The sequence below is a fragment of the Plecotus auritus genome, assembly GCF_963455305.1.
Source record: "Plecotus auritus genome assembly, chromosome: 3".
NCBI classification, from domain to species: Eukaryota; Metazoa; Chordata; class Mammalia; order Chiroptera; family Vespertilionidae; genus Plecotus; species Plecotus auritus.
Genome location: NC_137772.1, coordinates 174,213,695 through 174,285,346, shown reverse-complemented (window position 1 = coordinate 174,285,346; position 71,652 = coordinate 174,213,695). Strand labels below are relative to the sequence as shown.

Below are 71,652 nucleotides of genomic sequence, written 5' to 3'. Positions count from 1 at the left end.
TATGTGCCCGGACTGGGAATTGAACAGCGACCTTTCAGGACACAGGACAGTTCTTAACCAACTGAGCCATACTGGCTGGGCCAACACCATACTATCCTGATTATTATTACAAGTGTTGAAATCAAGTAGTCTGAGTCCTCCAACATTTTTTTTCAAAATTATTTTGGTTAGTCCAGGTACTTTGCATTCCTGTGTATATTTTGAATAATCTTATCAATTTCTACCCAAAAAAGTCTTGCTGTGACTTTGATTGAGATTTTGTCAAACATGTTGATAAATTTGGAAAGAAATGATATCTTAACAATATGAGTCTTCCAATCCATGAACATGGTGTCTCTCTCTACCTACTTAGATTTTTTTTTATTGCTTTCATTGTTGTTGTTGCTTTCAGTTTTGAACACATACATGATACACAATTTTTTTACCTGTATATCTAAGTATGTCATGATTTCATGGTGCTATTGTAAATGATACTGCCTTATTAATTTTAATTTCCAACTGTTTATTGCTAATTTGTAGCCTGTAACCTTGCTAAGCTCATGTGTTAGTTCTAGTAGCTTTTGTGTAGAATCTTTGAGATCTTTTACGTAAACAATTACATCATATATAGAAAAAAGTCAGTTTTATTTCCTCCTTCCAATCTGTATATTCTTATTTCTTTTTCTTGCATTATTGCACTGTTTAGGAATTCTAGTATGATACTGAATAGAAGTAGTAACAACAGGTGCCTTTGCCTATTCCCAATCTTAAGGGAAAAGCATTAAGTCTGTTGAAACCAGGAATGTGAACTTTGAATGAGGTCCCCAGGTGATTTTAATGTACCACTTCTGCTCCCAAAATAGCTCTTATATTAATAGTTATTTGTAAGTTTCTCATCCAGCCCCTAACTGGAGTGTAAGCTCCCTATGGGATGCAATATCCTGTGAGTGTTGGTACCCTCAAAATAGCCAAGGGCAGTACCTTGCCCACAGTCATTGTCCAACAGACAATCACTGAACTAAAGTGAAATGGGATGAGGGGCTCCTTTCTACTTGCTGAATGGGATGCTGCTCGATTCAAGAATCATTTTATAATGTCAATTAGGTCTTCAAATTTTAAAAATATAATAAATACATAAAATGAAATAGGATGAAAACAACACAGAGTTTCAGGTGCTCATGCTCATCCACACACTGTGTTTCTAAGCCTCTCTCCGGACTGTGTCCCAAATCCCCCATTAGTCTGGGAGGCTTAATGAATGAGCTCACCCAACAGCACAGACAGGGCTTTTTTCACCAGAGCCTGGGGGGAAACATAGAGACAACCGCATTCCATCTTCTTTAACTGATACAGAAATCAGCCTTGGGAGAAGAAATGATTAAGTGTAATGTCACACAATAATCCGCCCCCCAAGATGAAGGTCAGCATTTAAGTCTCTCAACTCCCAGTGCAAGGCCTTCCCCACTTCACAGCAAGTAGAGGAAGCATGAGTGCTCCATTCAACAGGGCTTCCTGGAGGAGGTGAGCTGTCCAAGGACTCTCATTTAAGTTGACAGGGAAGAGTTTGGTGAAGGGGCAGAAAGAAGCTTATTTGAATTCTCACTAGGACTCCCAGGCAGAGAAAGGGGGGGAACCATGAGAGAGAGTGTGTCCCAACTATTCTGCAACATCATCAGAATATAAATATTTAGCCCAGTTCCCTATGGAAATAGAGCTTATAAAACCCTTCTGCTTTGTCCATCTATTTTTTTTTTTTTTTTTTTTTTTTTTTTTTTTTTTTAAAGATTTATTTTTATTTTATTTTTTTTTTTCCAAATTTTTATTAAGGTATTATATGTGTACATATCTTACCATTGCCCCCCACCCCCACCCCACTCCCATACATGCCCTCACCCCCCAATGTTTTGCATCCGTTGGTTACTCTCATATACATGCATACAAGTCCTTCAGTTGATCTCTTATTTCCCCCACCTCTCCCTAACCTTACCACTGTAATTTGACAGTCTATTTGATGCTTTACTGCCTCTGTAACTATCTTTTTGTTCATCAGTTTATAATGTTTTTCATTATCCCCAAATGAGTGGGATCATGTGGTATTTTTCCTTCATTGACTGGCTTATTTCACTTAGCATAATGTTCTCTAATTCCATCCAAGTGCCTACAAATGGTAGTAATTCCTTCTTTTTTACGGCAGCATAGTATTCCATTGTGTAGATGTACCATAGTTTTCTGATCCAGTCATCTGCTGATGGGCACCTAGGCTGTTTCCAAATCTTAGCTATTGTAAATTGTGCTGCTATGAACATAGGGGTGCATATATCCTTTCTGATTGGTGTTTCTGGTTTCTTAGGATATATTCCTAGGAGTGGGATTACTGGGTCAAATGGGAGTTCCATTTTCAGTTTTTTGAGGAAACTCCATACTGTTCTCCACAGTGGCTGCACCAGTCTGCATTCCCACCAGCAGTGCACGAGGGTTCCTTTTTCTCCGCATCCTCGCCAACACTTGTCGTTTGTTGATTTGTTGATGATAGCCATTCTGACAGGTGTGAGATGGTATCGCATTGTTGTTTTGATTTGCATCTCTCGGATAATTAGTGACTTTGAGCATGTTTTCATGTGTCTCTTGGCCTTCCTTCTGTCTTCTTTCGAAAAGCTTCTATTTAGGTCCGTTGCCCATTTTTTTATTGGATCATTTATCTTCCTTTTATTAAGTTGTATAAGCTGCCTGTAGATGTTGGAAATTAAACCTTTATCAGTGATACCATTTGCAAATATGTTCTCCCATACAGTGGGGTTTCTTGTTGTTTTGTTGATGGTTTCTTTTGCTGTGCAAAAGCTTTTTATTTTGATGTAGTCCCATTTGTTTATTTTCTGTTTGGCTTCCATTGCCTTAGGGGCAGTATCACTGAAAAAGTTCTTTTGGCAAATGTCTGAGATTTTGCTGCCTGTGGATTCCTCTAGTATTTTTATGGTTTCCCGTCTTATATTTAAGTCCTGTACCCATTTTGAGTTTATTTTTGTGTATGGTGTAAGTTGGTGATCTAGTTTCATTTTTTTGCATGTATCTGTCCAATTTTCCCAACACCATTTATTAAAGAGACTGTCTTGACTCCATTGTATGCTCATGCCTCCTTTGTCAAATATTAATTGAGCATAGTGGATTGGGTCGATATCTGGGTTCTCTATTCTGTTCCATTGATCTATATGTCTGTTCTTGTGCCAGTACCAGGCTGTTTTGATGACAGTGGCTTTGTAATACAGCTTGAAATCTGGTATTGAGATCCCTCCTACTTTATTCTTCTTTCTCAGGATTGCTGTGGCTATTCGGGGTCTTTTTTTATTCCAGATGAATTTTTGGAGAGTTCTTTCTAGGTCTGTGAAATACGCCGTTGGTATTTTAATGGGGAGTGCATTGAATCTATAGATTGCTTTGGGTAGTATGGACATTTTAATGATGTTGATTCTACCAATCCATGAACATGGTATGTTCTTCCATCTGTTTACATCTTCCTCTATCTCTTTTTTCAGTGTCCTGTAGTTTTCCGCATATAGGTCTTTTACCTCCTTGGTTAGGTTTATTCCTAAGTATCTTAATTTTTTTGGTGCGATGGAAAATGGGATTGCTTTTTTAGTCTCTCTTTCTGTAAGTTCATTGTTGGTGTATAGAAATGCCATAGATTTCTTGGTGTTAATTTTGTATCCTGCTACATTGCCGAATTCATTTATTAAGTCTGTTAGTTTTTTGATGGAGTCTTTCGGGTTTTTTATGTACAATATCATGTCATCTGCAAATAAGGACAGCTTTACTTCTTCTTTTCCAATTTGGATGCCTTTTATTTCTTCTTCTTGTCTAATTGCAGTGGCTAATACTTCCAGTACTATGTCAAACAGGAGTGGTGAGAGTGGGCATCCCTGTCTTGTTCCTGTTCTTAGGGGAAATGGTTTTAGTTTTTGCCCATTGAGTATGATGTTAGCTGTGGGTTTATCATATATAGCTTTTATGATGTTGAGGTATGATCCTTCTATTCCCACCTTGTTGAGAGTTTTTATCAAGAAAGGGTGTTGGATTTTGTCAAATGCTTTTTCTGCATCAATTGATATGACTATGTGATTTTTATCTCTCAATTTGTTTATGTGATGTATCACATTTATTGATTTGCGGATATTGAACCATCCTTGCATTCCTGGGATAAACCCTACTTGGTCATGGTGTATGATCTTTCTGATGTACTGCTGGATCCTATTTGCTAGAATTTTGTTGAGGATTTTGGCATCTACATTCATGAGGGATATTGGCCTGTAATTCTCTTTCATTGTGTTGTCTTTATCTGGTTTTGGTATTAGGGTGATGCTGGCTTCATAGAAGGAGCTTGGAAGTGTTCCTTCCTCTTGAATTTTTTGGAATAGTCTGAGGAGGATAGGTTTTAGTTCTTCCTTGAATGTTTGGTAGAACTCTCCAGTGAAGCCGTCTGGCCCCGGGCTTTTGTTTGCCGGAAGCTCTTTGATGACTGCTTCAATTTCTTCCATAGTTACTGGCATGTTGAGCTGTTTAGATTCTTCCTGATTGAGTTTTGGAAGGTTATATTTTTCTAGGAATATGTCCATTTCCTCCAGGTTGTCCAGTTTGTTGGAATAGAGTTGTTCGTAGTATTTTTTAACAATCCTTTGTATTTCGGCGGGATCTGTTGTTATTTCACCTCTTTCATTTCTGATCTTGTTTATTTGGGTCCTCTCCCTTTGCTTCTTGGTGAGCCTGGCTAGAGGTTCATCAATCTTGTTTATCCTTTCAAAGAACCAGCTCTTGGTTTTGTTGATCTTTTGTATTGTTTCTTTGGTCTCTATGTCGTTTATCTGTGCTCTGATCTTTATTATTTCCTTCCTTCTGCTTACACTGGGCTTTTCTTGTTGCTCTTTTTCTAACTCTTTGAGTTGTTGGGTTAGGTAATTTATTACCCCTGTTTCTTGTTTTTTGCAGTAGGCTTGTAGAGCTATGAACTTCCCTCTCAAGACTGCTTTCGCTGTGTCCCATAGATTTTGGATTGTAGTGTTTTCATTGTCATTTGTTGTCATGATGTTTTTTATTTCTTCTTTGATCTCTCTGGTAACCCAGTCATGGTTTAATAGCATGCTGTTTAGTCTCCATGTGTTTGATTTCTTTGGGTTGTTTTTATTGTAGTTGATTTCCAGTTTTATGCCACTGTGGTCTGAGAAGATGCTTGATATGATTTCTATCTTCTTGAATTTGAAGAGACTTTGCCTATGTCCCAGCATATGGTCTATCTTTGAAAATGACCCATGTGCACTTGAGAAGAATGTATATTCTGTGGCTTTGGGGTGAAATGTTCTGAAGATGTCAATTAATTCCATCTGGTCTAGTGAGTCATTTAGGATTGATGTTTCTTTGCTGATGTTTTGTTTAGAGGATTTGTCCAATGGTGATAGTGGGGTATTAAAGTCTCCTACTATGATTGTATTGCTGTCAATGTCTCCCTTGATATCTTCCAGGAGTTTTTTTATGTATTTGGGTGCTCCTGTATTGGGTGCATATATGTTTACCAGAGTTATTTCTTCTTGTTGGATTGCTCCCTTTAGTATTATGAAATGGCCTTCCTTATCTCTTGTTATGTCCTTCAGTTTGAGATCTAATTTGTCAGAAATAAGTATTGCTACCCCAGCTTTTTTTTCAGTTCCATTTGCCTGGAAAACCTTTTTCCATCCCTTCACCCTCAGTCTGTGTGCGTCTTTTTTTCTGAGGTGGGTTTCTTGTAGACAGCAGATATATGGGTCGTGTTTTCTTATCCAATCTGTTACCCTATGTCTTTTGATTGGGGCATTTAATCCATTTACATTTAAAGTTATTATTGATAGGTACTTATTTGTCGCCATTCCTATTCTTTACCCCTGTGTTACTTCTTCGCTTCCTGTTTCTTTCTTTCTTTCTTTCTATCTTTTTTTTTTTTTTTTTTTTTTTTACAGTAGACCCTTTAGCATTTCTTGCATTGCTGGTTTGGTGGTAATAAATTCCCTTAGTCCTCTTTTGTCTGTGAAGCTCCTGATTTCACCTTCAATTTTGATTGACAGCCTTGCTGGGTACAGTATTCTTGGATTCAGCCCCTTCCTTTGCATGACTTTGTATATTTCATTCCATTCCCTTCTGGCCTGATGAGTTTCTGTTGAGAAATCAGTTGCTAGTCTGATGGGGGTTCCTTTGTATGTAACTTTCTGTCTCTCTCTTGCTGCTTTTAAGATTCTTACTTTGTCGTTGGTGTTTGCCAGTTTAATTATAATGTGCCTTGGCGTCGGTCTTTTGGGGTTCATTTTGCTTGGGACTCTGTGAGCTTCTTGGATTTGTGTGGGTTTTTTCTTCCCTATATCTGGGAAATTTTCTGTCATTATTTCTTCAAAGAGGTTTTCTATTCCTTGCTCAGCTTCCTTTCCTTCTGGAACCCCTATTATGCGGATGTTGTTTTGTTTCGCGTTGTCCCAAAGTTCCCTTAGACTCTCCTCCTGCCTTTTAATTTTTTTTTCTAGAAGTTGCTTTTCTTGGGTATTTTTTTCCATCTTGTCTTCTAGCTCACTGATGCGGTCCTCTGCTTCTTCTAGTCTACTCTTGATGCTTTCTATTGAGTTCTTTACAGCAGCGATGTCATTTTTCATTTCTTCTTGGTTCTTCTTCATTTCCTCTTGGTTCTTGCTCATATTGTCGAATTTGTCTTCCATTCTTTTCAGCCACCTTATGACCATTTCTCTGAATTCTTTTTCTGGAAGGTTGCTTGCCTCCATTTCGTTTACTTCCTTTTCTGGTGATGCCTGCTTTTCTTTCATATGCGGGCTGCTTCTTTGTCTCCCCATGGTCTCTCTTCTCTGGGTGTCTGGTTATGTAGTTTTCTCTCTCCTGGGTTGATTTAAAGGCACAAAATACAGCACTACCAGGTACAACTCACAAGGCACTGAACAGGAATGTATTCACGATATTAATAACCTCCAATAAAGGTGACCACCAGAGAAAGGCAAATTAGGTGATAGAAGAGAAAGAAGAAGAGGAAAAAAGAAAGAAAGAAAAAAAAAAAAAGAAAAAAGGAGTGTGAAAAAGAAATTGGGAAAAGGGAAAGTAAAGAGAAAAAAAAAAAAGTAAGAGAGACAAGAAATTGACTAAGAGAGAAAGGGGAACAGACTATATATATTGGGGATAAAACTCCAATAGAACAATCACTAATCCCAGCAAATGCCAGCAACAAGTGCCTGGGGATTAGTACAAACTACAACACCAATTAATATGGAGTGAGGCAAGGGAAAGCTGAAGCACAAAACAAACAAAAAAATAAATAAAAGAAGAATAAGCAAAACAATCTCACAAAAAAAACATAAAAATTGGATATAATCTACATTCAAGCAAACAACAACAAAAGGACAGAGATAAGGACAAGTTTATGGATAACTCAGACAGCGAAGGGAAAGGTGTATGTGGACTTGGAGCAGGGGATTGGAGATTAGATATGTAAGTAGGGTGAAATTTTAACAAGGGGTAAACAGAAAGAATAGGGAAAATCTAAAGCAGTAAAAGGGTAAGACAAACAGGACACTGAAAAGGGGGAGGTTAGGAAGAGAGTGATGGCCTAAAGGTAGAGTTGAGGTAGAGTAAAACGATGCTAAAGGAAAGATAAAAAATAGAATGTAGAACCCTAATCCCAAAATAAAATGAAGAGAAAATAAAATGACACTTTAAAAAAAAAAAAAAAAAAAGATAAAATAGCTGTAGTAATAATACGGATTGAAAATAAAAATGTAATCATTAAAAAGGTAAAATCAAGTGATGAAAAAAGAAAAAAAAAGTTTCTTGATTAAAAGATGCAAAAAATGAAAATTTAAAAAAAATAAAAAAATAAAAAAAATAAAAGGTAAAAATAAAATGTGGAGTAGTGAAGGTCATTCACTTCCTCTGTTTTTCTGTTTGGCACGCCTGTTTCTCAGTCCAGGCAGTATTGCAGTTCCCTGCGATCCACTGCTCTTCGGTGTTGTAAGCCAGTCCTGATTTTAAGCAGGCGGTGTGTCTTAATTTCTCGTATTCCTTTATTTTTGATTACACAAGAGTCAATTTGTGATTCAGCCCCTGGGTGGCAGTGTTTCTGGATTGACTTCCGGGTCTATCTATGGCCTCTCTAGGCAGTGTTAGAGCCTTCTTTCCCTGTGGCACTCGCCAGGGGCCTGTGGGAGTGGGCTGCCTCAGAGCTGGCTCTCTGATGGTCACTCCCCGCTCCGATCCCCAGGTTCCAGAAAAACAACCTTCCCCTGCAGTCTCCCAGGGTGTCCCCAACTGGGTGATGCTATGTATTGGGCTTAGTAATCAGATGCAAGGATTTGAAGAGGAAAAAGCCCAAGTGTGCGAACTCCGGGACTCCGCGTAAGCCCAGGCACCCAGGGAGCGCACGGGCTGCGCGTAAGTCTGGACTGCCTGAAATTCTTAGGGTGTCCCTGCACTTCAGATCAAAATGGGTTGCTTTTTAGAGTGCCCTTCTCTTAGCAGCTCTGAGGACCCCTTTCCACAGTCACAGATCACGCCAGCCCCTACAGCCACGGATTTTTCTAGGCACAGACTTCCCTGGTCCTCCAGCTCCCGCAAAACGCGCGTTCCTCTCTCCCGCCGGGACCAGAGACCTCACCTTATCCCAGGCGAAATCTGACCTTTCCGTGGTGGAGTGTAGAGCTCCTCTGAACCCGTGTGCTTGCGCCAGTTGGGGAGCGTTGTTCTGGGGCTCGCAGCTGTTCCTGGGGTGCCGCCGTTGTGGATTCTCAGGCTTCAGATAAGCTCCACTTTCCGGATCAAGATGGCGCAGACTCCGCGTCCAAGCCCGCAGCTCCGGGAGGGGACCCAGCCGCAGTTCGTGCTGCCAGGTCAGGGGAACCCCGTTCAGCAGTCCCCCACCTCCTTCTGGAATTCAGCTGTCTCCCAACCAGCCAACAAACACTCCTTGCGCGACCCTCAGCTGTTCTTTCTTTCTGCTCCGGGACAAGGCTCGGAACACGTCTGTCTATTCCGCCGCCATTATTCCCTCCTCTGTCCATCTATTTTTTTAAGCCCAGGATCTGACAATTCAATTACCAGATTGGGATGAAGATGGACAGAGGCCCTGGACGGAGGGGCATGACCTAGATTCCAGACTAGTCTCTTGGGACTCTTAGGAGGGAAAGGAGAATCTCTTCCTCGAACTGGCCCCTCACTCCATGACCTGCTTACAGCCAGATCTCTTTCCAGCCTCAGGCCTGTATCCCCAAGTTAACCTACAAGGCTGATTTTGCTTGGGGTCTGACATGAAAGTAACCTGTGTCTGAGTAGATCTGAAAAGAAGGGTTGTGTTCCAGTGTGGGAGGAGTGAGGACCTATGAGCCACAGGAAACTCACACCACTACAATCTCAGGAATTCAGGTAGTTGGGAGCAAAAGCTGCCACCTTGCCTGCCTTGCCTTCTTTCCCCTCAGAAAGTTTTCAAAGGGCTCACCATTCCTGAAGCCTCCAAACAGTGCACGAATCAGGGGTCTTACCTGTTTTCTGACCTAAATCAGAGGTTCAAATTCACTGATTGCTAAAGCTCCCTTCCAGCCCTAAATGTCTAGGACACTAGTCCCTGTTTAGGGTCATGTTCATGTTTGCATGGTATATACATACACCCTACAACAGTGGGCCCTTGCACTTCTTTCCAGTCGACGCCCTCACCTCCCCAGATCTCTCCCATCTGCCCTTCCCTGAGCATCAGATCACACTAGAATAGGCAGCTTCACATATTGTCACCTTGCCACCTGCAGCTTTCAGAGCACTTCCTGCCCTGCATCCTCACACCTGGGGCAGCCAGTCTGCGACAGGCAAAGCCACCAATTGTCGATCAATGCCTCCCCTTGCATTTCTCAGAACCGTCTCTACAATCCCTAGGAACAGGAAGAGGCTCTCGGACTCAACAAAGGCCTCACCAAGGTTTTGAAGCTAGAGTAGAATGAAAGAGAAAAGAAGCCCTCGGTATTCTTTTCTGAGTTGTTTTAAGCCACATCTGCTGTATCTAACCCAACCTAAGCTACCAGCTCCCGTTTGTGCAATTCTGGCCAGTCTAGTACCAACCCCAAGAGCTCATCCCACCTTCCCGGCCATTCCTGAGCCCCAACGAGGTCCCAGTCAGGTGGCAAGGCCTCGGGGGGAAGGAGCTGAAACCATCTGCACACTGACAGGAGAAGCCACCTTGCTTGGGATACCCAGGGACAGAGGCTCCCAGAGGGCTGCGGGACGGGGGAGGAAAGAAGGCCCCACCATCTGCTGAATGTGTTGAGAGACTTCTCTGATGGGAGGTGGATGTTATTGAAAATAGCAGTCTCTTAGCTTTGGACGTCACTTTATAGTCCCAGAGACTTGCCCAGAGTGTCTCCTTCAGCTTTGTTGAGAGCCCTCGACGGGGACATAGGACTGCAGGCACATAGAGAGCCTGTGACCTAGGGAGGCTGAGGGAACTCTGCCCTGGAAGCCCGGAGCTGCAGACAGCCTGGATGGGAGCCTTGGGAGCTCAGCTGGTTTGCCCTGCGGAGAAGGGGCCTCAGAAAGAGTGGGAGTGGGGGGCTGTCTATGGGAAATGCTTAAGAAGAGTGGCTTTTTCTGGAAAAGAGAATTTTCCACAAATCCTCCTATAAACTTCCTGGCAATATGACAGTGCCCAAGTCTGAAAAATACTTTTTGAGAACATCACACTCACCCCCTGAGCCCAGGGCTAGCCCTCTTCATCACTGTCCTTGAAGAGTTCCAGAAGGAAAACTCTTTTGGCCTCTTCCAGCCACGCTGCCTTAGGACAGCACATTCCTCCCCAGGAAGCCTCTTCCTTACCCTTTCCAAATCTCTCCATTTTCTGGTGTCTTAAGTCAGACAGCAATGAGTAATAGCTCCTGGGTACCCACTTCTGCCAAGGCTTGACATGAAACACACATCACATGCTATGAGTTGCAAATGAAGTTTATTGTGCAGACACCAAGACCACAGTACTTTAGATGCAGAGCCAGCAAAACAGGCTATATACACAGAAACATATTTCCCTGGGGGCACTGCCAGGGGAAAGGTGCAGGCTTTGAAATGGGTCCTCAACAGAATACTTGTGGAGGAGTGGGGGAGGACCACCAAATGGGCAATGCAAGGGGGGGGGGCGGGAATGGGAGGATGGCTGGAAGCACAAACCTAGGCAATGCAGATTCTTCCCCAGGGGACAGAGGGTGTCACTGGCTTCAACTAATTTATTTGGAGAAGAGATATTTCAAAAATTCTATGTGGACATCCCTTTCCCCCAAAATGCTATCAGAGGTGGATGACAAGGTTTGATTTACTGTCAATTAGACGTACAGAGACAAGCTTCTACATTCTGGAGTGGGAGAATCAGGAGTAGGACTCCATCTTTATCTAAAAGAGAAGCTCACGTTGGGACCATAACCTTCACCAGAGCCAACCTTCTCAGATCCTCCCCCTCCCTTTTTAGAGCCACCTCCAGAGCCATATGCTCCTCCTGAGCCTCCTCTAGAGCCTCCTCCAGAGCCATAACCTCCTCCAGAGCCATAACCTCCTCCAGAGCCATAACCTCCTCCAGAGCCAGAGCCTCCTCTGGAGCCTCCTCCAGAGCTGTATCCTCCAGAGCTATAACCTCCTCCAGAGCCTCCTCTGGAGCCTCCTCCAGAACCATATCCTCCTCCAGAGCCTCCCCTGGAGCCTCCTCCAGAACCATATCCTCCTCCGGAGCTAGAGCCGTAGCCTCCTCCACCGCCACTTCTGGAGCCGGACCCTCTGCCGCTTCCAGAGCTGTATCCTCCTCCAGAACCATATCCTCTACCTCCAGAACCAGGGCCTCCATAGCCGGCTTTAGCTGCCACGTTGGAAGACACAGTGCTGCTTGTCACAGCTGCAGAGAAAGATGGTGTTACCATAAAAAGTTCTGACTGCCTCAGCCTGCCTCCACCCAACACACCACCCATAGGACAGGACCCACTTACACACAGTCACGTTGTTGCTGAGGTCTCCAGACATCCTGTAAGGGAGAGAGAGAAAAGAACTCAGGGCAGAGCACTTAGGTTCTGCATACATGTTGCTTCCCAAGTGCCACCTACAAATGTGCAGGGAGCCTCTACATCAGCCCCCAGAGCCTTAGAGAGCCCACCCTCTTCTGTGCTGCCAGATCACAGAGATGGGACCAGCCCCACATTTCCACACTGCCTGGCATCCCAATCCATCTAAGTCTTCTGCTCTGATAAAAATTATCAAAAGGCAAATTTTGCACTCCATTTTTTTAAAATCCATTTTAGGGAGTCTGATATCCAAAATCAAAGCCATGCCAGAAATTTTGAAAGGAGGCTGCACTGTGTGAATATTCAGTTCAGAAAGAACTGCAACTCCCAGTCCCACTCTCTGCCCCACCCTCCTCCACTTCATCTGGAATCTTTCCCACTGCCTCTGCAAGCTAGGGGTAGGAGGCCTGGCATCACAGACAGGCACAGAGCAACAGCCCGAGCCAAGCAGCTCCCTCTCTGTCATACTGGCTCGCTGGGGGCCCAGGCAGCTTCCCCCTCCAGTTGCTTATAGCCAGATTAAATCACTAGGGATGCTAATAGCACTAATAAATTTTTCCAACCACATTGGAGAGAAAGGTTCTGTTTAGGGAGGTTAGCAAATGGTTCTGTTTATGCCTCCAGAAACCTGCAAAGAATTAGGTTTGGCGCCTGCTCTGGGTGAGCATGCCCCAGCCAGTCCGCATGTCCCAACCCATCATCTCCCTATTGCAGATCACAATGCACCCCACAGACCCAGAAAGCAAGGTTTTAAAATGTCTAAGACTAACCTAGTTTCACAGCATTTTGCTTTCTCTTTCAGAAAAGACTACAATTAACTTACTGCTTAAAGTAACTTACTCTGCCTTGTTAGTCATTCCATATCAATAAATCTACCACTGTGTAATAATGCTTTATGTCCTGAATCTCTGCTTGGGATCATCGTGATGTCAGCTCTCAGCCATCAGAAGGCCCTGCTCCATCCTTGCTTTCCCTGCCTTTGCCTCCAACCCTGGCTCTAACAGAGAAGGGAAGGAGAGCTAGGGTCCCTTCTGCCCTCCCAGTGCTCTTCACCTGTACTCCTCACTCTCCAGCAGCTTCCTGTAGGTGGCAATCTCCACGTCCAGGGCCAGCTTGGTGTTCATGAGCTCCTGGTAGTCACGCAGCAGCCTGGTCAGTTCCTCCCGGGCCTGCTGCAGGGCCTCCTCCAGGTCAAGAAGCTTGTTCTTGGCATCTTTGGTGGCGTGCTCTCCCCTCTGCTCAGCATCTGCAATGGAGTCTTGCACATTCTTACACTAGGAGAGAAGGAGAAAAGGTTTCTCTAGAGAGTGGAGTCTACCTGGCAGAGAGGGAACAGAGGTGTTCAGGGTGTGGGAAGCCAGAATCACTGGCCCAGGAAGTGTGGACTTCCCCCAGAGTTAACGCAGGCTGCAAATAGCTGTGCTAAGACTTGCTGCTGTCTCGGGGGCATCGTCTTCCCAAGTCACCTTTGACTGTACCCTTAGGAATTCCCCATGAAGGCCTTTGATCCTCACAACACAGGGCCAGAATCATTATGGAAACATCTGATGTGGACTGCTTCGACAATCCTGTTATTTATGGAGCAGATCCTGTGCCTCACATCATCCCTTCCAAAGCTAATGTCCCGCCCTATGCCAACTCCCTGCCCTCCCTGCCCTTCACCACACAGCTGGCTATGCTCAGGGCTGTGCCGCAGTGGGAAGCTGTGGCTACAATCCACGCAAGTCAGACAACCTCTTGCTTTATTTGTTATTATTCCCTTTCACTGGTGTAAGCAATCAAAAAGTGGGCACAATTCTTTCCCTGCACTACTCCTTGCTTTAAATGTCTCCTAGGCCATTCTAAAAAATTCTTATAAGCCTTAAATTATGTTAAGCTCAAGGCATTTGGGATCAGCATATGCTAGATTAGAACATCTCATATTCTCCCCCCGCCCTCACACACACACACACACACACACACACACACACACACACACACACACACACAGTCTCCCACCCCAAGCCCCACTCAACCAGTGGAATTGCACCAGTCCTCAGGGCCAGGCCCCACCTGCTTCTTCACATGTTCAATCTCTCCTTTCAGTCTCTGGATCATGCGGTTTAGCTCATTGATCTCCATCTTGATCTCTTTCATGCTGTCTCCGTGTTTCCCAGCAGTGACCTGGAGCTCCTCATACTGTATGGGAAGAGGAAGACAGTTGCACCTGAGAGGAAACTTGGCTTGAGCCAGGGAAAGTCTGATACTGGTCCAGGGAGGGTCAACCAAGCCAGATGTCATGGCTGCATTTGTGGGAGGTTGGGGACCATCTCACACCCCCAGAAGGACTTCATGCCAACCTCAACTGGGGGCATTTGGGGTACTGTGGACACTTTTTCTGGGGAATGATGCCTAATTTCCATTAGATTAAAAACCTACAATCTTATACAGCATCTGGCTGGTAGAAGAAGCTGTGGCTCTCCTTCAGCACCTAGTACTTGCCTTGCTCTGGTACAGAGCCTCAGCCTCAGCCTTGCTCTTGAAGGCAATCTCCTCATACTGGCTCTGGACCTCGGCAATGATGCTCTGCAGGTCCAGGTTGCGGTTGTTGTCCATGGACAGAACGACATTGGTGTCGGTGATGGTCTGGTGCGTCTGGCTCAGCTCCTACAACACACGGGAGATCTGGCCATGGCTTCTCTGCCCAGTGAGGCAGCACCCCCTCCCTGGTATTCAGACTCAGCGCGCACTACATGGGAATTAAAGTGCTATAACCACCATTTCTTGGCCCCTGCCAAAGTTGTCCTGAGAATGGTGGGAGAGGGGTCTGTATTTCCAAGCCTCCTAGTTAACAGCCTTCACCAATTATGCAGTTTTGTTTAGGGACTCCAGAAAGAAGCTGGTTAATGGCAAATGCCTTATATTTTACTTCTTGTTTCAGAAGTCATGTATGTTCACTTGGGCTGGGATTGGAGAGATATGTTACATTTGACCTCCAAAGTATACTAGACATCGGGATAGGGACAGGACAGGTCTCTTCCTAAAGGGAGATGAACGCTGGAGAATGGAGTAAGGGGAAGTTGTCCTGGTGTGTCCTGAGCCTTATTTCTTGTGACATCAGAGAAAATTTCTCTCCTCCAAGACCTGCACGATAGAAGCCTCCTGGTGCCGAGAAATGATGGCAAGGTGAAGTCAGCCAGTTTATAAACCCCACCTATACCACCTTTTCAACCATTGGGAATGACTTTCCTTTGGTGGGAAGAGGGGGAAGTATGGTTCTATCCAGGAGCAGCCTCCTTACCGCATCAAAGAGGACTTTCATGAACTCAATTTCCTGACTCAGCACATCTACTTTGGACTGCAGCTCCACCTTGGCCATGTAGGTATTGTCCACATCCTATAAGAAAGATAAGGGGCTTCTGGTGAAACTCATGCCCACCACTCACTCACTAACCTTGTAGCTTTCTGGGTATGGGCCCCACCCTCTCTCAACACTTCACTCCACCCATCCCTGTTAGCTGCTCTCCAATATCCCAGGCACCTCCAGATGAGCCATGTCCCCATGGGACCTCTTGGGCATGGAATCCACTATGTGCCTCTCCTGGGGGCTCCATGCCCATGGTCACTGCACACACACACACACACACACACACACACACAGACCATCAGAACTCTGATAGGACCAAGCTTTGTCAACCATTCTCTCTCTCTTGCTTGATACACTATGGGACATAATGACCTTTGTGGTTTTTAATAGTCCCCAACTCTCCCATACTGTCTGTCTATTCTAATATCTTCTGAATTTCTCTGGACTTTATACCAAAGCCTCTGTAGGAGCCAGGCTGAAAACCCACACTTTTGCCTTCTAACCTTTGTCAGCACCACCTGCAGCCTCTTTTAGCAGGGAGGTCCCATTCCTTCCTCAGCTCTTTAGAGAATTAAGTGCTATCTGTGCTTGCATCTTTCATGAGCCAATATAGGTTTTAAGTAAGTTACTGATGGGAAAGGTTCTAGCAAATTGCACATCTTTGAAAATTGTCTCCAGAAGCTTGAACTACAGAAACACTTTTGTTTCCAAGAGAACCAGGGATAGACAGGCCCACCCCTTTCCCTGACCACTCTCTTTTCAGGTAGAGTTGTTTTCTAGCCTGTCTGTTTGGAGCACAGGCTTCTGAAGCACCCTCATTCCCACCCCAGCCATGACATTCTCTAGCTCACCTTTTTGAGTGTCACAAAATCATTCTCAGCAGCCGTGCGCTTGTTGATTTCATCTTCATACCTGTTGAGACCCAAAGGACATAGCTGTTAGACTAGATCTATATTGTTTACTTTTTTCTTTTCCTTTTTCTAGTGGATGCACCAAAAAATACAAAGATTTTCTTGGAATTATTAAGCACGCTTTAATTGTCTAAATTGAAATTATGATATCCTAAGTGAGGATGCTTTCCTATAAATGAATTCTCAAACATATAAAAAAGATGATTTCTAAATCCCTAAATATTTTTCTCACAAAAAAAATTGATAAAGATCCTGATGCCTCTCCCCTTTATCACCACAAATGCAACTGGGAGATGGGTGGCTTGCTAGGGGAATGATCAGGTAGTTCAAATCAATATTTATCTCCACTCAGTGTTTACTCTGCCACCTACCTCTTCTTGTAATCCTCAACGAGATCCTGCATGTTGTTCAGTTCTGAATTTTGTGATGTCCTTTCTGCAGATAGCGAATCCACATATTTCTTCAGTTGGCCAATGAACGCATGGAAGATGGGGTCCAGGTTGGTGGAACGGGTGCTGACGTTAATTTGCTGCAGCAACTCCCATTTGGTCTGCAACACCTGGTTCTGCTGCTCCAGGAACCGCACCTGCCATGGCCAGAAGAAGAGCACATGAGCTCTGGATTGCCTTCCTTTGGGACCTATAGAAGTCTACACAGCGTCACCCTCCCAAGCTGGAGGCAGGGTCATGCCAGACAGAGCTTACGAGGTCCCTGCCTCCACACTGGGAAAGCTCTACAGATGCCTAATATTACATTCAGCATTCTCCATGCACAGAACTCTTTTCCTACTTCACCATCCCCCAGTTTGTTTACCACTGTTCCCAAGACTCCAGGTCATTTCCCTCCCATTCTAGTTTAATTCCAGGCAAAGGGCCCATAAATCCTGGGGGAAACCCAAAAGCAGGCATCCACTGGCACTGCTCCTAGAAGTGACAAATGTGAGAGCACAGGAAGGCAGAACTCCTCGGTCTGGTGTTTAAGAACCTTGTAAATTCTTTAGGTTCAACTGCCTTGAGCTAGAAGAAAACCCTATATCACTCCAAAGTGACACCAATAAAGACTTTATGGGTCACAAAACTGAGAATGTTTCTCTTCAAGGCAGGAATTTCATTCGTCCCCAAGCAGATATTTCAGATTCAGCTTCCCAGAGTTCAGTAGAGTAAGAACTTCCAGGGAAGAAAAGATTATCTCAAAATATGTCTTACCAATCTCTTCCAGAACCTGCTGTCCCATGGCCTGAGCCCGTCAGTCCGTTACTTATCTGTATCACATTTTCTATGATTTTCAGAATTTTCCATAAATCTTAATTATTTAGGCAAAAACAATAAAGCCCAGGGCACAAATAACTCCTCATTGCAGACTGCTGTGCAAGATGTGTAGCCCGGGAAGCCAGCACCTTTCCCATTAGGGTATTGCTAATAACTCAGGCTTGTAAGACTACACTGATGGTCCCTGACAGAAACAAATCTCTGTGGTTTGCTTTCAGTTAGCACTGGAAGCAGGGCATCCTAACCATCAGAAGGAGCCAGCGTCTCATGACTCACCTTGTCGATGAAGGTAGCAAATTTGTTGTTGAGAGTTTTGATCTGCTCCCGCTCCTGTGACTTCACATTTTGGATCTCCGGGTCAACTTTCACATTGAGAGGTTGCAGGAGGCTCTGGTTGATGGAGACTTCATGGATGCCTCCAGGGTATCCTCCAGGACCCCCAAAACCTCCAGGACCCCCAAAACCTCCAAAGCCACCGCCACCTCCCATGCGGCCTCCACCAAAGCCGCCTCCTCCAAAACCTCCACCTCCGAAGCCGCTGCCACCTCCGAAGCCACTGCCGCCTCCGAAGCCGCTGCCACCTCCGAAGCCGCTGCCACCTCCGAAGCCACCTCCGAAGCCACCTCCAAAGCCACCTCCTCTGCCACCAAATCCACCACCGGAGCCAAAGCTGCCACCTCCTCTGGCCACACTAATGGAGATGCTCTTGGTCCCTCCAAGGCCAACAAGACTTCGACTGCCAAAGCCGCCTCCGCCACCGCCATGACGGCTCAAGCAGGAGAAGCTGGTGCCTGATCTCCGGCTCCCACCAGAGACCACAGCTGAGCCACTGCTGAAGCCCCGGAAGCCTCCTCCACCTCCTGCTCTTCGAGATTTGCACGTGATCTGACAACTCATGATGCCTTTGCCCAGCAAGGGAAGGTGACGTTTCCTGAGAAGACTTAAAGCTGGAGAGACGACTGTGCTATTGGGAGACTGTCAGGGTCCCCTTTTATTCTGCTACTGGGTGTTGGTGTGCATGGGTGTGGGCCCACTTATGCATGGGTTTGGTCTACCTGGAAGCTATTCCTGGTGTGTGATTATCAAGCTAATAGCCATTAAAAATCTACAATCAGCCCCATCCCAGAACTTGCTTTGATTGCAGACTTCTCCGGTTTATCTAGGCATCTGTCATGCAATTTGATTTTTGTAAAATCATCAAAAGAGAGATCAGAATGTGGGTTTCTCAATCTGAAAAGGGACCTTCTGCAGAATGCTGCTCCCTGCCCTGGATCAACCCAAGGGAGGCCAGCTACCACTCGGGCCTGTGCAGGCTCGCCACCCAGTTCAGCTAATAAGGGAGATAGCAGGTTTAGAGACTGTGGGAGCCCCCTCAATATCAGCATTAGCATTCTCCTTGCTTTTCCCTCTGCCCCAGCAAGAGTTTTAGCAAGTGCTTCTGCAGGTGATATGGGGAAATAGGCATCCTCTTATAGAAAGAAGCTGACCTAGAATCCCGCAAAGTAGCTATTGTTCTTCAAACTATCTTGCCTCTTTCCTTCCTGTGCACAGCAGGGATGCACAATAGCCAGGCATTGATGAGAGAGTTTTCTTTCCTGTAACCATAAGTTTTTATAACCATCAACTCTCATTTTTCTCCGTGAAAACCGGAAGATGAGGGGCTTAAGGAAAGTTCCTCGTCTGTGTCTGTCTCACTCTGGGCACCCAATAAGAGGTTGCAATCAAAGGCTTTCCACAGCTCTGAGATCCAAGTGTACCTTGACTTTGTCTACTGAGTCTACTGAGCAATTAGAAAGTCGGGCTCTTCAATGACACCCAGGGTTGGATGAATATCAGAAGACCCATCAAGTCACCAAGTGCACAGAGCACCCACACCTAAACTTAGTCTAGTCCTTCCTTTATCCATGTGTCCAAATACATGGGAGAGGCACTATGGAGAACCAGAGTTAAATTTTAAGTCAGAAAATCTGTTTGAGTCCCAATTTTGCCTTTTACTGTCTCTGTGACATTGAATTAAACTCCCTCCTATATTCTTAGCTATAAAGTGGGAAATCCATCTGAAGTGTTTTGAAGACCATGATGCACAATACAAATGTTAGGTGTCGTTATTTTGGGTGAAGCAAAGAGATCTCCTTTTCTTTTCATGTGCTGTGACCATGAACTTCACATGGTCACCTAAGTTACAGAAACAGGATTTCTCAGATCCAAGGGCAGAGTTAGCATACAATCATGTAAAACACATAAGCTTCCAGTTTAAGTCCCAGTTTCATTGTATTTTAGTTAAATGACCTTGGATAATTCACAGTCCTCTTTAAGCTTCAGTTCCTCATCTATGGAAAGTGAATAGTAAGAAGACTAAGACTGTTGTAAAAACAAAACCAGATAATAAACACATGTGCTAAGCACAGTTCCTATTTAATAGCAGAAACTCAGTGTGATTTACCTTCTTGCACCACCTCCTGCACATCTCCAATCCTGCCTTAACTATGTGGTGAGGAGGCAATGAGGGTAAAGTACAGGGAGCTAGTTATTCAAGAGGTTTGCTTTGCAATAAGAGAATGCTGAAGGAAGCAAATCCGTGTGTCTCCTTTCTTTCTTTTCCTCAATTGGACTTATATAATCCTAAGTATGCAAATAAATTATAAAGCTAAAATCTTTAGAGAGAATCTCAATCCAAAGTCAAATGTCATTATCTATGAATATCTGAACTACGCCCTAATTGTCCATTACTCCATCATGACTGTGCCGAGGCCACGCCAGCTTCGGAGGCGGGGGGTCTTAACCCCTCTGTGACTGAAAGGGATGAATATTTGTTGAGCATCTACTGTGCGCCAGGCTTGTGCCGGGCCCACAATCGGCATGTTTTAGTGCTCTGTAACTCTGCTCTCACACAGGGTCACCCTTTCCAGTGTCTCTGCTGGGTACCTCCCCTTTCTAGACCCATTGCCAGTTTTTGAAAGTCAAATTAAAGAGGGAGAGTCCTCCTCTTCTCTCAAGACATGGAGGGTGGAAGAATGCAATGTGAATGTTATATAAAATTTTATTTCCTTTTTTTTTTCATCTTTACCTTTTACATAATGTCAATGTGCTTGTCTAATAACAAGTTCCATATTCTTTAAATGAGTGAAATGGGAGTTAAGACCCTTGGTTCCAGCTGTGATTTTGCAGCTGACTTCCACTATGGTCCTCAATTTCTTCATCTATAAAATGGGAACATTATCCTAAATCCCCACTGCCCCACAAAAATATTGACCTGTTGGTGTAATGGGTTTTTAGCTTTGCTATCTCTGAGAGCAGAACAGCAATCCTATAGGACAATATCCTTTTAACCAGCTGCCAGCAAGCCCAGGCCCCTGGATGCTTTTCCTCATAGGTTTTCCCTTGGCCCTGGCCCGGTAGCTCCCTTGGCCAGAGGAGCAGAAAAGTAAGCTTGCAGTGTTAAGCAGAGAGAAGGTGAAGTGTTTCAGCCCTGGGAAATAAACGTGGATGCTAACACCAGCTTCTCCAGCAGGAATTAGTTTCCCCCTCCCTCTACTCCCTTAGCAGCGTGTATACCTCCCTTATGACCTCATCACAGTCCTCCTTGTATTACAATGAGTCGTGTCCCTGGATTTCTGCAGGTCAGAGCCCAGGTCATGTTTATCTTAACCCTAGACCTCTGTTCCCTTAGTACAGAGCAGTCACTTGGGGAATAAGCCTATGATTTAAACATCATTTCTAGGGTTTGGAGGTTGGAACTGCAGCTTTTCCCTGACATGGGAATGTGATGTGAGCAATGCTTGAGTCTGCCATGTACCTGGCGTTGTCTCAGGTTTCTGTCCCACCTCCCCCCACCCCAAATCCGGGCTTCCCTCCATAGGCCACTAAGGTGAGTCCTTTATGAAGACTCAAAGCATCAGCAGAACAGAGCTGCTGAGCCCTCAGGCTATCTGTTCACACAGCCACAGAATGGAAATCAACCTTTAGATTTCAAATACAAAACAAAACAAACAACAAACCCTGCTCCTCCAGCTTCTGCTACTGAGATCAGGCCGCTCAAAGGACTGACACCCATAACGTCCAATAACACCAAGAAAACAGTTCAGAAAGCAGAGAGGATGGCAGGCAGCAGGCTGGAAACAAGCTGTCCACAGGTTGGCCTGCAGTAGAACCCTCCCCAGGCAGCCGTACCCAGTCCCTGCGCTGCCTGCTGAGCCTGGTGCATTCCCTCAGAACTGCTCCAGCGTCTCTAAGGGAAGATGGGACAGGAGACTCCCAGGTTCCCAACAGGAATCACTTGCTCAATATCTCCTCCGGGCCATTTCTTTATAAGTAGTATGTTAAAACTGCTCACTCATCTACAGTCCCAGCCCCTGACCCAGTTCTCCATCACAGCCCTGGGCCTCCCTTCCTTTCTTACCAAACATGTTCTTTTTAGTTGTATTTTGTGTTTTTTGTTTTGTTTTTTTTTCCAATCAATCCCTTTTCTTACCACCAAACCCATGGCTACTGCTTTTATAGTGCCCTGGACAAACTGGTTTTAACTGAGAAGCCAGGCTTGTGGGTAGCCTGGCCCACCCACCATATGAAGTGCCCAACACCCCACTGTGCAGAAGTTCATTTCCAAATGCAGAGATCCTGGACTTATCAGGAAAGCCCACTGCTCAGAAACAAGGCAAACACAGAGAAGGAATGAGGGCAGGAACATTGCCAGGACACAGTAGGGGGTCCTCACGTGTTGGTTGAACTAATGAAGCAATCAAGCAACCAACAAAGGAAGCCTCAGCATCATACGTGGCACATAGTGGCTCTACTCAAGTCACTTTATTTCTCACTGCAGTGGCCAAAAAGTCATATGTAGTTCTAATTTTCTAATGGGGCCCCAACACCTCTGACCCAGGCAGTAGGAAGTTACACATCCTAGCTTGGTTCTGCAAGGGTTCAATCCACAGCTGAATGAATTCCAGACCTGTCATGGCTACAGACACACACTGGGGCACGTGCCTTGTTTGCTAACATGCTATCTAGCTACTGAAACCACTCTGACATATGTTCATGTGTGTTTTCACCCATATGTCTGCATTCACACAGAAAGAACCACAAAGGGGTCTCCCATGAAAAGTTCTTGCCACTCCCAACCCCAACCCTTGTTCCAGGCACCCATATTCTTACTCTCACCCGTTACCATATAGCCACCCCAACATAGAAAGATAAGACAGCTATCAAATATACCATCCCATCCTGGTGATTTCAGGGAAATGGGGTCATCATAGTTACATCACTTATGCCTTCCTCGCAGTTAGAGATTCCTCCAGGTTTTCCCAAACTTCTTACCCAGCCTCTCACTCTTGGAGAGCCTTCCTGCTAATTCTACATTGAGCTGCGACATTCACAGCTGTAACTCAGTCCGTGCCTCCATCAGGACACCTGCCATCTCTCCAGCAGCGTCCCCATGCCAGGTGCCCACCGGAAGTCCCATCAGATGCTTTCCGTCCACACTTTTCTTCCCACCCTCAGCCCCCACCTCACCTTGCCCTATCACTTACAGCTGCCCCCATGTGACCTCTTTTATTGCTTTCAAGGCTTCCTGCATTGGGATGGCTGAGGATAATGGTAGGAAGAGGCAGATGAAGAAATATTACCCCCACAGAAAATAAAGAAAGAGAGAAAAGCCAGAAAACAAATGAAATTTTAAAATATTAAATAGTCTCTTATTTCAAAATATTAAATAATCTCTCATGTTCCACAGTCTAGCAACAAAGTTCTTCAAGATGCTTTCAGACCTGTGGTACCAAAAATGCTTTGTTTTGGAAGGAATGGCTAAAGGGCTTGATTCTGAATGATCTGCTTGCTACAGGAATGTTTATCCACCCACCTCCAAGCAGAAGGAGGAAGAGGAGGAGAAAACTGTTCAAAACTCTCTGAACAGTTTATTTTTACATCAAAAATCATGGGTCTTCCAAACTCTTTTTTAAAATATGTTTTTATTGATTTTTAGTGGGAGAGGAATAGAGAGTTAGAAACATCGATGAGAGAAAAACATCATTAATCAGCTGCCTCCTACAAGCCCTCTACTGGGGATTGAGCTCAAAACCCAGGCATGTGCCTTGACCGGGAATCAAACCATGACCTCCTGGTTCATGGGTCAATGCTCAACCACTGAGCCACACTGGCTGGGATCAAATTCTTCTTTAAAAGCCTTTTAAATTCTAAAAAAATAAAAAAGGCAAATGAAATAGTTGTTAATTAAGCAGTGACTGTTTAATAGTCATTTATTTGGGATGTGTCAAGTTTATGACACTCAATTATATTTTTATGAACTGGAGGCACACTTCATAGCCCATCAGGTATTCAAAGCAGTGTATTTGTCTCTAGTTAGCAGTACATTCTTTTATAAGGGAAGTTGCATGATAGACTGGGAAGAACGTGTCTAGTTGTAAAGGTCAAGTCCCTCAGTCAAACACCAACCATGTGACCATGGCATGTCACCCCTCTTGCTGGGTCTACCTTTCCTTACCTGTGGACTGAGGGGTTTAGAAACCAACAGGAAAAGGAGCAACATTAGATGAAGGTCAGCCCTGTGCCCAACTGACTTCAGCCCTCAAGACTTCCTGAGCCTTGGTTTTTCTCATCTGCAAAATGGGGGCATTGAACTACCTATCAAACCCAGATCCTGTTTTCATTTATTTTCTCACTGAAGGACAAAGGAAGAAATGGCAGCTGCAAGGCAGAGACAGAGGACCTGGGTCTGTTGCTTCTCCTTTTACTCTTCCTCTTTTATTGGCATCAGAGTTCACCAGCAGACCTGGGAGCAGGAAGAGAATGTCCCCTGTTCTTCTTGGGCTCCACATTAGCCTTTAAGAAAAAATGAAACAAAACTTTGTCTGAGTTTTGGGGTCTCTGGGATGTCACATCTCCAGGCTCTCTCCCCTCCCTCGGGCAGGAGCACTTTGGCTGTGTCTGGCACATGTCTGAACCCCCGAAGCACATCCTAAGATGGGAATGTCATGGAGCCTCTCAACCAAGATCCTAGGGCAGAGGTGGAGGAGCAGAATCTGTGTGCACCCTATCTTCCCTACCAGCCCCCCAAATCAGCACTCTAGCTGGCACCTAAACACTAGAACATATATGTTTAGGGCTTCCCGAGCCCCCATACTTCAGGTCAGACTCCACACAGCCACACCGTCTGATCAAGGCCAGTCCTCTAGAGACCCATCACTACATCCATGCAGCTGACCTGTATCCATACTTTGGAAGTCCCCAGAGGGCGAGGATGGTGCCTGCACTTCTCTGCGGCTTTAACTCCACAACATTCACTATCAAGAAGGGATAATGCTTCCTCATAAGGAGGAATGATAATGAGACACTTTTATGGGGGATGTGTGGTAGGGTTGTGAAGGCAGGTCCATGACACCCAATCGTGGCTGACATTTTCTGTTGCCCTACTCTATGTAGGTACTGACCAAGCATAAGTCCCATCCTCCATAGCCAGCAGAAAAGAGTGTCGAGTTTGACCAAGTAGGCCACTCTCAGGAGCCCTCTCCCACTTGGACAATGGACACAGCATCTGGAGTTACTGATCCTGGAGAAGGGCAGTTCACTTGTTTGGCCTCCTTGGCAGGACCTCAGATATCTGCCACTTATGCCCTGCCAGTGTGGCTCAATTGATTGGGCCTTGTCCTGTGCACTGAAAGGTTGCTGGTTTGATTCCCAGTCAGGGCACATGACCAGGTTGTGGACTTGATCCCCAATAATTGTCATGCAGGAAGCAGCCAATCAATGTTCCACTTTCACATCGATGTTTCTCTCTCCCTCTCGTTTCCTCTCTCTCTCTCTAAAAATCAGTAAAAGTATTTTTTAAATATTTCCCATTTGCACAGAACTTGGTCCTTCATGAGGTGTTTGTTTTACAACCTCACTCTCATTTTTAATCTGCTGACAATCCCATGAGGTGAAAATTATTACAGGTGGGGAAACAGAGACATCAAAGGATTTGCTATAATGACACAGGGCTTGTGCCCAGGACACTTGTTGCTTTTTGATCACAGGGATTCACAATGTCTCTCCAGACACCAGAGAGCCGATGGTTTGGAACCGCCACCCTCCCCAGCTCCTCTCCATACACCCTCCCTCTTTTTCATCTCTTCAAGCCTCTCCTGCTCAGAATCCCCCTTTTCTAGATCAATCACATGGGTTGCCTGTTCCCCCTTAACTCTATGCTCCCTAGACTATCACACCCGTGCCTTTGTTTCCCCTTATTTAGCTGATTTATTACTCCACTTTCTCAAGTGGGAGAGCCATGTTTGTGGGTGTTGGCTCACACACTCCCACGGGAGTCCATGAAGAGTCCAGGGAGAGTCGATGGCTGGACCCTGGGCAATTCCTGCAGAGTAGGGTGCTTATTCGGGAGTGTGCCATTTCTCTGGGGAGAGGTAGTAAAGTTCTTACAGATTCTCCCTGGGGCCCATGACCCAAATAGGTTTCCACAGCACTGTCCTGAATTGCTCTCACTTCCTGGTGTTTCTTGCCACCTGGCCTAGGTCCTGACTACCCAAACAGCTTGCCTCATTGCCACAAATTTGCTGACTGACTCTGTATTTTTGGCCACTGCTTTGGCCACACATGGCAGCCACAGGAAGAGCCTTTACAGTGTTAGGATGCTCTGGGTTTCTGCTCACACCCAAGAGGTGGAGACGGTGGGCAGGGAAGTTGTTGTGGGTGTGGGTCCAGGAGGGCTGGGAGGAGAAAGAATATGATTGATTATCAGATTGAGTGTGAGAAAGAGAGGTAGTCCTCTCTCTCTCCCATGTGTGTCCCAGGACATCTGTATGTCACCAACTAGAAAAGGTGGGATTAATCTTGGCATCCTCCCCCTCCATGAAAAGTGTGAATTCGCTGGCAGGCCCTTTGGTATGGCATTGCAGGAGACAGCAGGGAGTTTCCAAGGGCCTGGGTAAGAACCAGTTTCCGAGGCCCTCCCCCAGCTCTCTTTGGCCACAGAGGTGCTGGCACAGCAGGGCTCGGACTGAGCCCAGGTGTGCTGTGACAAGAAGAATAGCGAGAGAGGCACCCACCTGCCCCATGCTGGAAGCTCTGCTCCATGGGCAGTGGGAAGTGAGGGGTAAATCAAGAATGCCAGTTGGGGAGTAGCCATCTGCACTATACAGGAATCACCAACCTCCCTCGGGGAGGGGGCCTTAGAAGTTGTTGGAAGGCTGGGAGCTAGAGTGTCCTGGGTGCTGGAGTGCTACCCAGGGGCAGACATTGGGCTGAATGCCCCTGGGAGGACTGGCAGAGTGGAGAGGAAGCAGGGAGAGTGAGGAGCCTGTGCTGCTGATAATCTCAGTGATGTTGAAACAAGCGCCAGGCTGTCTGCACAGTATTTTTATGGCTCCCACACCCTTGAGGTTTGATCTCTTACTCACCAGCCTCCATCCTCCTGTTATTTTACATCTCGACTAGTAGCTGGGAGGTTGAGCTCTGCTGGATCCCCAGAATCACACTGCCTCTTCCTAATCCATGTTCCTGCAGAAGGTTCTACCCTCCCAGTCCCCTCCCAGACCATGGGGGAGGCTGGTGTCCTGGCCCTTCTAGGGACAACTGCTTCCCAGACAACAAATTGGGAACATCATACCTGAGCAGGTTGGAAGCTTAGATGGTCTTGGAAAAGCACCCTTTGCCTTTGCCCTAAAACTTGGACAACCATATGCCAAGCGGTGAGCAGTCTCCACCTGCTTCCCCCAGAGCTGGGGAAGGAGCAGTACTGTCAGTGGAGGTGCAGGGGAGGGTTAGGTTATCCTTACAATGAGGATGGCACGCCAGGTTTCCTCATGGCATCTTAGCAGCCACACTCGGCTCTCTGCCTTGCATTGTGGACAGTGGCCTCCCCTGTGCCAGGGCAAACAGGGGCACTTCCAAGGACTGAGAGGACATGGGTCCTCGTCCTCCTCTGAGAGGATCCTGGTGGGGAAAAGAAGTGAGAAGGAAGCCTTCTGAGGCCAGAGTCTGAGGCTGAGTCACCCTGCTGTGCCTGAGTTACAAAAACCACAGACTCAAACACTGGGCCTTTGGGATTCCTCTCCCTTAGGTCTTGTCCTTGCCTTCTACCCCAGTGTAAAAAGTGACTACAGTATCCCAACAGAAAGATTCTGCGGGATTCTCTGTTGAGGGGGAGAAACGCTATAATGACAAATTACCCTTGCAGTAATCAAAAGCCTTGCTGTATGCTGGTTAAGGGCATGGATTTGTATCACACACTTGGATTGAATCTTGGGCTCACCACTTATTAGCTTACTCTTTTGTAGCCTCTATTTCTTTATCTGTAAAGTGGGCAGAATAATAGTATTTACTTCAGAGAGTTAGTAGAAAAATAAGTGAAATCATACATGTAGCACAACTTCCAGAAGATAGCAAAGTTTTCTACTTTCCTATTATCTCAGTTGCAGAAAATGTCTAGAAATTCCAACATTGTGGCAATAACATAAAAACATCAGCTTCTGTGCTGCATCGTGCCACCTGACCATGCACCCGAGCTCTGGTCCCTTCCCCATCCCAGGTCCCAGTGGGCAGTCAGCTCAGCCCTGCTCAGGTATTAACCAGCCACTCATTACAAAGTTCATGGTAATGGTTCTAGGATATGAGCCTTTCCCTCATGAATGACTATTTCTTTTAAAATGAGGGCTCTTGAATGCTTCAAGACCCACAAGAATGAAGCCATAGGAAAGAATGAAGGACAGAACTCCACCTTGGTCCTCAAGGAAGCAGCCTTTCCTGGGTACCCCAGCTGTGCCTCTGCTCATTGGCCCCAACCCACATTCCAGTATGTTCTCAAGGAAGAACAACAGTAGTAACAATAGCTGTCTTCCTATAACACTTCAGACCACTCTCACAGAAGTCATCTCATTTTGACAATCTTCTTCTGAAATAAGTTGGGCAAATATTATTATGCCCATTTCACACATGAGCAAACTGAGCCTCTAACAGAATGAAGAGACCTGTTTGAGATCAACAGATGAGTACATGGCAGACCTAGGAGCAACATCCTCTGGATTCACATTCTTCCATGATTCCCGTTTATATCCACTCCACTCTTGTCTGCCAATCCCTGCTCTCAACACAGAGATTTCATGAGAGAGATATGCCCCTCTGAAAGTCTCCGCCCCAATCTGGAATCTATACTAATAGCTCAGAAACATATCAGAGACCACTCTGATTGATACCTTCATTTTTAAGATAAAGGGACTGGATTCAGTGACTTGTCAAGGTCTTGTGAAAAAAGGGTGGCAGAGTAGGAACACAGCCCAGCCGCTCTGCCACCAAACCACACCACCAGACAGGATGGAATTTCAGAGCCAGAAAAGGCCTCAGGTAGGCTAACAGCAGGGGCTTAATAAATACCACAGTCAATACCCAATTACCCACATCGATGATGGAAGATAGGAAGTAAACAGGCTTCTAAATCTTTCATTCCAACAATCCTCCCAGGATGTTAGGTGTCAAACAGACTGCTTCTTTCTATTCACATGCTTGTGGGTGGTCAAGGAAGAGCCTAATAGGTTGGGTCCAGAAGCAAGATTATCCAACCCTTGCTCCATTTGACTCTTACTAGCCACATGTTGATGATTGCCCTGCCATTAGATGGACTGCATTTCTTCTCCTGGTCATGCCAAGTGCACACCTCTTTGTGGTGACACGTGGCAAGTCACAAGTGCCAATGAGGTGGCATGAGGCTCCTGCCACACCACCTTGCCTCATAGCTTGATGTCCTCACTATGGAAACCTTGTTTATATATTATCAAAACAAGAGAGAAAATCACTGAAGAGAAGGCAGCCAAAAACAAGGCACTCCCCATATATCTCAAATGTTAACCTGTGAATGTTGATAAGGGATGGTTTAAATTGAAATACCATCTAATGCTCCCTTCAGGGACACAGAGATATTGCACTATGCTCCCCACTTGCTCAGAATGTTCTTCCAGCTCCACCAGGTGTAGAACAAAAGGAAATCAACTGTACTGACAACAGGAGAAACTTAAGGTTGATAACAAAAGGGGCAAATAAACTACCCCATTATGTACAGAGTAGGAATGTGGAGAGTAGGAATGTCTGGGTTGTTGGATACAGAAAGCTAAGTCGGGGACCTGCCCCTCCACATACCCCTTCTCATCTTCCAAATAATTGAGATTAATTAAGGACCTGGAGCTGGAGGAGGGGCATGATGGTCTCGCCTCAGTCTTCATCTCATGAACAATCCAAGCTCAAAGACTAAGTTCTGATATTTTCTTAACTGAACAAACAAAACTGTTCTCCAAATCACCTATCAGAGCAGCTCAAACCAAGACCAAACATTTATACTTTTTAAATAATTGTCAAAATATTCTGGAAGTTGAATCTGAGACTTGGGGCAGAAAAAGAGAAGATCATGAAGTATTTGGGAAGATTATGGGGGGAAGGCAATTATGGGATTGCTAGTTGAAAGTGATTTCATCCAGGGTTTGACTCTTCTGAAGCACCCCTTCCTGGAAAAAGCCAGTCTACTTGTGTGTCTCCATTGGAAATTCACTCATCATCTCACAGAGCAGCCTCTACCACTGTCAGACACTGGACTGGGTGGAAGCTCTTCTTTAGGGTGACCCCTGTCACTTCCAAGTAAAAACAGTCCTGACCCTCTTTTGTAAAACAATGGTATGGTCCATCTTCAGTGAACGTGACTGTCACACCCACCCTCAATCATTTTTTATCTCCTTCCAAGTTTCTTCTCTGCCCCAGTTCTTCCCCTTGAGCTCACACTAGCTTTTCAATGGGTCACTCGGAACTTTTCAAATACTCAGGAGTGAGTTCAACACCCAGGGGAGAGAACTTTCTCTGTACCAAGAGACTGTCTGTACCATGAGGGATTTAGCTGCTTCCTTATGTCTTTATCAATGAAACCAAGTTAAAGTCTTTTTTCTTTTAATTATTCCTGCCCTGGACAGTGTTGCTCAGCTGGTTGTGCATCATCCCATGCACCGAAAGGTTGCCAGTTTGATTCCTGGTAAGGGCACAGGCTCAGCCCAGTTTGCCACTTGATCCCTGGTAGGGGGTGTGCAGGAGGGTGTTCCACTCTCACATTGATGTTTCTATCACTCTCTACCTCTCTTGCTAAAAATCAATTAAAAAATTATTCCCAAAATGTTTTCAGAAGTAACCTTCTTCACTCTCACCGTCCCTGGGAGCTGCTGCCTTGCCATGACCAATATCAGTCCCAATGTTATGTGTAAATGAGCCTTTGTACCAGCAGAGGACACTCCATCCTGTCTAGACAGAACTAACTGGGCCCATTGACAGATTGGAAACTGGGTGTGGGCACCAGGGAGGGGTGGGAATAACCCTATGTGAACCTGGGAAGGTCACAAGTTGACTAAGACTGTGCTACTTTTCTGATAATGTATTGGCAAGTAATGCCACATTCCTTCCAGCAGATATGGGAGGGACAAGCACAGTGACACAGAGCATCCCAAGACATCTTGGGTATCCATATTTCCAACAAACAACCAAAATTTGCTGGCACCACCCAAATGTCTCCTGGGCATCTTTACCCTCCTTTTCTTGTGGCACAAGATGCCATCCAACTGCAGCTCCAGGAGGCAACTTTATAGATCACATCTCTGGCCTCCAACTATAGTCGGTCTGTTTGCCATGCCTTGTTCACACGGAAAGAAGCCTATAGTGCCCACTTCATCCCTTCCACCTGCCCGAATCCTGATCGTATTTCACTCTTCTCAACGTGTAGCTTCTGCAGGGAACTTCCACTCACATTTGACTTCTTTTCATGGCTGCTTTTGAAATGTGCTTCCTTCTTGGTTTCCATGGCACCATGCTCTCTCCTTCCATCCTCCATAAATCTCCTCTACACTCTCTACTGATTTCTCTGTCATTGTCTTTTCCTAGGCAGAGTGGTCTTGGGATTCTGTTCTTGGTTCTTTTCTCTCTCTCTCTCTCTCTCTCTCTCTCTCTCTCTCTCTCTCTCTTCTCTCTCAAGTTTATTTAATGGCAAATGAAGCAGAGACTAATGGAAATAACTATACAATTTAGGGGTCCATATACTATACTATCAGATGGAGATATGGCCTTTCCACACACACACACACACAGAGAGAGAGAGAGAGAGAGAGAGAGAAGAGTATAATTGAAAATATGTGCTTCATAGTCTCACCTCAAGGTTCTAAAAATGTCCCTAGCCACAAAATGTGACAAAACAGCAGTATTTCCAAAGGGAATTTTGGATTCTATGGAGACTTCCTTGCTTGTCTCTGTGATATGGGGGATGGGGGATGGTAGTGACTGTTACTGACATTTGTTGAGCTGGATCCAGATTATGCTTGATCCCCTGCACAACTTCTGAAAGCCCCACCATTTCTAAGGCTCAGCCCAGAACCCAACTCCATACCACATACACATGCAAAGTATTTTTTTTTTTAGTTTTCATATATGCTGAGTTGCTGAGAAATGCAACTACTGTGTACATCAAGAGAAGAGTATATTTTATTTTCATTAGAAAGTTTACAAGATTTTCACCTTTTTGGAAAATTATGTCATCAATGACAAAGTTGTTCATTGTATTTAAGTTGCCAATACAGCATACCTGCATCAGCCTGCATTTGTAGCTAATTGAACGCATGGTAATTCTACCTGTCAGTGCAAACATCTGATGCTTCATTGTGTTTTCTAATACAGTCCTGCCTAAGAACTTACAACATGAAATATATATAATACTAGAGGCCCAGTGCACGAATTCATGCACAGGTGGGGTCCAGCCAGCCCAGCCCCAATCAGGCGGGATCAGGGCCAGGCCAGCCATGAGAGGTTGGCCAGCCAGCCCCACCCCTGATTGGGGTGGGGGGCAGTCTGTGGGGGCCGGCTGGGGGGCAGGGCCGCTGGCGGGTTAGCTGGCTGCCCTGCCCTCTATCAAGGTAAGGAAGGCCTATCAGGGGCAGGGCTGGCTGGGAGGAGGGGCTGTGGGAGGTTGGCCAGCCAGCCCCACCCCTGATCAGGCCAGTTCACAGGCCACAGTGGGTGTCATAGCAACTGGTTCTGTCGTTCTAGCAACTGGTTCTGTCATTCGGGTCGTTGCGGTGTTCTGGTCACTGGCTTTTTATATATATATTAGAGGCCTGGTGCATGAAATTCGTGCTTGGAGGGGGTTTCTCAGCCCAGCCTGCACCCTCTTCAATCTGGGACCCCTCGGGGGATGTCTGACTGCCGGTTGGACATCCCTCTCACAATCAGACAGTCGGACATCCCTCTCACAATCCAGGATGACTGGCTCCTAACCACTTGCCTGCCTGCCTGCCTGCCTGCCTGCCTGCCTGCCTGCCTGATCACCCCTAACCCCTCTGCCTGCCTTCCTGATTACCTCTAACCCCTCTGCCTGCTGGCCTGATTGCCCCTACCTTGCCCCCTTGCCAGCCTGATAACCCCTACATTGACCCCCTGCCAACCTGCACCCCTACCTTGCCCCCTGCCTGCCTGATTGCCCCTAAGCACTCTGCCTACCTGCCTGCCTGATCATCCCTAATTGCCTCTGCCTGCCTGATCACCCCTAACTGCCCTCCCCTGCTGGCCTGATCTCATCCCCAACTGCCCTCCCCTGCTGGACTGATCACCCCTAACTGCCTCTGACTCAGCCCCCACCATCATGGTTTTGTCCTGAAGGAAGTTGGACATCTGAAAGATGGCCAGGCGACCTGGTCTAATTAGCATATTACCCTTCATTAGTATAGATAGATTATATAGGACTAGAGGCCTGTTGCATGAAATTCGTGCAAGGGGCTCGGCCCTCACAGCCCTGGCTGCCTCTGCCAGCCCTCGCAGCACCGGCTTCATCCAGAAGGTTGCCTGGACAATCATTCTGCTGTCTGGTCTAATTAGCATATTAGCTCTTTATTATGTAGGATAGGATTGCTTAAATGGGGGAGAAAGCCTTTTTCAGTAGGAGGAGATGCTCTTGGCAGACAAAAACATATAATCCTTATATCTGGACTGATAGCCAGCCATATGCACTATACTGCCAAACTGGTCATTAAAATATTGAATCACTTTCTTACACCTTACACCAAACAGCTGTTGCCCTTAAAGCCCCTCCTCAGCCCCTACCTTAGGTTCTGCCTTCGCAGTTCACCCAGAGTAGGTCCTGATTGGTCAGTTTCTATGCTAGTCAGCATCTCCGGGCCTATCTCTGGGCCTGATCATAGAGGCGGGGCTGATCAGCAGCCACCCCAAGCTGCTGGCGAGCAGGCTGAACTGCTGACCTCTGGGAGAGAGAAAGAGGCTTGGCTGCTGGCGAGGCCCAGAGAGAGAAGCAGGGTTTGATCACCCTGCTTCTCTCTCTGGGCCTCGCCAGCAGCCGCTGCCACTGCTGATCAGCCCTGCCTCTCTCTCTCTCCAAGTGGTCAGCAGTTCAGCCTGCTCGCCTGCTGCGCACGCAGCCTGGCATTCAGTTGAGCCTTTGGTCATTTTGGATGTTACAACCCTGGCTCTTTATATATATAGATATGGATTATTACCACTATTTTTCCCTTTTGTGTTGATATTTTTAAATTATATGTGATTGTAAGGTATAATATCTGTTTTTCTTTTCTTGGCAGTAAAAGAATGTTACTTTAATTTTTGTCATAAAACAGGTCAATGAAACTGATATCTTTACAATTACTAACCTAGACCTAAAGAACCAAGACCTAAAGAAAGAATATTCTTTTTTAAAAGAACGACTCATTAGAGTCCCTGTTAAAATTTTCATACATGTTTTTAATAGAATTGAGCAATCATATGAGAATTCTTCATAGTTCCTCCAAGGGACCAATAGAAGTTTCCCATTCCACTGACATATGTCCTGTGGATTTGGTTCCTAAAATTCCATATGAAACCATAGGCTCTGGTTCAAGATCATCTCCTGGAATTCTCTCTCCAATGAGCTAGTGAACAGCCCCTTATGCCTAGTGAAGATTCTCACCCAACGGAAAGAGTGGGATGGTGGAATTGAGCTAAACTGAACTAGGATCTGTGAAGCAAAGGTTGCAGGAGGAGTTGTTGGATTCTCCTGTTTTCCTAGGGACACTAGATGGTTGTCTTGGGTCTGGAATTTAGGGAGAGGAGACAGTGTGTAGAGAGGGAAGAAGGCAGAAAGTTTGTTCTTCGTTAAAGTTAGATGGATCCAAGATCTCTCAGTTATGGAAAGAAACTTTGGCTAGATGTAGAAGAAAGACTGGCCACCAAACTGATGGCTGCAGCATTGTGGCCATTCAAGGGGGAAGAGCAGCCCAAAAGGAGCCCCAAGGCCAGTGGGCAGAGGGAAGGATTCTATCCTTACAGCTGAGACTCTAGGAGAGAGACACATGGGTCCAGACCCAAGGAGAAGAGATGTGTTCAGATATCTTAAAGTGAGGGCAAAATGCTGAGGTTGGGTCATAGGCTGTGCCATGCTGGCAGAAGCCACAACCAGATTCCAAAGGCTTATCTGCTGAAGAATGTGCAATTCAAATCCCAATGGAGTGGAGACAGTCATGTCTGCAGGGGTGGGAAGACCAGGGTGGAAGGACAACTGAGAAAGGATAATAAAAACATATGTACATTTTTGCTTGCATGTATAGATACCTTTGGAAGGGTATCCAAGAAACTATGGTTGTCACAGAGAAATGGAACTCGGTATTGGGGAATAGGAGAATTTTATCATACTTGTGCTTGTGGATTTCCCTTCTTCAGAATATTATTAGTTGGATAAGCACCAAGCTTCAAATCTATACTGGGAAGCCAAGGATGACATATCGGAGTTTAAGATTTTGAGAAGTCATCACCAAATCTGAGAGACCTCAGTATCTTGGCTGGCTAGCCCCAGAAGAATTATCATTGGTTTCTTGCTTGAGTTCTCTCCAATTCTCCCCCTACCCCTTTTTCCTGAGTTATCTGATGGTTTACTCTAAATTTTAATTTTTGGTGATTCTTCAGTGTACATGTCTAACCCCAATAATTATATTAATAGAGAAGAGACACCTCAAAAGAACTAACTCATCATTTCTTCCCACAAGCCCTCTTTCTATATTCTCTGTTATTACTCAAGCCAGGAACATGGAACCACCTTAGACTCTTCCTTTTGCCTCACCCCACCCACCCAGCATTCAATCCATCACCAAGTCCTAATGACTTGACTCTTAACTATCTCTAGAATGTATATCCTCATTCTCATTTCTGGCCACTCTACCACCTCTAAGGACTTGAACAAAAGTGCAAATTTTGATCACCTTTTGCCTGCACCTTTGCAATAATCTCCTAACAAGTCTTTTACCTCCAATATGGATTCCTCCAATCTGACCTGAGTGATCCCCCTAAAACACAAATCTGACCAAGTCACTCTTCTATTAAATTCCTTTACTGGCTCTTCCTCACCTATCACAGCTGTTTCAGCCATTAAAATGCCTGGGGAAAAAATGACATTTCCCTGGGAAGATCTCCCATAGGCAGTCCAAATTTCTTAGGGAATATTCCAGTACAAGCCAAACTGTGGTTCATGCTCAATTCTTATTCCACTATGAGTGAAGCAACCCCCTTCCCTCTCATTGATCCAGTATATATAGGTTGTAATAAACCCCATCTGAGAACTTCTGACCCACATACTATAGTCCAGACTACAATGAAGGCCTACAAGGACTTTTTGATTACATCTAAGTCTTCACCCTCATTTCTTGCATTTATTCAGGTTCCTTCAGATGACAAAATACCTTATGTAGTTTTATTCTTTCATGTCTTTACGCATATTATTCTTTCTGTGTGAAGTGTCCTTCTCTGCCTTAAATATCCTTGTCTGTCTGACAAACTTTTATTTATTCTTTAAAACCCTGCTGGGCATCACTTTTAATCACCCTCACGTCAATATGTACCATTTCTATGCCTTGTGTATGTTTCTGTCATTGCATGGGTCATGTGCATTGTAATAACATGTTTTCATAGTCTCCATCACCCAAGTCTCTAAGCTCTTTAGGAACAAGACCATGTCATACTCATCATAGTACCCAATGTTCAGCCTTATCCCTGACACATGGTATGTGTGCAGGAACCATGCGTTGAACTGAATTGAATCAAGATTTTTCCTTTACTGTATTTCTAATACTGTATTTGGGCATTTGATCTTAATTTAGTTTTACATTATATACTGACTTATACAGGGTTTTCATTTGATCCTAGTGACCTTACAAGTTTTGATAAGTTTCACTGTAAATTACAGTGATCTCTGTTTCATGTCTGACCTTATCAAGAAAACCCAAGTCCACTCTAGCTGGTTTGGCTCAGTAGGTAGAGTGTCAGCCTATGGACTGAAGGATCCTGGGTTCAATTCCAGTCAAGGTCACGTACCTTGATTGCAGGTCCTGGTCAAGGAATGTGCAGGAGGCAACCAATCAATGTGTCTTTCTCCCATCGATGTTTCTCTCTCTCTGTATCTCCCCTTCCCTTCCACTGTCTCTCTAAAATCAATGGAAAAATATCCTCAGATGACAGTTAACAGAAAGAGGAAAAAAGAAAAGAAAACCCAAGTCCAAACAAGAAGAGCAGGAATATTCCCAATACTGAAATGTGACTAAGGAAAGTTGTGACCTTAGAAAGAATTTAGAAAATGTGTATGTCAGAGTACTAGAATACATCACTGTTCATTCAACAGTGTCCCAGGTGCTATATCTGGTGGCCCTAGAATCTAGGGCCTAGAGGCTTACTCTCCTATGAAAAAGATAAACCGTCTCTCTCCCTCAAGGCACCCAGTTCCCACTGTTCTAAATCTTCCTTTTGTAGCTAATTCAGTTTCTCAGGTACATTGATAACAGGATGGGGAGGCTCTGGTATTTCAGTCACTGAAACTGTAAGTTCCCCCACAAGCTAACACATGGACATTATGGTTCACACATCCCTCTCTTATGTGTTTGGTTCACAAATATTTGTCCTGCAGAGCAGATTCAACTTGAGTACACTGAGAAAATCAATTTTGACATGCCAGTGTGGCTCATTGGTTGAGTGTCAAACCAGGAACCAGGATGTCACTGATTCATTTCCAGTCGGGGCACATGCCTGGAGTTTCAGGCTTGATCTCCAGTAGGGGGCATACAGGAGGCAGCTGATCAATGATTCTCTCTCATCATTGATGTTTCTATCTCTCTCTCCCTCTCCCTTCCTATCTAAAAATCAATAAAAACATTTTTAAAGAAATGCTATGCTTTTATTTTTTAAAAAAGAAAATTAATTTTATGTCCCTACAGAGCTGTCACTGGGCCATAGTGACGAAATCAAGTTACTTTCCTTCTTGGTGCTCCCTGACAGCCAACCACTGCCTTTCACTTCTTTATCACTCCTTTTAAATTTAACTTAACTACTTCTGTATAACACATTCACAGTTCACAAAACATTTTCATATTATGTATTTTATCTTCTTGATGTCTAGAGGCAAATATTCTGTTCCCCATTCAACCTACAAGAAAACTGAGGCTCAAAATGGTCAAGTGACTTGTCCAAGAATCCACACATCCTGTAAGCTGTGGATTATTTTCTTTTGCCTGCCCCTTAAATACCACAGTAAATGAAACTTTGAGTCAATCCACCATCTTGCTGTCCACCATCTTTCTATCCACCGTCATGTTGTCCAGACTCTCACATCAGCCCAGACAGGAAGCAGCTCTGATGAAGGGGTGACTGGAGAGGGAGAGAGCTCACCAAGTTGTACTTACATGATACTCTTGTTATCTATGTCCTCTTTTCCCCTTGAGTTGACACTGGAGCTAAGAATATTTTTTCTAATTGGAAACAAGAAAACTGATCCTCAAGAAGCTGACTTTTGCATGGTCATAAAAGTACTGGGAAGCTGATGTTCATTTTTTCCTTAGAGCAACATCTACTGAATGGCCTGGACACCAAACAGCAATGTTGCAATTGACAGATCATCATCATCATCATCACCATTACGGTTGAAATTGTGACTCACTGACTGCTTACTATGTGCTAATCATCATAATTAATTCGCACAATAATTCCCACAAAGGAGGCTTACTATCCCCATTTTAGAGATAATAAAGCTGGGGTGCAAGAGGTCTATAACTTGTACATTTTCACTGACCTAGTAAATGAAGGTAAGACCCAAACCATGCATATGTGAATCCCAATGTCCATGCTTCTGACCACGCTCTCCCATTGTACTACCGTACTTCACAAGTACCGTGTATATGTCCACAAATGGTCTTAGATTAAGCAGAGCTTTGGAGAGTGGTAGTGGCCTGAAAGAGAAGGAGAATAGATATCCAGCTCTCCACTAACACTCTTGGTTCCTGCACTCCCCAGGCCAAAGTCTGTATGTATTCTGGCTGTAGTAGCTGTTGACCCTGCATTACCCACACCCTTCTTATCACTGACTGTTCCACATGAACAATTACTTTTCCATGCAATACTTTCCCCTCTTCTCAGTGCCAAACCCCTCCTTCCCAACCTGCCTGTTCACTGCCCTTTTAAAGAAAACCTTCTCAGATGAACAAAACCTGCTACCCCAGTCTCTCTATTTCTCCATGACATATCTACTCTCTGGAAAAGAACTTGTCCAGTAAAATGTTAAATGTTTAAAGTTGCAGGTTGCCTGACCAGCCTCCCCTCATGTGTCCCAATTTCCCCATATGCCATGTGGATCTAGGGCCTTCTTTACCTCCCACAAAGTAACCTCCCATCCAGGATAGTCAGTGCCAGGAACAAAGGAGTTGGAGACGCAGAGAATTTCAAATTCAGTTTATTGCAGCAACACAAGGAAACGGGAGATTAAGACCTCTCACAAAAGTCAATCAACTGGCTGACACCATACATAAAAAACCAAAGCAGCACAGAGCTTGCTGCAAGAGATAGCACAGAAATGAGCTGTCCAGAGCATGTGCATTCGTTGCATGACGGAGAAGCCCTGGGTCTAACCAGCCTGCCCACCTCTGGCTGACTTAGGAGGTGCATTGAAATGTAATGTGTGCAGTGGTGACGGCTGAGCTGTTTCTGAGATAAAGCACAAAGCAGGGTCATAGCAGGGACTGAGCTTGTCCCTGATTTTAAAACTTATTTGGGAAGCAGAGCAGAAAGGAAGATAGGCTGAACCAAGGTGACCAGTAGTGTTTTTCTTCAGTAAGGCTGGCCTTGGTCTTGCAAGCATATTTGGTAGTGATGAAGAGGGAGAGCTAACAGGATAGAAAACCCTGCTTTATCGGGTCCCTCGGGAATAGCTGGTAGAAATAAACTTCACACTGGAACTGCCGCCTGAGGTCTTCGTGCCCCCAGAGCTGGATCCCCGGCCTCCGGAGCTCCCGCCTCCTCCACCACCACTGGAACCCCTGCCGCCAGAGCTGCCGCCGCCCCCTCCAGAACCGCCTCTGTGTCCCCCGCTGCTGCCTCCAGCGCTGCCGCCTCCTCCGTAGCTGCCGCCTCCAGAACCGTAGCCGCCTCCGTAGCTACCTCCACCACCACCTCCGGAGCCATAGCCGCCTCCGGAACCATAGCTACCGCCTCCTCCTCGGCCACCGCCTCCACTGATGCTGGTGTGGCTGGTGCTCACAGCTGCAAGGGGACACTCAGTTACCTTCAATCCCATCTCGCGTTCCCACCCAGCCAAACTTGCACAGGCCCCTGGGTTGTACTTACACACGCTCACGTTCGCGGCGCACTCTCCAGACATCCTGGAGGAGGAAGAAAAGCGAAATCCTCATTACCCTCCGGCTTCACAAGCGCCTCCCCAGGCCCTCTCAGCTGACCCAAAGCTCCCCACTGGGGCTCCTCTTTGATCTGAAACCAATCCAGTCCCCGCTGGCCTCCCACAACTCTCATTTTTCTCACAAACAGGAAGAAATCTCCGTATAAATTAGACAAGAGCTAATTAGCTAATGCAGGTTACTCTAAAGGCATTGACTTTGGCCAGATGACAACTGAGTCCGCCCAGATGAAGAATAAATTGCTCCATCAAAGCATTTCTTTCCACGCTATAGCCCTCAGTGTGAACTCTGGTTCCCAAAGTGAAACCAAGTCTTTCCTTTCGCATGGTGTGCCTTTCCTGTCCCCATGCCCAGGACAAGCTGCAGTCACGTGGCGGCATCTTTCAACAGCAGTCAACTTGCGAGGGAGGAAGCACATAAGAAGCCACACTGCCCAGGGTCCCTTTCTCACCTGCTTTCCTCTCCCTCCAGGAGGGCCCTGTAAGTGGCAATCTCCACATCCAGGGCCAGCTTGGTGTTCATCAGCTCCTGGTAGTCGCGCAGCAGCCGGGCCATGTCCTCCTTGGCCTGGTGCAGGGCGTCCTCCAGCTCATTCAGCTTGTTCTGGGCGTCTTTGAGGGCATTCTCACCACGCTGCTCAGCGTCACTGATGGACTGCTGCAGCCCAGAGATCTGAGGAAGGAGAATCCAGCACATTACACACTCTCTTAATACCTAATCCCACCTTGGCCTTCTAATCTCAAATGGACTCCCCACCCCCGAGAGGCCAGTACTCTGGATCCAACAGAACCACAAGAACTTAAGTCACCTCCTGCATTCCCTTGCCTCTGGCTAGCACATCATTGTGTTGCTTTCCTTAAAAGCCCTTAAAGGTGATGCAGCAGCCTCTCCTGGCCCTGAGTCGAGGCTTCTCTGCTCCTGGGCATTCTTCTAAATGCCTAGCCTGAAACCTCTGGCTGCCTTTTCTCTCACTCACCACCTCTTAAGTAAAAAGAAGAAGCAAGTACCTGCTTTTTTACACTGTTGATTTCAGCTCTAAGTCTCTGGATTATCCGATTCAGCTCAGAAATCTCCATCTTTGAAGTTTTCAAATTGTCCCCATGTTGGCCAGCAGTGATCTGGAGCTCTTCATACTAAAGATGATGGGCAAAGTCAATTAATGTGACAGAGCATATATACCCTGGCTCATGCACACAAATGTAAGAGAAAACACAGGAGAGCAAAACAAGACTTTTCAGGAAAACTGGCCAGACATCCAGCCCATTCACCTTGGTCTGGTACAGAGCCTCAGCCTCAGCCTTGCTCCTCTGGGCAATCTCCTCATACTGGTTCTTGACCTCAGCGATGATGCTATCCAAGTCCAGGCTGCGGTTATTGTCCATGGAGAGGATGACATTGGTGTCACTGATATGAGTCTGCATCTGAGACAGCTCCTGCAAGACATCATAGTTCAGTGAGTCTTATAGTGTTAAAACAGAGAACAACTTAGAGGGAGGGTTCAAGAGATGGAAGATATATCTCTATTCTTCTGGATAGTGGTGGGTTCAGGCTTAAAGTTCTCCGCTTGGTAAACGTGGTTGAAATTAGAGGGCTTACCATTTGGTAAAGTGCTGTGAAGAAATCAATTTCCTGGCGCAAGTTGTCAACTTTGGCCTGAAGTTCCACCTTGGCCATATAAGCAGCATCTACATCCTAGAGGAGCAATAGGCAGTATAAAGTCATAGTCTTTCCAGGGCAAATCCCTCTCACTAACTGTGAGGGGATTTTCCAAGTAGAAAAGGTGTTTGGGGTCTGTTCCACACCTTAATATCACAGGTGGATCAGAATCCCTAAATTGCCCCACCCCTGGGATCACAATCACAAAGGAGCTTGCCTGATTTGCTGAGAACTTGCCTCCCCACTTGCTACATGAAGTAGTGAGGGCTCTGGAGAAGCAGGGAACCTGAATAAGTCCAGGTCCATGATAATGTGGAAGGAAAACTCTACTTCAGATAGTCATCAGGCCCACTACCTGCTTCTCCACATCATGGCTCCTTTCTGCTTAGTAATTAGAGACCCTGTTCTATTGTTTAGTTTAGATGTAAGGTCCACCCTACGGAATTTGCTGACCTTCTTGATGGTCACAAATTCATTCTCTGCATTTGTCCGTTTGTTGATCTCTTCCTCATATCTGCAAGGAAATCAGAAGTGAATAGGAGATTCAGAGACGGAGAGGCCTGAAGTTTCGCTTTCTAGACTAAAGCTAGCACTGCTTCTCACTGCTTTTCTGTTACTAGCCTAGGACATTCTGGCCACTCCTTTCTTCTGAGCAATAAAACCATTAAAGAATTTCCAGATTCTAAGAAAATGAAGATTTTAGAAAATGCCAAATTGATTTACCTCTCACCTAAGAAAATACATTGCTACATTCTCTTCATAGTCTTAGCTTGCCACTTTCTGGAAATATTTAGAGCAAAAGTCAACAATTGCCCAGCCAGGTTTCCTTACTTGTTCCGGTAATCTTCCACCAGATCTTGCATGTTCTTCAATTCCGAATCCATTCGAGATTGATCGCTCTTCAGTTGGTCCATTCTGTTTCTAAGACTGTTGATGTATGACTCAAAGTAGGGGGTTAAGTCGTGGGTCCTGGTGGAGGTATTTATCTGCTGCAGCAGCTCCCATTTTGTTTGCAGCACCTGGTTCTGCTGCTCCAGGAACCGCACCTAAGAAGACAAAACCTCATTACCCACTGATACAGAAGTGGAGGCCTCTGGCCACTGAGCACCAAGGGCTACCACATAGCAAGGCCCAAACCTTACTGTGATTCTTGTTTTCCTGGCCATGATGAACAGAAAAATTGAAAAAGAGATGAAGTTAGCATCATCTTCAAAACAAAACCCACCTACCTGTTAATTCAGTGAAGCTTTAATTTCCCTGAGGATGGTAATCATAGTACTATTTCAGTTGGAACTTTAGGAGAGTAGCTACACAAAAACCAAATAGCAAAGCACTTGTAAAATTACTGCAACTGCACTTTGAAATAGATACATGACACTTAAGCGATTTGCCTTCCAATTTTTTAGGCCAATTACCATAAAAATTGGTGTGCATTTCCTGAACATACACACAGTTCAAATGTGTATTGGAAAAATCCAAAATTGAATTCCAAATCTATTGTGGATAACTTGAGTTGACATTATTATTGACGAATGAGCAAAACGTTTAAAAAAATGGTTTACATTCTTTTTCAGAGCAGATACTTGGAAATATAAACCCTGATATGGTACCAATGTAAAATTCTCAGAGGGTGGACCGCCCCTTCTGGCAGCAAAAGATGTTTGGCACTGACTACATACCTTCTGCTACAATATCCAATGCCTCTGTTTACACTCAACTCCCTTTTTATGGTTCGGAAGACTTTTCCAGGGTTCTCATTTGCACCCTACAAGGTTGAGTTAGCCCCATTTCTGTTATCTTCATTCAACATATGTGAATCCCAATTCAGCCCAAGAGCTGAATTAAAAAACACTTCAAGGTGATGTCAAATTGACCCACGTTTATGTAGACCCCAGCCCCCTTTGTCCAAGAGAGAGTTTAGTCATTAGCATCATTCACAGGCATACTTCTAACACATCTCGCAGAAAACAATTCTACAAAACACCATTTTAGTCATCTAAACACAGAAAATTGAGGCTCAAACCCAAACATGTCTTGGCTGCACCACTCTACCACTCTCAAATGGACCAGGAGCAGCTCTTCCAATGCACTGAGCAGGTAAACTCACCTTGTCAATGAAGGAGGCAAATTGGTTGTTGAGTGACTTGATTTGCTCCCTTTCTTGAGACTTTACTTTTTGGATCTCAGGGTCAATCTCCACATGGAGGGGTTGCAGAAGGCTCTGGTTGATGGTGACTTGCTGTATGCCACCAGGGGGGCAGACGGGCCCAAAACCACCCCCAAAACTACCTCCACCAAAACCACCTCCACTGCCAAAGCCACCACCCAAACCACCATTGCCGAAACCACCCCCAAATCCACCACTACCAAACCCACCACTCCCAAAACCACCACCCCCAAAGCCACCACTGCCATAGCCACCACCAAAACCACTACGTCCACCTCCTCTAGCCACACTAATGGAGATACTTTTACTGCCACCAAGGTTAACAAGACTTCGACTTCCAAAGCCACCACCAGCACCTCCTCCACCACATCCTCCACCTGAAAATCTCCCACCACCTCCTCCACTACGGCGCAAAGAGCTGCTAGTGGTTCTACGTTGTAAGCTGACTACCCCAGCAGAGCCAGAGCTGAAGCCTCCTCCACTCCGGTACCCAGACCTGGAACTAAAGTGGCGACTCATGTTGACTTAAAGAAAGTAGGAGCAAAGTAGAGAAAGGGAAGGAGCTAACACTCCTCTACTCCAAGCACAGAAACTTCCCCTTATATACAAGGGAGTGATTGGGCTTGGTCCTCGAGTCAGCGGGATGCAGTGCTACTCAAGGGTTTGGCTTGCCTGCAGCCATACAAGATTTTTACGAGCCTCAACAATACAATAAACACTACACCGCTCACTCCCAGAATGGCTCTCAAAATTGCTGTGCATGCAAGATTGCTCATGTGGCAATTATTTTATCAGACAAAATCTTTCTTCAGGTGCTTGCGACTTTGTGAAAAAAGGACCCTGCATCTGTTACCTGGTGCTTCTTGATAGGATTTCATAACCTCCTGTCACAAAAATATGCAAGTTCCCATTCTTGCCTTGCCCTTGTAAGCTACTAAGGCACTCTCCTCGGGCGTGGCAGGTGCAGTTCCCCATTCTTGGTCTCAGAAGGAGCTCTCCAGCAGAGTTCTGAGATCTGCCCTCCAAACTCCAGAGCTCACCAAGTTTTATCTCCTGACACAAAGCCAGACTTGAAAAGTAATCAACCAAAGAAGCTATTTTTATTAAATATTGGCTTTATAAATGCACTGCATTAATATTAGAGGAAGAGAAGCTGTCATTGAAAAGGATGAGGGGAGGGTGGGTAGGTGATCTGGAAGGACCAGAAGGGAAAGACATGTTCTTTCTAAGTTTTCCAGTTGTTCCTTTTCCTCAAAGATAGGCCATGGCAGGAGACAGAGACACCAGCAACAAAAAACAGATGCAAACAGATGGCATGCACATGCCCATTGAAAAGCATATACAGCAGTGAGGTAGCAGATAGAAGCTATTTCATACATTTTGTAAAGCAAAGGGGTGGAAGGAGGACTTGACAGGTGGTTCAAGTCTCACACTAGACTGTAGGGAGAGATGAATGTAGATCTGAAAGGAGTCTGGAAAGCCTGATCTTAGAAACCAAAATTGTTTCTGGACAACAGTAATGGCAATAGTAATAATAATAATAGTTAACATGCATTGAAAACTGACCTCAGGCCAGGCACAGTTCTACATATATGTATTAACTTAATTTTCACAACTTTGAGATAGATGCTGTTATGCTATCCATTTTTAAAATGAGGAAACAGAGGTTGAATAGTCTGCCCCAAGTTTACTCAGATGGTAAGTGGCATGGCTGGAATGTGAACAAAAGATACTGAACTACCATGTGCAGATCCTAACCAGCGTGTTGTATGACAGCACAGCACTGAATTGGGGCTGTGCTCCTCACTTTGTATAAAGCCAGGTAGCTTGGGAGGCTGTCTCACTGCAGAGAGCTCCAGCAGCAGGAGGCCCATTTTATCCCTTTGAGTCCTTGACTCCAGATACATGCATGTGCTTGGAAAATGTCCTTCAATTCACTCTGAGAAGAAGAGATTGGAAGCACTGAGTTCATGGGGAGATTTTGCTTCTGTCCAGGTGCAAGGGTGCCCAGGATGCAATACAATGGGCCAAGAGACCCCAGGATCCTTCCTGGAGAGCAGCATTTGATCAACCTTAATAGGTAGTAGTGGCATTGAGATCTGGAAAGACCCAAACCCCACACAGACTTTCATTCTCAGACTTCTTAGAAGCCTGGCGTGCTTCCCACACTTGCATGTAAACACAGAATTGGAGACTCAGTGAGGAGAAGCCACTGCTAACCTCAGCTGGCTCTGAGCAACTATAAGTGGTCCATTGCAGACCTAGATGGGGTCTCCACTGTGTAATACAAGATATGCAGGAGAAGAGGAGTTTGTGAAGGCCATCTGGCCCTGTCACCCTGAGGTTCTGAACCAGGATAGCTGAGTGTCAGACCTCTCCAGCCACTGAGCCTTGTCCCTTCTCTTCTCCCACAGTTTTTGTCCTGTACCCTCCTCCAGAAAGTGCCCCTTACTGCTCCACTGCTCCCCCTCCTTCCCTGCAATCTCCATGGCACTGTTGTCTGAAACTGCCTTAACACTAACATCCTTGGGCTGCTAAACCAACCCTCTTGATAGAGAATGAGTAATCCAGATCTTGTTCTTGACTAGGAACAATGAGACATGGGATGGTCTTGGTGTGGTAATGACTGTTGCCTAACAATCTTCTGACAGGCAATCAAAATCCTTTTAGTTCAGCATACTCCCTCATGAGCCATATCATTCTGTGCAACTGATTCCTTCTAGCACTTTGGAGGGATGTGCATATGTGTTTGTATGCATGTGTATGTGCATACGTGTATTCATCCTTTCACCTCTGCCAGCCAACAACAGATCTTTGCAGTGATTCGTGCTTCCACAACAGATCTTTGCAGTGATTTCACAAATTAAGAAACTAACAGAGAGAGAAATTAGAGGTTGATGGTCAGGTAATTGATATACAATTTACAGAGCTGAAAAACTTACTCTAGCTGCCACCATGAGGAGGGAGAGAGACAAGGACTACAAGGAACAAGAAGACATAAAAATCAGCATCAGCTTACATTTTCATAGTTCATCTCAAAAACATACACAAACACTATTCTGACAAGAGCCTTGAGAACCAGGCAGTCAAGCTGTTTTCACAAAATGGAAAACTGAGGATCAGAGAGATTAAATGACTTGCTTAGGCACTCCAGCTAGGAGAAGACACATCTGGGACTAGCACCTGAGTTTTCTGGTTTCAATTCAAGTGTTCTTCCTGCTAAACTGGAGAAGAGGCTCAAGGACAGGCAAATGGAACTGGTTCCCATAAATGAGTGCACAGAGAATCACAGAATATTCCCATCTGCTGGAACTCAAAGACCTCCCACCATCTAACCTGCCTATCAAAGATGTGAGAAGGCAGACTCAAGAAGTCAAAAATGTCTCCAAGTCATACAATCAGTGCCTGGGCATCCTCCAGTTTCTGAATTGGACTCCTACTCTCTTTCCACTACTTACTTTTGAGGCAACCCAGTAAGGTGGAAACTGACCTACTGGTAGCTAACCAACTTCATCGATCCCTGTGCTATTCCCAGGACTGTGGAGGCTGTGTGGTGATATTAAAGTGGGACATTAGCCCCAGCTGGTTTGGCTCAATGGATAGAGTGTCAACCTGCAGACTGAAAAGTCCAGGTTCGATTCCGGTCAAGGGCACATGCCCCAGTTGTGGGCTCGATCCTCAGTGAGGGGCGTGCAGGAGGCAGCCTATCAGTGATTCCCTCTCATCATTGATGTTTTTATCTCTCTCTCCCTCTTTCTTCCTCTCTGAAATCAATAAAAATACATATTTTTTAAAAGTGGGACATTAAATCTAAACACACACTCCCATTTCTGGCTTATTTGTGTACTCCAAATTTATAAAATAAAGTCAAAATGAAAATAAAGACAAAATGAAAGAGAAAAGAGGCACTAATATCCATAAGCACCAACTATGCGCAAGGAGCTATATCTCAGTTAAATATCATATAAATTCCATGAGGTGGTAGCCATTAGCCCCATGTTAAAGAAAAGACAACTTGGGTTCTTAAATACTTGCCCAAGTTTCCCCAGGTGGCAATTCATAAAACAAGTTTGTTCAACTCTGAGCACATGTCTGGGTTCAGCCCATGGGCCTCTTCTTGTCATTGTCCTGTTTCACCACCAGCATCACCTACAGATTTGCTGATCACCCACTCACTTGAGTTTTCCACTCCCATGCTTTGCTCCGACTATTCAGTCCTCTTCTTCCCTTTTTCTCTATTCCCCTCCATCTTCCAAGCCTACTTCTACTTTTCTCTTCTCTGAAAGGTCTTCCAGTTGCCTTGGCAATTCCCTTCACACTCCTACCATAGTCTATCTCTGGAGTACCTAAGGTTCCTATTCACGAGCATTTGGGCCTGAATCTATGTTGGGTCCATCAGGCCTTGAGGACAAATGCCTACATCTCCTCTGCTCCAACAGGCAGCAGACAGGCTGGCTCCTCCAGGGAGTTTTCCTTGATTAACACCACTCAACTGCTCCATTGGTTTCTTTATTTAAGCTCAGTTGCTGCCATATTCAAGTGCATATTGATATATAGACTGGCTCATTTGCGCGCGTGTGCGTGCGTGCGTGCGTGCGTGTGTGTGTGTGTGTGTGTGTGTGTGTGTGTGTTTGCTAATCCTTTGATTGTTCTATAAGCCTTATTAAAGCAAAACTAAATCCTCCATGTCTTTGGGTGCCCTTCCAGCACCCCTTTCCTCGCAGCCTCCCCCACGGTCCCCTGCACCTGAAGGGTACCACCATCAGTTCTGAATAACAGAGTGCCAGAGCACCTCCAACCCCAAGGACACACACACACACACACACCCCAGAAATGATCACAGAAATGAGGATGCCACAGGCAGGCCATGGCAGGGGCAGGTGTGGTGATGTTTTGAGAGCTTTCTGAGGGACTGAGAAAAAGAACTGATGAGAAACATGCAATAACAAGCCACCCAGCCCTGTGGGACTCCACCAGGAACGTGGGAGAGAGAAATTTCAGGGGAGGGGGAAAGCAAAGCCTGGGAGGCAGAAAGGAGAATCACAAACAATGGGGAGGCGGAGTGAGATGTTGAAAGCTGGCAGCCAGCAGAGGAGGGGCTAAGGCTTCTTATACAGGAGGGAGAGGTGCAGAACTAGGGGCAGCCTGTTCAGGACAGAGAGCAAAGAAGGAGGTCCCCAGGAGTTACCCACCAGCTGTGCCGGAGCAGAGTAGGGGCCTGAAAGGAGGAAGGCACAGGTGAGTATGTAGGAAAGGATGGTGCAGGTTATCTAAATTGAGGCATGGAGTCAGCCACACCAGGCGCCACTCTGGACTGCAAATTTGTAGCTGTGCGACTCTAGGTAGATCATTTGCCCTCTCTGAGCCTCCTAAATTTCCTCATCTGTAAAATAAGGACTTACAGGGAAACTGAAATGTGGTAAATTATAGACAGAGAGGAGAGGGAAAATTCTCTCTCACCTTTTCATTTGGAGGACCCAGACGATTACATAACAATCAGGAAAAGCTTTAGAACAAGCCCCTGCTTCACTAGAAACTGTGGAAAGACCCAGAAGGGAAGTTTGGGTCCTTGAAAGGAAGCCATCTTGTGGGAAAAATCCTTAGGGGAGCCCATAATTCTGTACCAGGGAAGCTAGGGGTCCAACATACAGGAAGGAATGCTGAGCACACCTGAAGTGGACGGAAGTGAGGCTAGGCTGGGGATTACTTCCACTATGGAATGCTTGCTCTGCAGTGAGGATGATCCCTGAGGTTAAGCACATTGGGACAGGTGTGGCAGCCGGGCCACACACTCAGACCCCCCTACCCACCCTTCAGGCCTGGCACTGAGACATTCAGAACCAACCCTCCATGCTCAAGAACCTCCCAACATCCCACATTCCCAGCTCAGCCTTGTAACAGTGTTGATCAACCCAAAGGCATACAGTTTCCTGTCTTGATCAGAAAGCTGACAAAACCAGGGCAGCAGGTCCCTCAAAACCGTAGGGGTTACACTGTGCTTGAAATGGGACTGTTGAAGCACATGGCTCATAATTTGAAGAAACATCCTGGGCCAACTTGTCGGTAACTGAGGGTGAAGTGACATTCTTGAGAGACTTCCTTAGACCAAGGATTTTCCCAGCCCAGAAATGCACACCTTGTCCTAGGTCAAACAGAGTTGGGATTGTATTAAGCCAATGGTTGCTCCTCCTGTTCAGCATGTCCCCAGATTGAAATCTATGTAAATGAGAAGCTGGTGGAATTAAATTTAGATTCCCAGAGCGCCCCGCCCGGCCACGGCCTCTCAGAGGGAGGAGCAGCTGGCAAACTTTCCCTGGGAGTCTTGTTGCCCTGAAAGCTGTGCTCTCTGTTGCTTCCCCTCTTGCTTCTCCCTCTGAGTATCCGCCTCATGGGAACAGCATTGACCAGAAACAGGGGTTGAGTGCTCTCTGGTTTCTAGAAGGACCACAGAGCCCCCACATGTGGTCTCCCCAGCCCTTTCCCAGGGCTAGGGAGAATCATAGGAGATCATGCATGTGGGAGCATTTTGTATATAGTAAAGAGCTAGGAAATTGCTCATTGCTCCCAATGGGGTTGCTCTTTGTAACAGGAATAATGTCGATCTCAGGAAACCTCTTCTGGTGTCTTTAGTGCTAGATTCCATTGCTCAGGCTCAGAATATCACATCAAGACTTCTCATTTAGCCCTAACCGGTTTGGCTCAGTGGATAGAGCATTGACCTGCAGACTGAAGGGTCCCAGGTTAGATTCCAGTCAAGGGCATGTACCTTGGTTACAGCACATCCCCAGTAGGGGGTGTGCAGGAGCCAGCTGATTGATGTTTCTCTCTCATTGATGTTTCTAACTTTCTATCCCTCTCCCTTCCTCTCTGTAAAAAAATCAATAAAATGTATATTTTTTAAAAAAAACTTCTCATTTAGACTCTGAGGTCCTCCTTGATTAACTGTTCTTTCCTTGGCCTTCATTTCTCATGCTCCTGCTCTGTGGAATCTCCATTCCAATATTCCTAGAATTCAGTCACATGGTTCGCTCCTTGACCAGGACTAAAATGGGCAAGGCTTTTGAAGAGAAAAAAAACAAGTCCATGTTTTCTGGGACAACCCAATTTCTGCACAGAAGAAGAAGGATGGGAACGGTGACCTTGGGTTGGCCTTGCCCTTGGGTTTTTCCCAGAGTCAATGTGGATTCCCTAATAATATCATACACACAAGTATGATCCAGGGATAATCAAGTCCACACCCTGAAATAGTTCCGGTGGTGCCAGAAAACTTGGGTTCACTTTACAATCCTGGCTAGAGCCCTTGGCCTCTCCATGACTTGATCTTCCTCTGATATCTGATCTTAATTTTCCCAAATATAAACTAGAGAGTAGAATTCCTTTTTTTCCTTTTTTCTCAGGCTTCATCACATGAATTCTTAGGGCAGCAAAGATGTGAAATACTGCCATACACATATCCCCACCCATCCTGCACTCCTCCCTCAACCTCCTGCCAAATGGTTAACCAACCTGTGCTTGAAATGTGGCCTCTCCCTCTCCCATCCCAGGATCAATACAACAGCACTTTTATGTTCAGCCAAATCTCCTGCAGTTCCCATCTTGTCCATCTGGATCAGCAGCTGGGGTCAGTTCCTCTTTGCTATGGAAGCTCTTCAAATCTTTGCAATTAGCCATCATATCTCCCCAAAAACACTTCTCTTCTCCAGGACCCTGCATGGTCCTCATGTGGCCAGGCTTCTGATTCCCTATCAGCATGGTCTTGGCCACTGTTCTCTGAGTGGCTCTTATTTAGCAGTGTTCTTAGAGTGGTCTGACTACAGAAGAGAACAAGTAGGCTCTGCACAATGCTCTCTTCTTGGTCCCCATGCCTGTTCCCAACAGCCATGACACCTGTTGGCTCATGTGTTGCCACTGTCAGTTGAATATTCTAAATCATGTTTACACCCACTAGTGTTTATCCCTGTCTTCCTGTCCTTGTCCTCGTGCCCTTGGTCTTTGACTTCAAGTGTAGGAATTGCATGGGTCTGTGACCTCTCCTTCCTTTCAGGCAGCCACTTGCCCACCTTTCCTTCTCCCAACCCCTCCCCCCAAGGCCTGCTACCAAGACAGATGAGATGTGGAGAAACTTTTCTGAGAGAATGTAAAGATGTGTCTGAGAACACAATGTCTTATCAATATGAGTTGCAGTTATATTTGAGTGAATCTCATATCCAAGTTGCATCTGTAATCCTTTGGGGAATGAGAAAGTAGGTCACATCTTTTATATGACTTCTTTATATGGGCTCAGAAATATCATGGAGGATGAGATGACAGCTTAACTTGCTCCATTCTTGAATTTATGCATCTATGCTTTCCTCAGGAGCACCAATAAAGACCCTCATGCCCATGACCCTCACTGGGCTCAGCCTCTTATCTCCCCAGCTCAGTTTCTCCTGTGAGGTTGCCTCCTCTGACTCACACACATTCACCTTCTCTTACCTTTGAATCTCTGAGCAGACTATCTGGAGGGCCCTTCCCTGACCTCCTGCCCACACCTTCACTGTCTCTGTTTCCCAGCCCTGTTCCACTTTCTAGCCCTCCAGAAACCTGTTGAGACTTCCCTTCCTCAGCATTGACACCTGCTGCAGGTCCCACTGCTCGTGCTATGCTGGACACATACTCTGATTTCTCCTCCCTCTGAACCTTCCCCTCCTCTGGTTGTAAGCAGCCTTCAGATTCAGAAATGTGTTCAGTCAACATTGCATTCTCAGTGCCTAGGCCACTGGCTGCCACACAGTAAGAGCTAAATAAATGCCTATTGAACAAATGTGTAGCCAACTTTTGAATGATCACTTTAAGGAAAAGATTATGTCTGTAAGGTTTTGCAAGATCATGTATTACTCATGCAATAAAAAAAAATAAAAATAATAAACTTTACTTCCCAAATATGAATAATTTTAGAGGCCTGCAGAAATTAAAGAAGAAATAACTCATCTTCTGAACAAAGAGTAGTTTGAGATTACAGAAAAGTTTATTGTAGAAACACCAGAAATGTCAAACCCTTCAAGGTACAACCTTCAACCAGAAAAATGATGATGATGTCACAGCACTTCCCAAGTGACCCACACTGAGCACATCAGATGCTCCAAGAGAATCATGAGCTTGGACATTGTGTTAGGACTCAGCGAGCAAGTGAAGGTGACTTCAGATCTTAGAAGTAAAGCCACCTTCCCTCTCTCAAGGCCCCTTAGTTGGTCAATACTTTCCTTTTCTTGTCCCCTTCAGCACATCTCAAGCATCTTATGTTAAGGACCAGAATGAAAAGTCAAATTCTTACATAGTGCTCAGTCACAGAGAACAGGAGGCAGAAAAGACTTTGCTATCTGGGAAAGAGCATTAAGCTACCTTGCAAATAAAGGGCAGCTTGCAGCCTGGTTCAGACTGAACTTCCCAAGACTCAAGTCTTATCCTCAAACTGCTCAAGGCCTGGGCACCTGGACATAGCAGAACTGGGCTGCATGTGCCCAACCTATTGGACAATTCTCAGGAGGGCTTCTATGGACCAGATTTCAGAAAGGGCCAGGCTTCCAAAGAATGGAACTGTCAGGAGGGACAGGACAGAACAGAACTTGATTGCTTGTCCATTAACTCCTCCATTCATTGCTCACAACAGTCATCCTTATGGACAAAAACTCAGGCCCTCTGATACACTCCCACCTGGCACTGTTGGTCCAGGGGACAGTGCTTCTTAAGACAGAGATTCAGAATCCGACCCAGACATGGCATGAGTGTCTAATGCAGGCAGCCAATCCACATTCTCCCTCAACACGGTAGTGTGAGGCTACAGACCAAGAAGTAGGAATGGTCCCTGGCACAGAGGAGCCTCTTATCAAGCTTTGCCTTGCCCTCAGCCACTCATTCAAAGGCTTCATTTTGTGGGTCCCTGAGGGGTGGATTCTTGCCCTCAGAGCAGCCCAGGTGCAGGAAAGGGAACCTGGGACTGAGGAACCCGGTGTGCTTGAGGTGGACTCTCCATTGTCAGCCTTGTCCATGCTCTTTACTCCATGGCTAACCTGGGCGCTGGGCATCGAGGACAGGAACAAGGGCCCTCTAGGTAGAGTCTGGGTTGAGAATTTGACTGGCTATGTTCTGACTGCCAGCCAGTGCCCTCCATAGAAAGATCTGCTGTTTTGGCGTTACCCACCTGCTTCCCCATCTAGAGAGGATTTTATTGGCAAAACTGCTGAGACCCATCAGGAAAAGGTAAGTAAGAGGGGGTCAGAAGGGCGTGAGGAGGGGACAGGAGCGAAGGGTCACAGAAACCTTCGTTCCTACTCCACAGTGTGCTTGTGGGAGGTGTTGGTAGAGGTTTGGATGATCTGCAGTTTGGAGGAGCCGCCGCTTCTGCCCCCAAACTTGCTGCCGCTTTTGCTGCTCCCTCCGTAGTTTCCTCCACCGCTGGCCCCATAACCGCCTCCACTGCCCCCTCGGGAGCCCCCTCCGTAGCCCCCTCCATAGCCTCCGCCACCACCCCCACGGGAGCTGTAGCCCCAGCTGCTGCTGCCACCGCCGCCTCCACCGCTGCTGTAACCTCCAGAGCCTCGACCACCTCCGCCTCCTGCGCCGCTGAGAGACACCTGGCTGCTCTGCACAGCTGTGGGGAGAGGGCAGCCAGACGGGGGTCAGAAGGACTGGGCAGGGGTCCCCCCCCCCACTGCAGCCACCCCAGGGCAGCCTCGCACATCCTTCATCACTGGCAGCATCTGACTTGCAGAAAGATACACTGGATAAAAGTATTCTCGTTTTCAAAGTATTCTTCATGCTACAAAGGGATGTGAGGGCACCTTCTCATTATTGATATACTCTGAAGAGTTCTAAGCCATGCTGATGATTAGGGGTCATAAAAATTAAGATAAAGAAGAGCTAAAATCATAATTTATTTCAAAGAATTTCTCCAGGCTTTGCAGTTGTTAGCTCATTTGTGTGGGACTGGAAACTAAAATGCCCACTACCAGTTCCCTGCTGGGCAACCTGCTGAGCCCTCCTCCCCTTAGCAACAACCAGCCCAGGCCCGGGGCTCTGCTACTTACAGATGCTCACGTGGCTCTGCAGCTCTCCTGACATCCTATAAAACCAAAGCACACATTAGCCGGACCTGCAAAGCCCAAAGGAAGGTATGCAGCAGCCTGGAGACAAGAGGAGCAGAGATAGCCCATGGGAAGAAAGAGCTGTCCCCAAGCCTTGTTATAGGAAAGGTGTGTGCATGGGCAGTGGGGTAAAGGGACCAGTGGGGCCAGAAGGATTTTAAACATTTTCTTGAAGGCTTTTAGCACTGGGGGGTCACCACTTGGCTGCCGTGGCTTGGCTTGGGATAGAGGAACATTCTGCTTAGAGGCAGGAGAATGATGACAATGACTGGCCAAATCACACACCCTCTGTTTCTGCCTTGAATGTTTCTGTTCACCCTGCGCTACCAACCCTCCCAGAAAAGCTGGGATGGTCTTCTCTCCAAATAGTCAGTCCCACTACTCCAGCAGTGCTACCTATGCTTTGGCCCCAAAAGATGGCCCACCTGCTCTCCTCGCACTCCAGCAGCCTGCGGTAGGTGGCTATCTCCACATCCAGGGACAGCTTGGCTCCTAGCAGTGCCTGGTAGTCACGTAGCAGCCGTGCCATATGCTCCTTGGACTGATGCAGGGCCTCCTCCATGCCCTGGAGCTTCTGCCCTGCATCCTGGAGGGCCTGATCTCCTTTCTCCTCTGCATCCGAAATGATCGAGCGCATCTGATCATTCTGCTCGGGAGATGGTCACAGAGATGAAGCATGCAAAGGTTGAATTTCAGAAGCCTCATCAGCAGGGCATCATGGGAAGTGGCGTGTCTGGTCAGCCCACCCTGAACTCCCATCTCACCTGCTTCTTGAGGCTGTTTATCTCAGCTTGCAGCCGCTGGATGGTGCGGCTGAGGTCTGCAATCTCCATCCTGCTGTTCTTCAGATCATCTCCATGTCTTCCCGCTGTTATTTGGAGCTCCTGGTACTGAGGGTCAAAGGCAGCATCACACTCAGCCTGCTGCTTACCATGAGTCCCTCCAGGAGAGAGTGGATCTGCCTTCCCAACCCCTACCCAAATATGCTCTCCCCTGGGAAAGTTTCCAGATCTCTCTCACACACACACACACCAAGCCTCCCTCATTTCCACCAGTGTCTACATCCCATACAGGCAAAAAGGGTATACTTCCCGATACCCTTTTTACCTCCTTTTCCCCACATCTAAGCCTTCGCACTGGTCCTTACCCACACTGGAGCCCACCTCACTTTTTCTACCCTTCCATATTTCTTCCTACCCTTTTCCAGAATGATTTCCCTAGCAGCCAGGCCCTCATTTCCTCAGGGGCCCTCAGCATGCTCCATGTTTATTTGCATGTTCCTCTCTATCTCCTTTTCCATGTCTACATGGTCCCAACAATAGGAACTCTATCCTGGGCTACCACAGGCCATGACTCTGAAGGAAGCAATGAGGAGGGTTGACTCAAGGGAATCTCTACATTCTGATGTTTTCACTGTTGGCTATCTGTCTTCCCAGTCTGTTGCTGAAATTCATGCCAGTCAGAACATCTGCCTGCAGGACGGTGGGACAGAGGTCAGTGAGGTTGGAGTTGGCCACAGGTAATCAATCCACAAAGCAGATCTCAAGTTCCAGTTGTTTAGAATTTAGTGACTAGCCTTTGACCCTTACCTACAGAGTCTTCACCCTCCAGAAAGGCCCAGGTCATGTTTATGTTAAAGAAGTAATCAAAGATGTGCCCAAAGACTTAACTCCAGAGATGTTTATCTGAAAGCGAAGGTCTATTCTTAACATGGATACCACACTGCTATTAAAGATGATGTAGAATGTTTAATATCACCAAAAGGCATTCAAAATGATAAGCAAGAGAGAAAAGCACAAAACTATATTTTAAAAGACCTCATTATGAAAAAATAAAACATTATAATGATTGAGAGCATGGGCTTCTATACGGCATACCTGAGTTTAATTAAGTCCTGCCTCTGCCATTTACCAGCCACAAGACTTTAGAGAAATTAGGTAAATCTCCTATTCTATTATATGTAAAATAGGGATAATAAAACCTGCACTTCATGGGGTTGTTGTAAGGAGTAAATGAATAACATATATAAAGTACATAGTGCAGTGTCTGGCACATATGAGTTTTCAATAAATATTAGCTACAAAGAACTGGTAGAAAATATATTGACATATTAATAGTGGTAGAGGGAGATGAGTAATCTTTATCTGTAATTTTTAAGTTTTCTATAACAAAAATGTTTGATGTTAGAAATAAGAGAAAGATAATACAGGTTCCGGGAGGTATGTTTAGTTTTTAGTCCCGAGCCCAGTGGTGGGGCAGCAGGGCTCACCTTGGTCTGGTACAGCGCCTCGGCCTCCTCCTTGCTCTTCTGTGCGATCATCTCATACTGGATCTGCACGGCTTTGATGATGCTGTCCAGATCCAGGGAGCGGTTATTGTCCATGGACACAATAACATTGGTGTCACTGATGAAGGTCTGCATCTGGGACAGCTCCTGAAGGCATGGACCACAGGCTGACTCCTTCTATTGTCTTCAGTTTCCCTTTTCTACCCCTCAAGGCTTTCTGGGAAAGCCAGAAGCCTGGGCCAGATGGGACATTCAGGGGGAAAGTTCTTTAAACTGCTTCTGTGCACTGAAAAGTACCTTACTAAAGGAAAAGGCACCCAGACCAGGGAGAAGAAAGAGCCTGAACTCAGAGGCTTGCAGTTGCCACCTGCCCATCATGCCACTCCTGTGCCCTGTATCTCTGCCTTACTCTGGCTTGGCCGTGACCTTGAGCTGGGCCCTCTGTCTAATAGGCAGACTTACTCCATGAAAGCACTGGGACTCTCAGAGGCAGTAGAAAGAACTCCACTTGTGCAGCCACTCACACTAACTTTTGAGTCTGGACTCTACCGTGACTAGCTGGGTAACTGAGCAGGTGATTTACTCTCTCAGTGCCTCAGTTGTCTCATTTGTATAATGGAAATATGCCAACATCGGGCCCAGAGCAGTGCCCCCCAGTTAGACATGGGTGACAGTGGGACCAAGGGTGGTGAAAGCATATTATCCCTCACCAGTGCTGTCTTCATCTTCATTTCCTTTAAGATCCACATGTCCTCTCCTATGGAGTTCCTTAACAGCCCCATTGACTTCCAGTACTGATAAAGATTTCTGGTGGGTTTTGCCCCTGACCATCCCAGGTGTTAACCTTATTTCCCAGACAGAAGTAGTGCCAACTTCACCTTCTCCTCCCTCAGGACTCTCCCTGCCTCCCATCTCCAGGGCGCCCACCCAGGAATCCTGAGCACTAGGTTTAAGGGGGTTGAAGTGACTGGGGAGAGGATTTCCTAGTGGACAATGTTTGGTTTCAGGCCTCCCCACTTTACAGCCCATACATCTTGTAAGATGTGAGAAAAGACAAGGATTTCTTATGAACTCACCATCTCAAATATATGTTTCAGGAAATTGGCCTCCCCAAGCAGAAGGTCCACCTTGGATTGTAGGTCTACTTTGTTTATATAAGCAGCATCCACGTCCTGAACAGCAAGCAAAGACAGTCTGACTTTTTGCCCAGATGTTGCCTGCCACCACCTGGTTGGGTGGCCTGGGCAAGTGGCAAAGTTTCTCTGTGTATATTTCCTTGCCTACAAATGTCCTCACCCCACTCAAATAAGGAACCTGCAAACTCTGACTTTCCTGCCCAGAAGGAAGTGTGACACCAAGCTCTTCATCTTGGTCAGTCACATACAACACCCTAGGTCCCTCCACAGGTCCCAGGGCCATACATAACTAACACTCAAAAGCTGTCAATTAATTTAATTTCACTTTCTGGACCCTGGAGAGAATAAAAACCCAAGGATTCCTAAAGATCCATATTAGCATCACTTTCAGACTTGGCCCTTCAGTGTAATGGCCCCAGCACTTGGGCAAAAAGCCGAACCCCAAGGTCACCCTGTCCATCCCTCAATCACACAGCATCCACAGAAATTCTTCATCCTGCTCAGCCTCCTGGGCTCTCAGTCCCCCTCTGGGTACTCCCAACCCTCACCTTCTTTAGGATGACAAAGTCATTCTCATTATTGGTCCTTCGGTTGATTTCTTCCTCATATCTGTGGGGGGAAGGTAAAAAACAGACAGGCTGCAGGGGCTGACGGCTCCTTGAGGGTTCTCCTTGCAGGGGGAGGCTCAGAATTCCTTAAATTTGTACTGTCCTGGGTTCTGACTTTCCCCATCCAGGGCCTGCAACTCTCACTGGCAAGCAGCTGGAGCCAGCTCCTGTTCTCCAGGTTAACAAAGGGGACAATGACCTAAGGTAGAAAACTCAGAGCCACATAGAACACTCCCAGAGTGTCCACATTTTATTTATAAGCTTGTCAAGCTCAATCACTTTTTAATTTAGAACTTAAAGTAATCAATTTTACTAAATTTTTTAGAGAGAAAAAAATTTCACCTATGATTCTGACCCCCACCCCCACCCCTGGCCCCCTTCAGTGGGAATTTCATTTCTCCCTTTTCAATTCACACACACCTGATGCTCTATTGGCCCCATGCAGTAAGCATGTCCAGGTGATGAGAGCAGCACCCTGCACCCCCAGCATGGGAGGGTAAGGCCTCTCAGTTGTCTGCAGGGTGCAGGAGCAGCTGATGTAGAATTAGACAAGTCCTGTCACCCCTACCATTATTATTAATAATAACTAATGCTTACTGCGTGCTCGGTAGGTGCAAACACAGCCTACAAACTTGCTAAGAATAACTTCATCCAAACCAGTGGCTCTTAAAGTGTGGCCCCCAGTCTCCCAGCATCATTATCCCTTGGAAATATTAGGAATACAAACACTTTAGCCCCATCCCAGACCTACCTGATGGATCTGATTTTAACAAGCTGATGCACACTGAAGTTTGAGAGTCACAATCTACCCCTCACAACAATCTAACAAGGGGGTACTTACTATCCCCACTTTACTAATGTGAAAACTACAGGTATGGATAGATGAGCTTGCAGGCAGCCAGAAAGTGGCAAAGCCCATATCAGAACTAAGGCTTATCTGGCTCCAACATCCATGGAGCTAGTCTTCCCCATCCCCATGCAATAAAAATTAGGGCTGCCTGGCAGTGCCAGGGCTACCATGTGCAAACGGCATCCAGCAGCTGTGCAGTGCAGAGCCTGCATGGCTGTGCAGAGTGGCCCTGCTCCCACCCCTTACACAGTAACACTGAAGCAGAATGTCTTGCCCCATGAATCAGTTCCCTCTGTGCTTCCCCCTGAGTGCTCTGTCCGCCTAGCGCCTCACTTGTTCTTGTAGTCCTCCACCACATCCTGCATGCTCATGACCTCCGAGTTCTTGCGCATCTGCTCTGCACTGAGGAAGTCCACCTGCCTCCGCAGCTCACTGATGTAGTTCTCCAAGGCAGGCTCCAGGCTGAAGGGCTGAGTCGACGTGTTTAACTGCTGCAGCAGCTCCCATTTTGTTTGTAGCACCTGATTCTGCTGCTCCAGGAATCGCACCTAAAACAAGAGAGCTCCAAGTTCACCCCAGGTCGTGCATGTGAGAAACACCCCCATGGAGAGGAGGCTGGGCAGTCTCACAGTATGCCCAGAACTCAGAGAATCAGAATGGCCCCTCCAGGGATAGAGAGCATCCCTTTCTTTGGGACCAGGACACATGAGCACAGTGTGGTTGCTGATGGTTGGCCCATGGCTGTAAAATCAACGAGCCTAAAATGAACGCTAAGCTAACTCTGATGTTGAAGGTAAATCCCTCCAACCAAGGCCTTATTTCCTTTAACTACCTCCATTTACACCACAGCTGTCACTGTCCCACTCAGTTTATCTGTACCAACACAAGGAAATAATGATCTGGCACCTGAAACAATGGCACATCTTAGGCACATTAGTCTTTGTGGTTGAAGCTTTAAGTGACTGAGAGAAAGGGAAATAAGAGGAGGGAAGGAAAAATTTGGTTTAGAGTATTACCTGATTCCTGAGCCAACTTGCCTAGTTGTCCCCACCACCTCTGCTGTCTGCCAGTATGCTTTTCAGGAAGGTCACCTCATTTAAATGCTTTCATAACCCAGACAGAATTTTAAAGTAAATGTTCTTTTTTTTTCATGTTGTGAAATGCATTCCAGTGGCCCAAAGTCAGGACTTGGGGGCTGTCTAGTGTTTGGGAACCACCCAGATTGCTATTTCCTTCATTCACACAGAGAATCAAAAGTGAACATTGTCCTATATTCTCAGCACCTCTTCCCCAAAACTGTGGACACTAAGGTCAGGTACAGGGTCCAGAGAGCTGGCTGGCTGTACAGATCAAGTGCGTGGACCATCCTTTGCATGATAATAACCCACCCTCACCTTACCGCTGCCTGCTGCCCACAATGGAGCCTCCCCTCCCATGTCTTAGGTAAAGACCATGGATGCCACTATGCTTTGCTCAGGTGAGCACACACACACACTCTCTCCTGGATCCCATTGCTTGTGCTATCAGAACCCTGAAGACACCCCCCCGCAACAATAGTGCACTAAGGAGGGTGCCCAGCATCCCCCGCCCTGAGACTGCCCATCGGAGGGTCCAGCCCTTGTTAACTCCCTTTGGGTTCTGACTCTAGGCTGGAAAATGTGCACAGAGAACAGTGTTTCTTATGGCTCATTTATTTTTCACTTATGAAAGCAAGAGATAAGGCAAACCAGCTCTCACAGGTTTGTCAGCACAGCTCGAAACACGTGAGAAATTTCTGCCACCTGGGCGGCACTATTTTCACTCGGGCGGCACTCCCAGGGGGTGGAGAAATCTACTGAACACTTGTTCATAGCCCCATGTTGTATTGTGGGGACCAAAAGAAAGAATCCTATGGTCCCACAGGGAATCTCCACATCAAACAATGAGGGTGCAGTCAGACAACTCTGAGTGCTTTGGGATTAGCCTGAGTCTCCCTGGATCAAAGAAACTGTGCTTCTCATTAGGCCACACAAACTGCAAAGGCAGAGGCTGACTTCGGGAAGTGCCAGGCAATTTTAATGGGATTTAACTAGAAAAATCAATGAAAGCCATTGTGAATTTTCCCCAGGATCCCCAAAACACTCCTGGTTGTGTCCCCCATCAGCAATACCGAGGGAAAACTTAGCTAACACAGATAAAATTTAGCATCATGCTGAGCTAACCTTCTTACTGGAAAAAGCACATCCCACTCAACCTTTCATGCCCCTCTCCCTCCTGTTCAATACACCCCAGCCACAGAGACCTCCTGGTGCCTCAGCAGCCCAGATCTCCCCAACTCTTTGCCTGGCTGACTCCTATTCACCCTTTAGATCCCAACTAAAGTGGTCTCTCTCTGCTTTTCCCTCATCAGCCTGTTTCTCCCCCATGACATCTATCATGATTTGCAGTCTTTTGGTGTTGGGTTAGCATGGCCCTCTCTGCTAGGCGTGAGTCCCAGGAAGGCAGGCCCCGGTTTGCTTTGTTCTCCAGTGGGCAAAGGTGCTGAGACCATGGACACACAGTGCCCAACACAGAGAAGACGGTTTATAAGCATCACAGGCTAATGAAATGCTAAGGGCTTTGGAACTGCCTGGCATAGAGGATTTAAGGTCAGCTGAACAAAGGGAACTGGACTGCCCCCCTTTTCTTCCTGAGGCCCCTTTCAGTCACTGGTTCTAAATAAATAAATAAATTTTTTAAAAAAAACAAACACCTTTGTCTATATTCATACTCTCTAATAGTCAAGGCTGACACATGAAGGGCTGACTCAATTTTTCATTCAGCACAGATTTATTGAGCAATTACCATGTACCAGGCACTATTCTGGATTCTAAAGATTCAATAATAAACAAAACAACAAAATCCCTGTTTTCCAGGAGTTTACATTCTATACAGAGAGACAAGTGTAAAGAAATGCAAAATATACAGTGTGCCAAATGACTACAGGGACTATGGAAAAAAGGTGTACAGGGATGGTGGGTAGGGATGCTGGGATGAGGATGCTACTTTAAATAGGGAGATCAGGGAAGGCCTCACTGAAACAGTGGCATCTGAGCTAAAACCTGAAGGAAGTGATGGGGGAGGCCAGCCCACGCTTTGGTGGAAAGAGTTCCACGCAGAGAAAATGGCAAGTGCAAAGGCCCTGAGGTAGGACCATGCTTGGGACACTGGAAAATGCAATAGTGTGCTGGTAAGCAAGAGGAGAGCTGGAGAAGAGGCAGGGAAGGAGTGCAGGACCACTGCAGACATTGAGTTTGTACCCTGGGGAGCTAAATTCCAGGCCTCACTCTGTTACTAAACCTTGCAGCTTGAGAGCTATCCCATTTGGTGGTGGCAAAGTTGCCTAATTCTCACAAATGTAAGCCAGAGGCTAGCAGAAGCTGTGGGTTGGAGGGCCAGATTATAAAGGATCTTATAGGATTTGGGCTTTTATTCTAAATGAGGCAAGAAATCAATAGAGGGTTTAAGTGGAGGAGTGATGTGATATTTTTAAGAATAGTTCTCCTGTGGTGCTAAGAATAGACTGGATCGCCCAGCTAGCATGGCTCAGTGGTTGAGAGTTAACCCATGAACCAGGAGGTCACCATTTAATTCTCTGTCAGGGCACATGCTTGAGTTGAAGGCTCGACCCCCAGTGGGCAGGGTACAGGAAGCAGCCAATCAATGATTCTCTCTCATCATTCATATTTCTATCTCTCTCTCCCTCTCCCTTAATCTCTGAAATCAATAAAAATGTTTTTTGTGTTTTTTTTAGAATAAGCTGGAAAGGGTTAAGGGTGAAAGCAGGAAACTAGTGTCAGAAGTTACTGCAGTGAAGCCTTCTCCCTTTCTGCCAGGTCAGAGCCTTCCTGGATGAGAACTCTCTCTTCATAGTCATCATAGGCCATGCCCTTGGGGAAGGACAAGAAGCCATACTTTCCTGAATCTTGGCCTCTGTGCACAACCCCACACTGCAAAACTGAACAGACGTCCTATTAATGGCAGGAACCACAATTAAATGAGTCTCGAGATCAGCTGCCAGCAGCCCATGGTCATTTCACTGACCCTCTTCCCCAACCTGCTCTTGTTCCTGTCCCTCCTTGGTCTAGCCTTGACCTCCCAGTAGTGTCTCCTTCATTTGTCACCTCCTTGCTCCAGTCAAGCCCTCCCAGTCTCTGCCTATGCCTGAGGTGTGATGATATTCAACCAAATTTCCCATCCAAGGTGATCAGAAGTAGCCAGAAGCACTTTGATAGCACTCTGTTGAGGCTATCTCTTGTCCTCAACACTCTTACCCCACTTCCCCTGGCTCACACACTCTGTCCCACCCCCAGCATTTACCCAGATATCAGAGCCCAGGTATGCAACCCAAAGCTGGACTGCTGGACCTCTGCTGTCAGATCACAGGTCAAGCTCTGGCCTCAACACAGAACTCCTGTGGGGCCTGAAGGAAAGTCCCTGAGAATCCAGAATCTTTTGTACTCCAGGGTGCTTTCCACTACATCCACAAGGGCAAAAAACCTTCTGGGGATCCTTTCATCCATCCATCTGTGCCTCCACCTCTAGACAAAAGGAAATGCTGGTGCAAGGTGTTCACCATGGGTTTAATCAGGAAACTGGGGGAGGGGAGGTCTTCAAAAGCTTCATCTGGCTCATTCTTGGCCCTTGATGACCTAAAATGAGGAACTCAGACAGAATTCTACTTAGTATGCTGTTGACTTCAGCTCCCAGTGATACCTGCCAGGGCATTCACCTAGGCTCTGTCATGGCTCCTTGAGGACAAGGAGTCACCCTGTGGCCATTGTCTGGGATATAATAGATGCTTAGTAAATGTTTATGGGATGGATGAGTGGAAGGATGGATGAATAGATGGATGGATGGATGGATGGATGGATGGATGGATGGATGGAAAGTGAATAATCATGAATGAGAATGGGATTACTATACCATGTATTTTGTCTATTGGGGATTTTCACACCTCTTATCTGCTTTTCTGCCAAAAAGAAAGATCGAGACAAATTCCCTCATTAAGTCAAACTGAGGCCTAAATAAGGTAACTGCTTTCTTAAGGTCCCAGGACATACACATCTGGAAGCAGTTGTCACCACCAAACCAAGACAGCACAATGTGGTGAGGGACAGCAGGGCACAAGGCCCTCTCAGTCATATGGCCAGGGCCCAGAGGCTCTGCCTGCCCCTGAGGCACTCACCTTGTCAATGAAGGAGGCAAACTTGTTGTTGAGAACCTTGATCTGCTCCCGCTCCTGGGTCTTGACCCTGTGAATTTCAGGGTCCACCTCCAGGTCAAGAGGCTGTAGGAGGCTCTGGTTAATGCTCACCTGTTGGATGCCCCCCAGGGGACAAGAGGCACCAAAGCCCCCAAGCCCAAAATTGCTACCCCCAAAACCACCTCCATAGCCACCACCTCCAAAGCCACCACCCCCAAAGGCACCACCTCCAGAGCCATGACCCCCAAAACCACCAAAAGCGCCACTTCCCAAACCACCACCTCCAGAGCCACCACCGCCAAAGCTTCTGGCCCCTCCAAATCCTCTTCCCACTCCCCCACCCTGGCGGAAACCACTGGAGTTTCTCTCCACTATGTTAACTGAGATGCTTTTACTGCCACCCAGATTGTAGAGGCTCTGAGAGCCAAACCCCCTTGCATGGCTTCCATACCCACCACCTCCGCCACACCTCCCTCGGGCCTGACACACAGAGCCCACAGCCAACCTGCCACCACCAGAGCCTGCAGAAGAGCTAAGGCTGTAAACCCGCTTGCTCCTTGAGCTAAACGCCGATTGAGAGCTAAACTGGCGGCTCATGGTTGCTGGAGCATCCAGGCAAGCAGACAAGAGCAAAGGCCCAGCTGGAAGGAGGCAGAGACCAGGGTGGAAAGGAGCGTAACTCCTTTGCAAGAGATCTGGCTCAGTCTCTATATATACACACAGGCATGGACTGGGTGGGGCACTTTCCAAATCCTGGGAGGAGAGTATTTATGTTCAGTTTGCCTGCCAGCACCATCTGTTTCAAACCTCATACCTATGAGTTGCAGAAATTGCACTGTAGACAAACTTCCCCAACTTGATCATTTATCATTCATCTCTTGCCATTTGAGATTGGACTGCAGTAATCTCTCAGGATCAAGTTGCTGGAAACTCCTCTACAAGTTTCCCCAAAATTATTAGTTCATATCTTCCTAAGAAACTCCACCATTGAGATGTTTGTTTGGGGTGGGGGGGTGCCAGGGAGATCTGGGGCAAAGCTAGGGGTTGTCTAGCTGCCTAGGAACCACAGCTGGGACAAGGGTGGAGTTATGATGGGACAAAATTTTTGTACCTACCCCCTGCTTTTGCTCCCATTGTTATCATCACCATGCACACCTCACATTTTAATTATATGAAAACATGGTATTATGGTCACTGAGTACAAGTGAAAGCCAGGGGACCCTGTCTATGACTGCTCACATTGTGCTGGATGCATTACTGCTTCTCTCTACACCTCAGAATACAAATAGATGAGGTCCTGTAGCACTAAAGGCCTGTGATTATAGATTTACTAAACATCTACCAGGATCTAATAGTGTCTTCTAGACCAAAAGACAAACTATCCCAAAATCTCTTTTTCTTTTCATTTCCAATGCTTTTGTAAAACAGAATAAAATATCTTTAAAAGGAGATTTTTTTAAGTATACAAAATACAAGCCCCAATTTTTTATTTTAGATTCAACAGACATAGTTATTCTACTGTAAAAAGGAAAAATATTAAATTCCTAAATACTTACTCTCAAATTCTGTATTTATCTCCTCTCAAACCAGTAACAAAGTTCCCTGGACCAGTGCTGGTGTGTGTCCCATGTTCTTGGAAGCATTGACCCAGACATCAAGCAGAGGGTGAAGTTCATTCAAGAACCATCAGTTTCAGCCAGTGAAAATGTGTGCTTGCTCTTTGAACTCAAACAGATGGTAACTATCATCAGAAACTTAATCATGATGATGATAAATAACAAATAACCTAGGGGGGAAGCCCTAAATGTCCACACTCAAAAAAATGATCGCTTTCTCACTTGGATACAGTTATTTTAAATTATCACCCTGGAACTTGGGATGGTGAACATATATAAATTGTACACTTGAAACCTATATAATTTTGTTAATCAATGTCACCCAAATAAATTCACTAAAAAAGAAAAAATAAAGTATATTGAAAAGTAAATATGTAAATAAAATAAAATTATCACCATGGAAACCATATAGCAGCATTGGAAATGCTTATGATACAATGTTAAATAAAGCTAAATATACAATGAGCTCATAAAAATTAATAATGCAGGGAAGCCAGGCTTCAAAAGTAGAATAGAAAGTAAATTGATTTATTAAAGATTATAGGAGGATTTTTTCCTAATATTTTAAATGTCCTTTGCCTTTATATTTGAGCAATAACTAAATATTTTTGCTAAAGTTGAGGCATAAATCCCAGCTGCCAACAACTATAGAGGGGGAAAAGATGGGTGGGGAGAAAGAACAAGAGAGGTGTGGGGGAGCAGCGGTGAGGAGAAGGCATCCGAGGGCTGGGAGGGGCTCTGGGGGCAGCCTCGAGCCTCCATGCCTTCCTATCTGCTCAGTAATGTTTAGTGGACCATCTCCAGGAGAGTGAACCTGAAATTTACCGTCACGAGAGCTGGTTTCAGCTCCCAGCCCTACTTCTACCCACATGTGATCTTGGGCAAGTCGCCTACTCCAGAGCCTCAGATAGTTAAAGAAATTAAAGCATCTATTTCTCAAGGAGTTAGTGCTGTAAAGCATGTGAAAAAGCACAGAACACTAAACAAACATAAATACAGCTACTTTCAGATCCTGGTAGGATGACCAACTGTCTCACTTTGCCTGAACTTTCAGTACGTAAGCCAGGAAAGTCAAGACAGTTGCTACCCAGTCCTGGCAACTCAGGTCTGCACATCCCTGGTCCTGACCCTAACCCCTTCAGGGAGCTTCTAGTAGGAGAGGGAAACACCCAATACAGGAGACAATAGGAGAAAACCAGTAAAAAGAGAGGAAGGGAAGTAGAGCTGGGGATTGGGATGGGCCCGTGTGAGAGAGTTGCCTGAAGTCAAGGATTCTGAGTCAGTCAGAGTTGATAGAAGAGGCAGAGAAAACAGGGTGGTGAAAGATCCTTGGTTCAGCTTTGGAAACCTGGTTTGAATCCTGGCTCTGCCCCTTCCTGACCCATAGACAGATGCTTAACTCCCTGAGCTTGAGTTGCCTGGCCTATAAAATAAGGATAATAAGACCAGCTTCACATGGTGACTAGAATGAGTAGCTGAGATCAAATATGAAAGAGCACATCCAAAGGGTCAGACAAGTGAGGTTCCTTCCCTGTCCACCTCCCGCAGCTCTCCCTGATGACTCTAGACCATGTGAGCCCACCTCCCTCCCACCTGCTGCAACACTTTTTTGTATCACTCACTCTCAACCCCTGTCATGAAGAATACAAATAATCAACCCCTTCACATATGTCTCTACCACCCCCTAAATAAATAGGAAGCTCACCCAGTTTTCTATTTACCCTCATGCTAAATGTGGGGAATTATTAAATTGTGATAAAATAAAAGAAGAAACCCCAGGCAGCAGAATTTTAAAAATCTCTTTGGTCTCTGGCTGTGATCAGCTGCCACCATCCAATACCAACATTCCTGTCATCTGGGTGGCCCCTGGGTTGGGGATGCTGCTGTCACTCCCTTAAGGGTTGAGGGGTGCCCAGCAAATCCTACTAACTGAGCCTTTGGTGTAGGGTGATAACTATTCTCTATTCCCTCATAACAAGAGGAAATTGGTTTAAAGTGAAGCATGAGAGATTTTACTTGTCCCCCAAAGAGATACTTAACCCAGATCAATATTAGATGGTGGATGAGGTTTCTAGGACAAATTCCTAACCCTAAAGGAAACCCTTCCACTGATTGGACAGCTCAGACCAATGGTTTCTAACTTGCAACACCTAGAATCACCTGGCAAGTTTCAAAACCACAGCTGCAGGGCCTACCCCTAGAGACTGGGTTTCACTGGTCTGGAGCATAGTCTGAGCTTTGGGATTTTTGAAAGGTCACAGGTGGTTTTAATGGGCAGACAAGTTTGAACACTAGTGGCCTGGAGGAAGTAGAAGGATGAATGAAATGGCCTCTTGAGATTCCATTGGGTCTGAGGACAAAACAATAATAATTATCATAATAATAAAAGCTAGCCTCTTCTGAGTGCTTTCAGTGGGCTGTGCACTGTGCTAGGTCTACGCAAACAGTCTCATTCAATCTAAAAAACAGAATTATAAGGAGGTAATCTTGTTATTATCCTCATCTTACAGATGATGGAAAAGAGACTTGGAAAAACAAAGTAATTTGCTCAAGGACACACAGATGCCCGGCCAGCATGGCTCAGTGGTTGATCATCAACCTATGAACCAGGTCACGGTTCGATTCCCAGTCAGGTCACATGTGCGAGTTGTGGGGCAATCCCCAGTGGGGGGCGTGCAGGAGGCAGCCAATCAATGATTCTCTCTCATCCCTCTCCCTTCCTCTCTGAAATCAATAAAAATATATTATTTTTTTAAAAAAAGAACACACAGATGAAAGTGGTGGAATGAGATCTGAGCCGAGGCTCCCCTCCTCCAGAACCCACGTGTATTACAGAAGAGGTGGGTCTATGGAGAGAGGTGCCCCTTTTCTCCTCTCCACATCTCTCCCCACTTGCTCTCCTTTGAAAGAAAAGGGGAGGTCAATTGAGGGCTCCAGCTTGCCCTGCTTGTCTCCCAGGTCCTGAAACCAGAGCTGCCAAGAGGGTGAGGCCCAGGGCATTTATCAGCCACCAGATCACAGTGGTGGGAGGCAGGGTTGGAGGAGTTGCTGGTGTGACTGGCAGGGTCAGCCCCTGCTCCCATCTCACCCTGCATCACCCAGGTCTGGAGGAGGATATCAGTGGGCAGCACAGAAGTGTGGCAGGGGTGTTGGACTGAGGCAGGGCCCCTTGGGCAGAGAACAAGAGGAAGGGAGAATTTCACTCACCAGCCCCTGCCTGGGGAGGAGGGAAGAGCTGTAGCCCTGTTGTAGGTATGGGGGGCTTTAATCTCCTTGAAATGGGAGCTTGTGGACCCCTGGGCATCAGAGGAAGGCAGTAATGTGACAGGGATCAGGGAGAACAGCCTCCTGTAACTGAATGGAAGCTCCTAGCCCTGTTTCCCACACCTTCAGACCACTGTTCTACCCCACAGAAGGGTGTCAGACCTGGACAAGTGAAGGAGACCATCTGCCTGGCACCTTCATTTTATGAAAATGCAATAAATAAAAGAGAGGAAAGGACTTGGCCAAGGTTATAGAAAAACTTGGTGGAGCAGCTAGGACTAGTTATCCTCCCTCCCAATCCAAAACAGAGTGGGGCCTATGAAATGTTGGCCATAAATAGTAATGACCCTAATTGAGCCCTCACAATGTGCAGCCTCTGTGCTCCTGCAGCTTGGGAGAGACGGTGTATGGGGAGCACCCCCTCCAATTTCTAACATGTCCTGCCGGCAGGGTAAGAAGGTGCTGGGCACACAGGAACACCCCTGGTAAATCCTTCTCATTTCTGGGGTAGGGTGGGTTTTTGATGCAACTACTAAGCCTTTGAGCTCCTCCTCAGGCCCCAAACCAGCCAGACCCTAACCTTGGATATCCTTTTGACTAGAATCCTAGTATCCACCTGGAAACTAAGGATCAGACATTAAATCCAATAGGTGCTCTTGGGCCAGAAGGCCTCGCAAGGTGTCAGAGCAGCCCTGCATGTTCTCATGGCCAAGGCCCAGGGGTAATATTGTTCCAGGAATATTACACTCTTCCATCCAGCATACTGGAAGTCATGACTATTTATTTATACAGCCACTTACAAAGCTGATAGCTCGCTCTTGTCTCTGAGGCAAGGGGAGCAGCTGTGCAGGTAAGGGTCCAAAGGAAAATAAGGCTGGAGGTAGACTTGGATTGAATTCCAAGAGAAAATGCAAGGCCCCAGCAGGGGACAGGGGTCATCTTTTATGTTGGATCAAAAAGGGAGACAAGGCTATATGTGATGGGGTGGGGACCAGAATTGGAAATTAATGGAGGTGGGGAGGGGGGGGCGCGGGAAGAATAAGACCTGTGAGAAATTTCCAGATCAAGTCTCACCTTGCCAATGGTGGGAGAGATTCAAATGCTGTACCTCCACTTTACAAATGAAGCATTAACAATTTATTATTATACCCTCCATTTAAAGAATAGGTGGTTTCCTGAAATGTTGGCTGTAAATAGTAATGACCCTTACTGAGCTCTTACAATGTGCCAGAAGTTAAACAGCTGACATCATTCAACTCACACAAGCTCATTTTACTGATGAGATTTGGGGGGTGGAGAGGTAAGACAGGTGGGGGCTGTTGAGCAGTTTGCTGACAGTTGCACAGCTTGTAAGTGGCAGGCCCGGATCATACCCAGGCAGCCTAGCTCCAAAGCCATTTATACACTGTGTCACTT

The 71,652-nt window shown here is 46.0% G+C and overlaps 3 protein-coding genes across 3 annotated transcripts; all 3 read right to left on the bottom strand.

Moving 5' to 3' along the window:
* Positions 1-11,399: 11,399 nt before the first annotated feature.
* On the bottom strand, positions 11,400-18,481 carry KRT2 (keratin 2; the record flags this gene model as incomplete). The annotated part of the gene is made up of 9 exons (XM_080659036.1): positions 11,400-11,896; positions 11,988-12,022; positions 13,113-13,333; positions 14,112-14,237; positions 14,541-14,705; positions 15,340-15,435; positions 16,257-16,317; positions 16,688-16,902; positions 17,861-18,481. The coding sequence occupies 9 exons, from the start codon at positions 18,479-18,481 to the stop codon at positions 11,400-11,402; spliced, it is 2,037 nt and encodes a 678-aa protein (XP_080515162.1).
* Positions 18,482-39,331: 20,850 nt separating this feature from the next.
* KRT1 (keratin 1) lies at positions 39,332-44,647 on the bottom strand (the record flags this gene model as incomplete). The annotated part of the gene is made up of 9 exons (XM_080659041.1): positions 39,332-40,153; positions 40,238-40,272; positions 40,757-40,977; positions 41,313-41,438; positions 41,574-41,738; positions 41,902-41,997; positions 42,415-42,475; positions 42,793-43,007; positions 44,069-44,647. 9 exons carry the CDS (start codon positions 44,645-44,647, stop codon positions 39,801-39,803), a joined length of 1,851 nt encoding a protein of 616 aa, XP_080515167.1. The 3' UTR covers positions 39,332-39,800.
* Positions 44,648-53,115: 8,468 nt separating this feature from the next.
* On the bottom strand, positions 53,116-65,953 carry KRT77 (keratin 77; the record flags this gene model as incomplete). The annotated part of the gene is made up of 9 exons (XM_080659040.1): positions 53,116-54,758; positions 55,195-55,229; positions 55,677-55,897; positions 56,016-56,141; positions 57,521-57,685; positions 58,615-58,710; positions 59,223-59,283; positions 60,466-60,680; positions 65,339-65,953. The coding sequence occupies 9 exons, from the start codon at positions 65,951-65,953 to the stop codon at positions 54,436-54,438; spliced, it is 1,857 nt and encodes a 618-aa protein (XP_080515166.1). The 3' UTR covers positions 53,116-54,435.
* Between the last annotated feature and the right edge of the window lie 5,699 nt (positions 65,954-71,652).